The sequence below is a fragment of the Hesperophylax consimilis genome, chromosome 14 (assembly GCF_061612785.1).
Source record: "Hesperophylax consimilis isolate HC1 chromosome 14, BYU_Hcon_1.0, whole genome shotgun sequence".
NCBI lineage: Eukaryota > Metazoa > Arthropoda > Insecta > Trichoptera > Limnephilidae > Hesperophylax > Hesperophylax consimilis.
In genome coordinates, this window is record NC_142849.1 from 13,496,337 (window position 1) to 13,559,751 (window position 63,415).

At 35.9% G+C, this 63,415-nt stretch overlaps 3 protein-coding genes across 4 annotated transcripts; all 3 read left to right on the top strand.

Annotated features, from left to right (window-relative positions):
• The first annotated feature begins 26,952 nt into the window (after positions 1 to 26,952).
• On the top strand, positions 26,953 to 27,735 carry LOC149417917 (uncharacterized). Its single transcript, XM_089639865.1, has one exon. The coding sequence runs from the start codon at positions 26,953 to 26,955 to the stop codon at positions 27,733 to 27,735; it is 783 nt and encodes a 260-aa protein (XP_089495991.1).
• Positions 27,736 to 32,983: 5,248 nt separating this feature from the next.
• Positions 32,984 to 35,940, top strand: LOC149417918 (uncharacterized). Of its 2 annotated transcripts, none has more exons than XM_089639534.1 (5): positions 32,984 to 33,523; positions 33,669 to 33,870; positions 33,954 to 34,040; positions 34,217 to 34,291; positions 35,101 to 35,940. In XM_089639534.1, exons 1-5 carry the CDS (start codon positions 33,353 to 33,355, stop codon positions 35,463 to 35,465), a joined length of 900 nt encoding a protein of 299 aa, XP_089495660.1. In that variant the 5' UTR covers positions 32,984 to 33,352; the 3' UTR covers positions 35,466 to 35,940. The 2 variants fall into 2 exon arrangements, with proteins under 2 accessions (XP_089495660.1, XP_089495662.1); XM_089639536.1 differs by having other exon boundaries at positions 33,960 to 34,040.
• Positions 35,941 to 42,979: 7,039 nt separating this feature from the next.
• Positions 42,980 to 47,683, top strand: LOC149417919 (E3 SUMO-protein ligase ZBED1). Its single transcript, XM_089639866.1, has 2 exons — positions 42,980 to 43,276; positions 46,194 to 47,683. The coding sequence occupies exons 1-2, from the start codon at positions 42,980 to 42,982 to the stop codon at positions 47,484 to 47,486; spliced, it is 1,590 nt and encodes a 529-aa protein (XP_089495992.1). The 3' UTR covers positions 47,487 to 47,683.
• Positions 47,684 to 63,415: the final 15,732 nt, after the last annotated feature.

Genomic DNA, 63,415 nt, shown 5'->3' on the forward strand with positions numbered 1-63,415 from the left:
GTTAATCTTTTTCTTATAAAAATAGGGTTCCGCCTAGAAAAGTATGATCGATAAGGGTTCCGGGGCGAAAAAAAATTGGGAAACGCTGCTGTAGATCATAGTATTTTATTAAATGTGCTTGAAACCGAATTTGGCGTTCGAGGTGATGTACTCCAATGGATGTCATCATACCTGTCTGGACGAGTAGCTTCAGTAACTTTCAATAAAAATATATCACCTGAAACTCCCATCGAATTTGGAGTTCCCCAGGGTTCTGTACTGGGTCCCATTCTCTTCATTCTATATACTAATCGTCTCGAACGACTCATTCACTCAGCTGGCTTTGAATCACAAGGCTACGCGGATGATCGTTTGATTTTCAAGATTTCCTCCCCGGATGAAAAAGACGTCCTTAAAAACGAGGTGGTTAGTTTCATTGACACGGTTTCAAGTTGGATGTCTGTTAATAAACTCAAACTTAATCCGACAAAGATGGAATTTATTTGGATAGCTTCTCCTGGAAGACAAGCCCTCATCGACTCCAGTCCAATCCGTATTCAGAATACAAATATAATCCCTTCTACGGAAATAACATAGGTGCTTTTATGAGTGGAAGGGGGTGCATGGACCAGATCTTCTCATTGCGTATGCTCACTGAGAAGTTTCTGGCAAAAAACCAGAAACTTTTCTGTGCCTTTGTAGATCTACAAAAAGCATACGACCGAGTCGACAGGAAAAAGCTATGGAAGGTGTTGTCCAAGTATGGAGTGAATACATATCTGACTCAGGCAATCGCGTCTCTGTATGAGGGAAGCGTTGCATGTGTTAGGGTAAACGGTGGTTTTACGGGGTGGTTTGATATAACAAAAGGTGTTAAACAAGGCTGCGTAATGTCACCGTGGTTATTCAATCTATACATGGATAATTGTATGCAAGAATTGAAAGAGGTGGGATTGGGCGCGAATTTGAATAATTTGAAAGTATGTTGCCTGTTGTATGCTGATGATGCGGTGCTGATTGCTAATAGTATAGAAGATCTACAGTCTCTCGTGTCTAGGATGAACGAAGTATGCATGAAGAATGAGTTAATGATGAATGTAAGTAAGTCTAAAGTAATGGTGTTTGAAAGAGAGAGTACGAAAACAGTGTGCAATATAATTGTGAATGAGGAATACTTGGAGCAGGTGGATGAGTTTGTGTATTTAGGAAGTATGTTTACGAGAGATGGGAAGGCTGACAGGGATATTGAAAGAAGGGTAAATGCAGGTAATTCCGTTAATGGAGGACTGAACGCCGTTGGCGCTAACAAAAAACTGTCCAAAGAAGCGAAGTTAGCAGTCCACAACGGAGTGCTGGTACCTACCTTGATGTATGGAAGTGAGGCATGGAACTGGCAAAGAAAGGATGAAAGTAGATTGAATGCTGTTGAAATGAGATCCCTGAGGCGTATGTGTGGTAAAACCATGTTTGATCGTGTGAGGAATGTGGAGATCCGCAAAGAGTGTAAGGCTGATGTAAGCGTAATGAGTAAGATTATGAAAGGGACGCTTAGATGGTTTGGGCATGTAGAGCGAATGAGCGAAGATAGGAGTGTAAGGAGGATATATGATGCAAATGCGAATGGTAGCAGAAGTCGGGGACGCCCGAGGAAGACATGGCACGATCAAGTGAATCAGATACTAGAGTCGGGCCATGTCAAGAGTCAGAATAATAGAAGAGTATGTATGAGACGATGTATGAATGTGAATGAGGCAAGAAGTGTGTGCCAAGACCGAGTTGTTTGGCGGTCCGTCCTCTCTGCCTACCCCTGCGGGGAAACGGCGTGATGGTTAGTTAGTTAGTTAGTTAGTTAGGTTTCACTTTAGACAATTGTCTTTCTCTTGAATCGCAAATTTCAAAAACTGTAAGTGCTGGCTTTTTCCATCTAAGGCAGATAAAATCAATTAGGAGATGCCTTCCCTCTGATGGAACAAAATCACTCATATATTCGTTCGTTGTCTCACGTATGGACTATTATAATAGTGCATATGCTGGCCTACCAAAAAAACAGAATCCAGTCCGTTTTCAATGCTGCGGCGAGAATGATTTTTGGTGAATCTAAGCATTGTCGTTTAACCCCGCTTCTAAGGGATCGTCTTCATTGGCTTCGATGCCCTGAAAGAATAGAGTTCAAGATCTGCTTAATGACCTTCAAAGCATTGCAGGGAATGGCGCCAGCCTATATATCGGAATTATGTGTCCGACAAAACCTAAGCGATAGACAGCTTACTCTGAGGTCAGCAGATCTAGATGTTACCAATCGTTTAATCGAACTTTCTCGGTCAAATCAAGCTGTTTACCACTCATTTGGAATAAACTTACCCCAGCCCTTACCAATATACAAAATTTGGCTGAATTTAAACGGGTTTTAAAAACAAAATTATTAAAAAAATCATATCATTTATATTCTCATGAATCTAAGCTTCTTTTCAATATACTATAATAAGCCAGGTTTTGAAGTTTCCGGTAATTGTTTGGTTTTTTGGTTTCCTCCTTATTGTACTTTTATGTTTAATGTCCACCTATTATATAATATTTTAATGTTTTCCTGTTTTATATAATATTTCAATTTTAAAGTTCTTATTTTTCGTGCACTGTTATTGTCTTTTATTGTTGTCCTCTACTAAAATAGCACTGTTATTGTTTAATTTTATTCTCTGCTTTTGTGTAAACCGTTTATTATTTATTTCATATTATGTTATTAATTATTTTTTCAAAGGAACACAATAGGAAATTTTATTTTTAAGTTTACTATAGTTAAGCGCACTTGAAGTGAAACAACACAAAACTGCGCTATATAAATGCTATGTTATTATTATTACTGTTATTATTTCCATAGATCTAAAACCCCTTTATTATTCGACTACTCAATTAACAATGCCAACCTAAGAAGAGTTTTTGAATTCAATGACCTTGGAGTTATCTTTGACTCCAAATTACGCTTCTTGAATCACATTAATAGCATTACCAGTAAGGGATTACAAATGCTTGGATTAAATACTCGTACCTACGTAACAATAATCGTACCTACGAAGCGAAGCGTCGTGCTCTGTCAAGCTATCGTTAATAATAGTAAACAACTTTATAATAAATCCGACGGAAGATAAAACGTAATCGTCGTTAAAAACAACGAAAGTTTAACACGTGGTAGTGTTCTCCAGTGACTTTTTAACATTTTACCATTGTTTTTTTAATAATATAAACTATAAAATTCACTGCATCCCAAACCAAAGTGTTGTGTACAACGGATAAAGTGCGCGGATTGGCCGCTTTAATTATGAGCTCACCTTTCAGGGCTCCTATTGGTTGCGTTTGTGTTGTGAATTTGTGATACCCCTTGTTTACAATCGAAACTATCTAAATTCTTTGTATTAAATCCTTTTAAAGTGACAATTGTGCGTCGAAAGAGATTACTCTCATCTCGCAAAATAATTTTTAGTAGGTATACATTTGTGTATTTTTTCTTTTAAATAAAATTATCCAGAACCTACAAAAAAACATATCCGATAATTTCGTGAATAAAACAGAAACTTTTCGGTAAAACCGATAGTGGATTTCGTAGATACATTCATAGTGATAAACTGTTTAAAGTTATTTGTGCTCAATTAGTGCAAATATAAAAAAAATCGTGATATAAAAACTCGATACGGCGACTTTTGTTTTGATTTACATAGAGCTAGACCGATTGCCCACCTACGAATTTTCAGGCGCAAAGCTGAACAGAACTAATACTTTGTTTCAAACATTGTTTTTTTTATGTGTCCTTATAAAGTAGTGTTTAATAATGAATCGTCCTAAAAAACGACACATAAGCACCATGATGTCTCCTAGTCCAGAGGATATAGGAGGAAAGTGCGTCACGATTGAGGATGCGGATGAAAACAGCTCGGTTACGTCATCCAAAGGCTCGGACGTCACCGAAGCGGAATATCCTTGCGCTTCAGGAGTAGATGTGCTCAATGAAACCCAAGCACATTTGACAGCTCTTCAACTTGTGTTAGCAGAGAAGCAATCTAAGGTCTCAAAAGACCAGCAGCTGAGGATCGCTAGAAATGTATCGGAAGTTTTCAGATCCGTATCTCAGCTGTTGTTGGAGCGAGAGACGATGCGTGCGGATTTAGCTACAGTTACAGCACAACTTAGAATGGCAGAAATAAAAATACGCCACGAGAAGAGGGAAAAAAGGCACCTTGAGCAAAAAATCATACAATTAGAGTCTGATCTCGGGCCTGTAATGCGGAGAGTGGCAGTGGCAACGGAGGCTACCCTCTCTTTTGCTGACATCGCCCGAAAACAGCCATATGATGCTCACCAACCCCCACCAATCACTCAACAAGGACATCGCGTCGGACCACCAAGACCTGCCGTTTGCATCTTTCCAACGGATGCGGACGCCACAAAGGACAGTGACGGTACGAAAAAAATGATTGAAGATACAATTCGGCCATCTGAACTAGGCGTTCGGGTCACGGGAATAAAAAAAATAAGAAATAAAGGCATCCTGATCAATACGGCAACCACGGGCGAACAACAAAAGCTATTAAATGCACCTTGCTTCGACAACTCGAGCAAACTGAAGGCCCGACTACCGTCAAAGCGTCTACCGAGACTGATATTCTTTAATGTTCCCCGGGACCTGACCGACGAAGATTTTTTAAGGATGGCTCTCACTGGTATTCCCAACGTTGAAGACATTGAAGAAACTATTGCAGGCTGTAAACTAAGTCACCTGGCTGGTGCTCGCACAGGTAACGCTTGTCACCGTATCTACGCAGTACCCGCTACCGTACGTAAATTTCTAGTCGAGCAAGAGAAAGTATTTATAAGCTGGACTATTTGCCGCGTCCGAGATTTTATTGGCCTTACTGTCTGCACCAAATGCTACATGATTGGTCACTCATACAAGTATTGCAGAGATACCAAACCCACATGTGGACATTGTGCTCAACAGAATCATACTGGTGAGTCCTGCCCAAATTCCACCATCAAACCAGTTTGCGCGACATGCACCAGATTTGGTAAGCCTGCTGATCACTCAACTGGAGATAGGGACAACTGCCCGGCCTACATCGCTGCACTCAAGAACGACCTTGCAACTATAGATTATGGAGTGTAACATACATGAGCTTAAGTGCCTCACCATCGAGAATTATAATCCCGTGACGAACTGTCTACGAATAATGTATATGAACGCGAGAAGCATCCGTAATAAGTTTGATGAGATCGAAGAAAAAGTAAGAAGTTCGCGGTACATTGTACACGTGCTCGTCATTACGGAAACGTGGCTTAAGATTGGAGAGGAAAAGTTTTACTCCCTGAATGGTTACAAAAGTGTTTTTGCTTCTCGCCCCAACGAAGGAGGAGGCGGCGTAGCAATATATGTGATTGATACTATGAAGTGTGCAATTATTGAAAATTTCTCAAATGAAAATTCCTTTTTAGGTATAACGCTTAGTAGCAGTGATAGGAAACCAGTTAACATCTATGCTATCTATCGAAAACCCAACACAAATATGCAGGATTTTCTAATACATCTAGAAAAAATACTGAACGAAAGTAGACAAGATACATTAATATTCGGAGACTTTAACATTGACATATCCATATCCACACACTCTTCATTAAATTTTTGCAACATCTTACAATCTTACAATTTTTCAATACATAACAAAACATTTCCCACGAGAGTCACTGATACAAGCTGCACCTTAATAGATCACATCTTATCAAATAGGCAAAACATTCAGACTACTATATCGAATATTGATGATCCACTTAGTGACCATAATATACTTATTGTTGATTATAAGAACAACTTAAAAAAATGTTTTAATAATAGAACCAAATCCCGGATTACGAGACCTATCATCAACAGTATGTCAGTAAAATCCTATCTTCTTGATAACAATTTCACGATCAACTTAAGCAACTCAGAAGACCCTTTTAAAAGTTTCAATTATCACATTAAAAAGGCAATAGAATCAGGTACAACTACACCAAAAACAGGATTAAGAAGTCGGGTACAACTGAATACTCCGTGGTTTGATTCCAAATTAAATACATTAATCAAAGAACGAAACCAGATTCACAAGCAGTGGAAACAAGACCCTGGTAATCTTACTCTTGTAACACTTAAAAAGAGATTGAGAAATACCATTACTAATTATAGGCGAAATCTAAAACACAAATATTATGCGAACAGCTTTCAACAAAACCAAAATAACCCCACTAAAACCTGGAAAATCATAAACTCTATTCTATCAAACCGAACACATAAACCAACTAACGAAATAGAATCCCTCGTGGTAAATGACTGCGTAATTAAGGATCCGAGCCAAATAGCATCCGCATTTAATGAGTTTTTTCTCTCAATAGGAAAAAAGCTAGCAGCTACCATTCCGTCATTCCCGGATGACTGTAATACCGTATTTGTGGAACCGAAGGCTTGCCAATCCTTGTACATGGCTAGGACAAACAAAGATGAGGTACTGAGGATCATCTCTAAAACTAAGCTGAAAGCAGCACCGGGACTCGATGGAGTAACACCATCAGTTCTTAAGACTTGTAAAGAAGAATTAGCGGGTCACCTTACAGAACTTTTTAATTGGTCACTGTCCTCGGGAAAGTTTCCAAATGAATTAAAGTTAGCGAAGATAATACCTATACACAAAGGAGACTGTAAAACATGTATCTCTAACTACCGTCCTATATCACTTCTATCGGTTTTTTCAAAAGTATTTGAGACCATAATCAAAGATAGACTCCTAAAATACATATCTGCGAATAATATCCTTACACCACAACAATATGGCTTTCGGAAAAATTCTAGTACTCAATGTGCCGCCTTTGATTTTATCTCCAACCTTCAACAGTATATAGACCAGGGTGAATATGTGGCAGCCATATTTATAGATCTCAAAAAAGCCTTTGATACGGTCGATCATGAAATACTCTTAAAGAAATTGGAATATTTGGGAATTGTTGGGAAGCCCCTAAATCTCCTCCGAAGCTACTTAGATGATAGATTTTGTCTTGTTGAAGTCAAAGGTGTCTCGAGTGGCTTAGGTAAAATCACATGTGGAGTGCCACAGGGATCAATTCTTGGGCCTCTGCTTTTCTTGCTATATGTCAATGACATAACTAAATGTGGTATCTCTGGAAACCTCCAACTTTATGCGGATGACACTGTAATCTATTATCACAGTACAAGCCTGAGTGACCTGGAGTCTCAAATGAATGTAGATGTCTCAATTCTAGCTAATTGGCTGCGTATTAATAAATTGAGCCTCAATATAAAAAAAACGCACTACCTAACTTTCGGTAATAAGGATTATGTGCCCATGAATATCACACTTGGAACTGAGAAGCTCCAAAATATAGAAGTCACGAAATATTTAGGGCTATTAATAGACTCTAAACTTTCGTGGAATTCCCATGTTGAGCATGTGAAATCTAAAATATCCCCAATAACCGGCGTACTGTTCCGACTCCAAGGTCTTCTCTCTACATCTCTACTAAGGGCCACATACTATGCGATGATTCACTCCCATCTGAGTTATTTAGTTAGTAATTACTAAAAAACAAATATCAGAAATACAAGTGATTCAAAATCGAGCAATAAGGAATATCTACCGTCTACCGTGGGATATACATATCAAAGATATATATTTAAAGACAAACATACTTCCTTTTACGGTTCTACCTAAATACAATATCACTTGTACAATATTACAAATCATACATAGATCCTCACACACTAACATCAAACCAGCATTTAATTCAGACATACACCAGCACAAAACACGGTCCCAAAATCTAATACACCTAGCATCGTCTACCCACACAACAAAATTTGGTATTAACTCATTACAATATATTGCATATAGACAATACAATGCATTACCTAATGAAATAAAGCAATCAGTAACTAACAAAAAAATATTAGTTAAAACGCTTAAAGATTATTTCCTGAAAATGTTTTTAAACCAGTGAATTTTCGCTCGCTTTCATATGTTGGTTTACTATGTTTCATGTGTATAGATGTCTCTCAGTATTTCTAAAATCTCTATTCTTAACAATGTATTTTTCCTTTTTTATTTATTTTTCTTTTCCTTTTCAATATGTTGTATTTTTTTAAAAGTGTAATATCCTTGTAAAATGTATTTTATGTGTCTGTACTTCCCGTAATGAGTTTTATCTCAACTCATTGGGAATAATGTGTTACTTACCATGTTTTTTGTAATACATTATAAATAAATAAATAAAAAAATAAAATAAAATTCTCAGAATCGCTAAAGGCTTTAATAACATAAAAACTATAAAATTACTATACACGTCTCTGGTTAGAAGTCAGGTTGAATACAATGCCACTATTTGGTGTCCTCATTTCAACTCTCATTGTTTACAAATTGAAAAAAATCAAAATAATTTTTTACGTTTTATTAATTTCAAAATTGGTATTCCCAATCCTATTATTGAAATCAATTATGTCAATTTACGCAGTAAACTTAACTTATCGAAATTATCTGAAAGGCGAAAAATATTTGATCTCCTTTTATTATATAAAATTGTTCATTCAAGGTTAGACTGCCCTGACACTATAAACTTGCTATCTTTACATATACCTCCAAAATATACTAGACGGAATATTTTATTCTACAACAATAACTTCGCTACGAATTCTGTGTTAGAAAGAATACATAGGTTGGGCAATGAACTAAGTGATGTCGCTGACATATTTAATTTAAACTTCAAAACATTTAAAGCCAAATTAGTCCACCACTTTTTAAATGTAAATAATGTATGAGAAATCATTATATTTTATTTAGATTTTCTATTGTTTGTTTTATACTGTTTTTCAAAATGAAATTTGTAATTTTTATGTACTTAAAAGCCCAATAGGGCGTCAATAAATAAATAAATATACGGAGTGTGGAAAAAAATTTGGATGAATTAATTTTAAAATTAAACAATTTAAATAAAAAACCAGACCTCATAGTTTTATCCGAAACATTTACTAACACCGAATCATCCTCTATTTACTTACCAGATTACAATTATGTTTCAAACAAAACAGATATCAATAAAAACAGTGGTCTCGTAATATTTATACACAATAAATTTAGTATTGTCAAAATAACTGACAATAAATAACTGACAAAACATCCTATACATTTAGTAAACTGTATTGAAATACAATTCAAACTCGACAAAGCAAAGTACCATATGATTGCTGTTTACAGAACACACGGGTCGAACATTATTTAGTTTATTAATGATCAAAAAAAAAATGTAATCCAAACTGGACAGAAATCAAGGAACATATCAACATCAATTGAACTCCACAAGACAGATACGATATAGTGAATAGAGTATTACATTTTAAAATACAGAAACTCCTATACCTCATAAAGGAGGATTATATATTTGGTCCACCGCTATGCCATATGAACGCTGTAGAATAGTTGAAACGTGATGAGAAGACCAAGAAAAGATATTTTTTCCTTGATGCTGCACGAGGTACGGGAAACACATTTTTAATCAATTTACTCTTAGCCAAAGTCAGATCTTTCATGCATTTCTCCTTGAGAAGGGTGTTCACTATCCAGAACTTACGGACAATCAGTGGATCCAAAACATTAATTTCATCATACACGTTACGCCTCCTCTAAATCGGCTTAAGGCGTATTAACCAGCGACCGAGAATTCGAATTTGGTCAAAAGACGGTCTCGCGATCGGACGTTTTTTAGAACGAGACAGAAATACCATATTCATTCCACTGCCAGCCGTACACTCAGCGCGGCGGTCGAAACCTACAGCATGGTTCCGATGAAATAACAATTATTGTGTTTGAATTTTCGGTTGTAGCTTTCTTCCTAATAAGTAGTTACATACATATGATTTAAGATTTTCACGGCCAAAAGAATTTTTGTTATTTGTTTTTGGGGTGTTATGCCGTGTTCGAAGAAAGCTCAATTCACAATATGACATTATGAAACTGACAAAAAGTAACACTAAAAATACTGAATATGTTGAATTATACCAATGTAATAGGGAATTGGACAATAGAATAGAAATTATTAACAAAAACATGAGTTGAATCGCACATCACGAATCAAAACCGTTATTTTGACGGGAATCATATACGCATAGACTAAAATGCGGCATTGCTTGCTCTTTTGTAGCCAGTTAAATATATTTATATGAGGAAGATTTCGAAACAGAAATTGTACAGCTTAATGTGTAACTAAGAAAATTTTATTACAAATAAGTTTACATGGAAATGGAATTAATCTCCTTCGAAGTACTGTGCTTGACTAGAGATATACTTATCCCAACGTTGAATCCATGACTGGAAAAATTTTACCACGAGTTACCCGACACCGTGTGTACAAGGTACTGTTGCATACGTGTTGCTCGCGCAACGCCGGGTAGTAAATTATGGTTTATGATTATCGCGGTAATTACAGTTGAATCGGTCACCGTAATATACCATGCATTTCCCGACATCATGTATACAATGGTATGGTTTTGTGCGTGTAACTCGCGTAATGCCGGGAATTATTGATATTTTATAATTACCGCGATATTCACGGTTTCAGTCACCGTAATTTCACCACGAGTTTCCCGACACCGTGTGCACGTGGTAATGTTGCATGCGCGTAAATCGCGCAACACCGGGTAGTAAATGCTTGTTTATAATTACCGCAGTAATTAGAGTTGAATCGGTCACAGTAATATACTACGCGTTTCCCGACACCATGTATACAAGGGTATGGTTTTGTGCGTGTAACTCGCGTAACGCCGGGAATAATTGCTAGTTTATAAAAATCCCGATATCGACGGTTTCGGTCACCATAATATCCATGATTCACAATATATTGTAGGTATTACCTATTTACATAATAAAATAATATTAATATTAATGTAAATTACACATACCGGCGGAATTTTAGAGACAATATTTGCTTCAGAATCACAATCATTCGTCGGTAGGTGATTATTTTCCCTGAAAATTAAACAACACAAAATTATCGCTAAATGTTATAAAAAATATATGCGTATTATGACTGATTCGTTTGAACGACCCTGTAGCATATAGAGTACGTACAATGTACAAGGATAATTAAATATGACTAACCCTTTTTTTTTCTGCAAATATTTCTCCCATGTACGTTTTTGATGACGAAATTTTTGTTTTCTTATAAAACTTTTGTCCGATAGTATTTTTCTCCCCATTTTTAAACGAGGAATTTCGTTAAAATGTTATTAAGTAGACTGGCGTGAAATAGACGTCCGCTCGCCGCCCTGTCGCAGCGGGGAAATTCCCCGCTGCGACAGATTACCGGCGTAACACAGATCTTTGCGAATTTTATCATTCCCCGGGGGAATGATAAAACTTCGGCTTGCGCCGTGGTAATCAGAAACAACGAACAAAAAATAAACGCGAATCGAAATTAATTACTATTATATACTTTAAGAATATATTTCTTGGTCATAAATTATTTTTAATGTTTCAATAATATCATAGTAAATTATTTTTGTAAAAAAATCTCAACTATACCAATTTGTAAGGTCATAAATAAATAGTCAAATTGAGGGATTTTCGTCATAAAACGCGTCCTCGGATTTATTTATTAGTAATTTTATTTGAAATAAAAAAAATTCTTATACATACATATGATAGATAATTTATTGATTGTTTATACTGTATTATTATATGATTTGAAATATTTGTTGTATAATACAACTTCGCCTTTGAAAATGCAACAAATCTGCGCATCGTCCAACGGTAACACTTTATTATGGTATGAAAATAATATTATTTTTCAAAATTTAACATCTTAATTTAATAGATAAAATAACGATCTTTCGAAATCAATTTGTGTTTTTCTCTAGAAAAGTGTCCATACGTCTAAAACTGGCCTCAAAAATGCCAAATTTCAGGTCAAGTCTACCTATTTCGCCTTAACAGTTATACTAAAAGGGAAAGCAAACACAATTTTTTCGATGTTAGAAGAAGTCATTTCATTCGAAAACAAATTATCCCTTTTTGCTCAAGATTTTGAAAGGGAAAAATTGTTTCACTTTCCGAGCCTGCTGAAGCATCGCCAAGAAAATAATTCCTCTATTGACAAATACCATTTCAAAACAAACAATTTTAAATACGATGGAAGCATTCGTCAAAAATAAAAGCCCAATGGGCGTATAAATAAATAAATAAAAAACTGTTGACATCTGCGTAATAAAAATAAATAAATAAAATTGTTTCCATAAAAAAAAAAAAAATCCTCTTAATGCTATACGATAACTGAGTTGAAATTTTCTCATTTTGGCAATGACATTGGTAACTTTGAATTGAATTGCAGGATTTAAAAAATAAGGAAATATGGAGATATAAATTTCAACGTCTTTGTATTGATTTGGAAATATTGGAGAAGAACAAATGTGATCTAAGTTCACAACACAAGTGGTTTGCTTTGAAAGACCTGGAGAAGGAAGACATGATCATTTTCAACGTCTGGAATAGTATTCCTGACTCTTACGATCAGCTGAAAAAACTTGCGTTTGCTGTTCTTTCCCTTTTTGGTGCTACATATTCATGCGAACAATCTTTTTCAATCATGAACTTTATCAAGAGTAAATTGAGAAGTCGTCTTAGTCATAAGAACCTGTAATCATGCCTAAAATTAAAAACAACAACACCCAAACCTGACTTACTGAAACTTTCCAAGGACATTGTTCGCATTAAGTGTTTGTCAGTCATTGCCATGATTTAAATTTATATGATACCTTACTTTCATATTATTGTTTATCAATAAATAAATCTTTATTAAGTGTTAAATCAAGTTTTATTCAGTGTACCCGTAATTTAATGGTCTAAAATTATAATAAAGGTTTACCAAATTAAAAAACAGATTTGCCTCTCGGAATTTTTTGAATCGTTGTAATGTACATATTTGGCTCTTTAGCCGATAACTTTGCCGACCACTGCCTTAGGCCAATCTCATCTACAATATGGTCTTACCGGATGGGGAAGTTCATGCTATTCCATTCTAAAACCAGTCCTCGCAGCACAAAAGGAAATTTTGAAAATTATACTTGAGTCCCCATCAGAACCGCTAAAGTAATTTAATTCCCTGATTTTAATTTAATGTCTCTGAAAAAATTATACTCAAAAGATGTTTTAATTTATGCATTCAAAAACCAGGATAACTTTGCATACACAAACTTGTGTCGATTCACAAGATCCTCATTACAACATACATCACCAACCTACAACTAAAACGACTTTTGTGGAAAGAAATTTGCAATATTCCTCTATAAAACTATTTAATATCCTCCCTCTTGCAATTAAAAACATAACTGACTTTAAGAGAAGTATTACGATATGAATTATGGACACGGGAAAGAAGAATATAAATAAAATGTTGCAACCTAACAAAGATTAACATTATTAAAATAATAATTTTCAAATATTAATTTTCTTCTATTATTTCGCTTTATAATTTACCTCTTGTATATTTTGAACTTTTTTTAAAATTAACAACTAAAAAAAACTTGACCAAATTTACAATTTATACTTCACACAAATTACCATGTAGAATGTGACCCCGGTAAGGTCACATTCTTTCAACAATTATAAAAAATAAAAACCACAGAAGACGTAAGGTACTTGAAAATGTTGGAAACGGAAATTGATTTTTACTTGAAAAATCTACTTTGAATATAATAGTTGGAGTCGATATTATTATTTCCCTCTGAAAAAAATAAATATTTCTGTTGTTACTGTAAAACATAACAGTCGAAGTTTGGAACTAAAACATATCACCGAAAAAGACGTACAGAAATTCACAAAATCTTCCAAAAGGTAATCACAAAATAAATTTCATCATTGATACCATCATAAAAAATGAAATTTCATTCATAATACTAATTTAGATTATAACACAGGTATTTTAATTAAAAGTAGGCAACACCAGCAAAATACTATGAAGAATACATCTGTGCAAAGGATTCTTTTCGAAACATACTCTACGGCTACATTACAAAAAATGCAATGAGTCACATGAGAAAGGCTCATGTGTAATTAATGTAATGGGAAGAAATTTAACAGGCTTTGTGCATAATAGAGCTAACAAAAATAAGACACACATTTTTCCCCGTATTGAAGGACAATAATATTATAAAATCCATGCAGGATGATGAACTCCTCACTGTGTTTGGAAATAAACTTTGTGAACAATATAAAACACACCAACACAACATGATTAGAGACCTGACACTACCTGAGATTGCTACCAAAAATATCAATAAATGACTTTGTGTCAATATTTCAACCACAACATTTTGATACAGCAATCAGCGCCCTACGAGAATGAGCTAAATGGCACAGATCAATCATGTGGTTTAAAACTCCAGCCATTGCCAATAATCTCACAAAACTACGGCAACACTTCAACGAGCTAAGACCTTTTGAAGGCACCCACCATGGTGAAGGACGACAATTTGTCTTCAAGGACCTTCTCACAGCTAGACAAGTTTTTCTGAGGGATTACACTGTCAAGAGCCCACTACAACAACCATACAGTGGCCCTCACAAAGTCGTCCGCCGAAATGGAAGGACATACACCATCCTTGATGAGTTGACGAGCTTTTCTTTCCATCGCAGCCCTTAACCGTGCTACTGGAGGGGGAATCCTGTAGTGGCATGCCACTGATGTAGCATTCGAGCTGTCGCTGCCACTACTCGATCCGGACGGTGTCGGGTACTATTGTATCACATAGTACCAAGCTCTAAGGTACTACAGTACCTAGGACATCTACTACGTACATACCTAGAACCTACTGGACATGTCGGCCGTTGCCTAGGTACCAAGCGCAAAGGTATTTTATTACCTCGACCGGATTCGGGAACTCACTGATCTAGTCGGACGGTACTAGGAACTACCAGGCTGTTCCTGCAGGTACTGGGCGACCGCTAGAATCTTCTAGATTATGTTAACTTTAAAACATCTATATTGCTCATTAGTATGAAGTAAATTAGAATATAACTCACCTCTATGGTCACAAATTCCAAGAATTCATCACCTTATTGAAACTACCAAACACTGTGAACTTATTGATATATTTGGTGTTAATAATTTCATGAGTTTCAAAAGGCAACTAATTTCAGACCTATTTGCTAGTTATTAACTTGTATTATTTATTAGCTTAAAAAAAATCTTCGCTGTATATCTTCCAATGTTTAAATCACATACTCCTTAGTTTATTTGGGTAATTATTTACCTACGTCCCCCGTTTTTAATACGCATTTAAAAAAAAAAAACAATCATTTGATTCAACTTAATGACAATAAACAACAACTTTTTGCATTTACGATTTTGAAAAATATTGATATTTATATTATTTATGTAAATAATAATTTACGAGAAAATTTTCGATTCGACACACCATTTTGACAGAACACCGATGTGAACATCGCGCATAATTCGTGTTTATTTATGTAGTGGCAGTGTAGAAAACATTGTTATGTAAATAACATAGGATTATTTTTCTTACTTGGCAGTAAGTAAGAACCTGTCAAATGATGTCCTGTGATTTGTCTTGTCTATTGTTTACGCTCTGGCAATAACAGGAAGTGACTAAAATTGAAGATGGCGTCACTTCCCGGCCGGACACAGGAGAGTGTGCGCGTCCGGTCGGGGGTCAATTATTATTTCTGGGGGCCTGATGATCTGATCGAAATATATTTCATGGATTTGTGATTATTACCGAAATGTTCGGTTTGTGCTTCAAGTTTAGAAGTTTAATAATATTTCCCGCGAGTGGAATTTGCCACGCGTGGCGTGGATAATGAAAACGTATTTTGTCATGTGCGGCCGTGGAGGTAATCAGAGATTATCCAAGTGATCGGTGGTTATTTCTGCCGATGGACTGTTATCGCCGTGAGCATTTTGATTCGGAGCATTTTTAAGTTCTTCCTCGCCTCTTGGAAGGGCAACTTACGGGTTATCCGTGAAACCGGCACATGGCTGGTACTCACTGGGCCGATGGCCAGCCACATCTGATGCTGCCGTCTACTTCCTACTTGGCTGGTACTCACTGGGCCGATGGCCAGCCACATCTGTTGCTGTCGTCCTCTACCTACTTGGCTGATTCAACCAGTCCGCCACTCGCGGCATTCAGCGTTCGTTCCTCAGGAATACCTATTTAATACAATGCAAAAGCGTCTTCAAACAGACGTAGTGTATACTGACTTTAGTAAGGCATTCGACAAAGTCTCACATAAAATTCTCATACATAAACTTAGTGCCCTTGGAATAACAGGGAATATTTTGAGATGGTTTGAGAGTTATCTGCATAAAAGAAAAATATGTGTTAAACTCAACTCACACTATTCACACCAGTTCGAAGTCTTTACCGGCGTCCCACAGGGGTCTCATTTAGGACCAGTACTATTTTTATTGTTTATCAATGATATAACTACGGTTTTTGATGGAGTCATGATTCTCTTATTTGCAGATGATCTCAAAATTTATAAAACCATTACAAATATTCATGACTGTTACGTACTACAATTTAATCTTGTGAGGCTACAAGAGTGGTGCACCCACAATGAACTATTTCTCAATATTGATAAATGTCAAACGATAACTTTTTCCCGAATCAAAAATCCCATTACGCATCAATATAGCATCAACAACATTTTCCTAAAAAGAGTTGAGAATATTAAGGATCTTGGTATTATTTTTGACAGGCAACTAACATTTGTTCCTCATATAAACGAAATAACCAACAAGGCCATGAAATGCTTGGGTTTTATATTAAGGACAACGAAAGATTTTAAATTAATAAATTCCTTCAAACTGCTATTCACTGGTTTAGTTAGAAGTAATCTAGAGTATAACTCAACAATCTGGTCTCCATTTTATAAGATTCACCAATTAAAAACTGAAAGAGTGCAACATAAATTTCTGCGATTTATTAATTATAAATTAGGAATTCCAAACGAATATCTTAATTACACTTTCCTCATGAACTTACTAAATTTAACCGATTTATCATTGAGACGCACAGTGTGCGACTTAGTATCTCTTTTCAAAATTTCGAATGGCAGACTGGACGCCATTGATTTGACGAGTCTTATATCGCTCCGTGTACCTACGCGCGACACTCGACAGACCGCTCTATATAATGTTCCCATATCTGCTAAGAATTATTTTCAAAACTCACCTATTCAAAGACTTCACATACTCGGTAATAAGTATAGCTCAATTGATGTTTATCATCACCAATCAGTATACAAACTAAAATACAGTATACTAGAATGTTTGTAACAGATTCATAATTTTTTTCAAACGCATATTTTACTGTTTCATTAACTAAGCTTTGTTTTGTAAAATTCCCAATCAGGCAAAATAAAGATTGATGATTACAAAGATGGTTTACAACAAACTGTAGTGTTTATCTTTATAATAATAATAACAAACTTACTTGTCTTGTGTGTATTACCTACTTACATTATTGTACTCTTGTAACTACACTATATTTATATAAACTTATCGAACTCATTGTCCAAATTCCAATAACACCGTAACTACATACTTGAATTGTATCTACTTAACTACCTACCTATATCTGTTATATTTTTCTCAAGTTTATGTATTAGTTTAACCTATGTTCTGTAAAATATTCAACCGACGTACTTTGTACAATAAACTTTGCTTGCTTATGTTTATAAAATAATAACACCATAACAATAACCCTACACATTGTTATGTAAGTTCATACTCAATTTATTATGCTATGTAATTAAAATATTTTATAATGCTACTGAACAACAAAACCCATAACATGTATATGAAAAAGCCTTCTAGGCGTTAATAAAATGAAATAAATAAATAAAATAAATAACTATATACGTCGTATTATTTTAGACAGGGTAGATAGATTCTACGTTCTGGTCATTGGGGGTAAGTTTTCACCTTTTTTGTATATCTCTGTGAAATTTATCTAAATATACCTTGTTACGGTCAGTCCAAAGTTTAACCAGAATACTTTCACTTTATAACCTTGCAACTTCCTTTCAAACATTTCGTAGATGGGATATATTTCCCCGCCCTGTATGGAGGATTATGCTCTACCGTCGATTGGTCGGTTTTGCGGGCTCTTTTCCAGTCTAACCACTGGAAGGGACCCTGGCGCGTTGGTCTTTTTAATAGCAGTCAATAATGTACTTAAAAACCTAACACATAACCCTAACGGGTACCCAGTATATTATCATAACAACATGAAAGACATAATCGACATAATAGACAATTATTCATGATCGCTAACACCGATGTGAACATCGCGCATAATTAGTGTTTATTTATGTAGTGACAGCGTAGAAAACATGAAAGACATAATCGGCATAATAGACAATTATTCAAGATCGCTGGCCACGCACCCCTTAATTATTAGGCGACCAAATTTGGTCCCAAACATCATATGAATTTAGTTATTATTTGAAGGTTTACTACGATTTTTTTTTATATATAATTTTGCAACTGACTTGGTCGATGAAAATAATAAAAATGTCGTGTGAATCGTGTGTCATTGGCTTGGCTAGATTTTTCGACGATATTGGAAAGAGGACGTATTGTTAGAATGCTAAGAAATCACGAAGTTATAAGAAGAGTAAAAAACTGTGAAAAGTGCAGAACTGTGTGTACAGTGTGAGGTGATTTATCACGAAAACGGCGCTATATAAATTAGCCAAATATTATTAATCTCCCGCCTTCATTTTAAATGTGGCAAAACAATCACCGTTCAACGGAATCGGAAAAAAATAAAAAAAACTAGATGTAATTTTACTGCTACAGTTCGCAAATGCACATTTTTTTCGCAATCGAAATTATCGATTGAGGTAATATGTAGATTTGTATTGTATTGGGCAATTCTGCGACCACCAAGGACGGTCTTCTTAATTGAAGAGTTAAACATTAGTAGCCGCACTGCAGTGGATTGGGCATCGCTTTGTAGGGAAGTGTCTATTAATTGGTGGATTGGCGTGACGGTAGAAATTGATGAGGCGAAAATTGGAAAACGCAAGTATAATAGGGGTCGACGGGTAGATGGAGAGTGAGATTCGAAAGAGAATCCAAAAAAATGTTTGTCTGCTCGGTTCCAGACAGATCGAAAGAAAAGCTGTTGCAAGCGATCAAAGATAACATTTTGACTGGAACTACCATTATTTCCGATAGTTGGAAGGTGTACAACTGTCTACAAGACGAAGGTTTTGTTCACATGAGTATGAACCACAGTGTTACCTTTGTGGACCATGGAGCTCACACTCAAAATATCGAAAGATGTTGGCGCCAAGTTCGGGGAAGTGTGCCTAGATTTGGAAGAAGCGAATTGCACTACGAAGGCTACCTGTGCGAATTCCGGAAAAGGTCGCTCCCGCATCCCAAGGACCGAATGCATGCGTTTTTCAAAATGACCAGTCAGGCCTATGATCCATTTAACGACGGAGAAAATGAGTCCACAGCTCAGTCAGCAGAGAGTGTTTCCGATTAGAGGTTTGTTGGCTAATTTTATGATCACTTATTATTAATTATATTTAAATTTTTGCGTTTCTCCCTTCCGATTGTGTTTCATGTTTTTAATTGTTAGGTTGGCAGTGCCCTACTCACTAGGAGTGAAGCAAACATAAGAGTAATCACAAACATAAAGGACACAGGATCGGCGACAGAATGCCCCGGACAAACTCCGTGCTACCTTCTTCAGCCTAAAAACCAGGGATTCTATTTTATCACTCAAAAACAAGGCTAAGATTTTAAATACAAACTCTCCCATTTACATTAGTGAAGTGCGTTCACCGTACTACAAAGAATTATGATGGAAAACCAAACAATCGGCCAAAGAAAAAAAATTCCAATTCGTGTGGTTTAAAACAGGCAAACTGCTAATCCGGAAAGGTCCGGGGGAAAAAATTATACAAATTAAAAATGAAAATGATTTTAAAAAAAATGGTGTAACTATTGTAGGTCACTCAGACCTCATAATAACATTATTCTTATTTAACATACCACCATGGCTGATCTACTCACAATGAACTTAAATAGCACACACCAACATCACACAACCAATGATACAAAACTATGTGATTCTATTATTAACACCCCAGGTTTTCTTACAATATTTAACCGAAATATAAGATCCCTGAACAAAAACTATGATGAACTTAACATACTCTTAAGCAACTTTAAAACAGATTTCAAAATTATAATCCTAACAGAATGTTGGATTTCAACAACTTTTACAAAAAATACAAAAATAATAAAAATCAAAATGATGGCATTGTTGTATACATAAATGATAGTATTGACGATTCTGTTTCAGAAATTGACTTAGTAAATTCAAACTATCTACAAATAATCACCGACTGTAATACATGTATCCTCGCCCTATACAGATCACCACCCATACCCAATATTACACCATTTATAATGGCTCTGGATTATCACCTAAAAAAATTAACTTCATTCAAAAACATCATCATAGCTGGTGATCTAAACATAAACATACTTCCTAATGGTCACCCTCAAAACATTGAATACCAACTGATGCTTCTGGAACATGGCATTATAAGCACCATTAATACTCCTACCAGGGTAACCAAAGACTCAGAATCATGTATAGACCACATTATGGTTAAATCAAAAAGACCAATAAGTAGTGCAGAATACGAATAGGCAAAATTATTTGACGAGTGGGTGAATTTAAAGGCTTTTAGTCAAAACCTAACTGAACAAGATAAGCTTTTAAATTCAAATCAATTTTGGGTACAATTTTTTAAAACACCAAATGCGAATTTATATTCGGAATTGCTGAAAATTGCAGAGTATTTTTTTGCATTCCGGCTCATAATGCCAACGTGGAGAGAATATTCTCATTAATTTCACAACAATGGACAAAAGAAAGACATTTACTAAACGTAGAAACAATCTCGTCAGTAATTAAAATTAAATTCAATTTCCAATAATGCAGCTGCATTGATTTTTACAAATTCATTATAAAAAGGGAAGATATTCTAAAAGCTATCGGAAAGAGTGATAAATACAAAACTAAACTGAAAAGTAAAAAGACATGAGGCTGAGGAAAAATCTTTAATAGCTAGATAATCAAATAATGTACTTACAAGTGCTAAAATTTCTATTCATTTTTGTAGTTAAAGTTATGATTGTTTTTATTACGTAAAAGAAACGTAGAATTTTTATTTTTATTTTTTATTATATCATAGATTTCTTCAAATTACAATTGTTATGTTTTTTTACAACCATACCTAATGCCTGTGTTAAGGTAATATGGCTGTTGATTAAAATTTAAGGTGATATAAAAGAGAATAGTTTTGGATATTTTATGTTTAAAAAAAATAATAATGTTACTTACATTCCAGTAAGTCTAAACTTTAAAAAGGGTCAGTTTTGTTGCTTAAGATTTAAGAAGACTGAATTTAGTTCATATTATGTTAAGAGGTATTTTGTTGTGTAAATGGCTGCTGATACAAATTTAAAGAAGATAATTATTATTCAGTTAAAAGAGTTACCTCAAAAATTGTAAGACTGAATACTAAAATGGTCTCAGTATTTTTAAGATTTTTGTTTAAAAATTTAATTGAATTTTAATAAGTTTAATATTTTAATAAGGTTTAGTTTTCATAACAGAGTATAATAATAATTTTTGTTTTATTTTAAGAATGAAAAAATTCTAACTGATTATGAAAACAATGTATAACAAACTGTAATAAGAATCTGTTCTGTTAGGTACATTTAAAATGATGATAAAAGATGTAAAATTCAATTTTAAGGTCTGTAAATAAATAAATAGGTGATTTATGACATTTTAAACAGTTTTTAATACACTGACTGTGTTTAAAAAAACCTGTTGACATGTCCGGGTTATGGGCTCTAAAATCCGGGGTTTTCACGACTCTTGTCCTGGTTGCCAAATTTTAGAGATGGCAACCATAGGTGTATATATGTATATATGGGCATATAAATAAATTTATTTTTTCCTTTTTCTTTAAATAACAATGTACAATAACCATTTAAAAATAAATAATAATTTAAAATCCCAACTTACACTTATATAAGAAAATTTAACCAATACACATAAATACATGTACCATTTAATCATAACCACGTAAACACCTCAGCACAGGTTCTCCCAGTGAGGTGTTCACGAAACATATAACATTATCCACCACAGTGTCACCAACTCAAACCTACCTCACACCCAGCATAAAACACCATATTAACAACAGTTCTAAATTTATGTATTATATACAAATGTAAATATTTGGTAGACACTGTAATGTATGTATATAAATAAATAAATCCTACATAGAAACACAAAATATTTCAAAATTAAAGAAAAAATATGTATTAGATGTGTTACCAGATGGGTAATTTGACAGTATATTGTAACAATATTTGAACCATAACTAATAATTAATCATTATTCAAAAGAAAAAACAAAGTAGAAACAAAGTAATTAATGAAATTACAAATGCAAAATCCCCTCTTCATTGCATGAAAATAGACGAATTAAAAATACTCAAATCTCATTCACAAAGCATCCTGACAAAATACTCAATTGCATAAATGAATGTTTCACTGATGTGGGTTCACAATTAGCAAAGAAAATCAAACAACATTCAACAAATAGCATTTTACCAGGAGAAATGAAAATGTGAACCAGAAAAAAGAACTACAGTTAATTGAAGTGACTAGCACTGAAATCATAAGCGTAATTGCAACCCTTGATGCCAATAAATCATCGGGAGATGATATAATTTCAACTAAAACAATAAAACACTTACAAAATGAAGTGACCTTCCCATTTACATACTTGGTCACTCTTTCTATATCTAAAAGTGTCTTCCCTTCTTGTCTTAAAAAAGCCACAGTTATACCCATATATAAAATTGGAAATAAAAAGGATATATATATATAAAATTACCGACCTATAAGTGTCTTAAGCTCCTTTTCAAAAATATTGAAACTGTCATGAAAAATCAAATTGTTAAATTTCTAGAAAAAAAACAAAATATTATCACCATCCCAATATGGCTTTCGGGAAAAATCTAAGTACCACTGATGCCATAGAAAATTTAACAAGAATAGTTATAAGGAATATAGATGATGGGAAAAAATGTCTGGCTTTATTCATAGATCTCCAGAAAGCTTTCGACACAATAGACCATAAGATATTACTGTCTAAAAAAAATAGGAATGGGCAAAACAACAATGAACCTGTTGACGACATATATAACAGAGCGAGAATAACAAGTACAGATTGGCAAACAAAAAAGTTAAGTATTGCCTTTAAACTATGGCGTCCCCCAAGGAAGAGTACTGGGACTGATTCTATTTATTATCTATATAAATAATATCACTAACCTTAACATTGAAGGAAACATAATCAGTTAAGCTGATGATACCGTTGTATTATTTCAAGAAGAAAACTGGACTGAAACATTTAATGTGGCTGAACAGGGGCTTATTACTAGAGACCGGATTATATGCATTTGCATATTTGCATATGCAAATGCATATTTAGACCCTTTTCAGCGGTAGTTGCATATTTTAGCAAATAATTTGAGATCTTGCATATTTACGCTTGATATCGTTCAGATGCCTCACATAGCGACACTATAGACGTCAGATAGCAAGGCGCGCGGGCAGCGAAGCTGAGCGAAGAACTGATAACTGATCTTACTGATCGCTACGGCCGGCGGCCGGAGCGGGGGGGAACCTCTCTCATCTTCGCCTGCGCCTACTCGGCTTAATTCGGCTAATTGCCGAAAACAATCCATTCATTCGTATGAGGGGTGATTTGGTATATTTTTATGGTAATTCAGTGAATTGCGAATTTTGTTTTTGACTGGTCGCACGCGCTGTTCTTTAGAGTTTCGTCTAGTGTTTTGTTTGTTTGCACGAAGTTGTACATTGTGAAAGTGAACCATGCCCCCTGATAAAAAAGTGCCCATACGTGGATAGCTGAATATCCTGGAATATTTACATACGACGGATAGGTTTTATACTGCCGAGTTTGCGAGAAAAACATTTCTAGCACAAAAAAGTTCCAAATAGACCAGCATGTCAAAACCAGTGTTCATATCGCAGGAGTGCAGAAGAAGGGCCCACGACAACAAGTTTTTACAGTGGCAAGTAGCAGTAACAGTGAAGTAACCTCCAAAGGTAAACAACAAAATCACTTTAGCATGGATCTATGTGAAGCATTTCTTGCAAGCAATATCCCTCTATACAAACTGACAAATCCTGCCTTGAAGGATTTTTTCAGAAAATATTGCATAAATCAAAATATACCGGATGAATCTACTTTACGTAAAAATTACATACCATCGATTTATCTACATGTGCTGGAAGAAATACGCAATGAACTCAAGGATAACATCATATGGATTTCAGCTGACGAAACCACCGACACTTGCGGCCGTTACATTGCAAATTTGATTTTTGGTGCATTAAAACTTGAACCTTCACCTTCCTATTTGGTGGCCTGCAGAGAACTTGAAAAGGCAAATCATTCTACGATCGCCAGATTTGTGAATGAGGGTATAAAAAAAATATTTCCTGAATCTTCTGCGGATGAAAATGTGTATGTGTTGCTCTCAGATGCTGCCCCTATATGATCAAAGCAGGCAAAGCCCTCCAAGTATTTTATCCCAATTTGATTCATGTGACGTGTTTTGCTCACGGAATTCACAGACTCGCCGAAGAAGTGAGATCCACGTTTGCGAATGTAAATAACCTGATTTCATCAGCAAAGAAAGTGTTTCTTAAGGCGCCTGCTCGTATAAAGGCCTACAAAGAAAAACTGCCAAATATCCCTTTACCTCCTGAGCCAGTAATGTACACGTTGGGGTACATGGATCGAAGCTGCGATGTTTTACCATGAACATTTTGAAGCCATCAAGGGTGTTATCAATGACTTCGATAGTGCAGAGGCTTTGGCAGTTTTCCAGTGCAAAGAATCGTTTGACGACGCCAGTATTAAAAAAACCTAGCTATGATTACCACTCATTTCGCCTACATACCTGCAAGTATAAAAACGCTTGAAACTCATGGATTGGCATTGAATGCATCTATTCAGGTTATGAAGGAAATTCGCCTTATGAATTCCTCGTTGCCAAAGCTATTCCCGAGTAAACTCAAAGAAAAATTTGAAAACATACTGAATAATAACCCAGGGTTTGAACCTTTGTGCCAAATTGATAACTTCATCAACGGGGCAGGTGAAATTTTGCCCGGAACAATAAGTTCAAAAATCGCACCCAAATTTAAATTCTGTCCAGCCACATCAATAGACATAGAACGTTCCTTTTCCGCTTACAAAAATATATTAAGCGATCGTAGACACAATTTGTCTACAGAACATTTAGAACAGTACTTAGTCATATACGTTTTTAAAGGTAAATTCTAAATTTTATTGTTAAATACATTTTATAATTGATATTTTCGAAAATATAATTGTTATCCTTGAGAACTAATAGCTTAGTAAAATAAAAAAATATGTAAAAATACGTATATGTAATATTCTTATTTTTTGTCGTATCTTGACAAACTAAAAATCTAGATGTCAAGATACACATTGTTATAACTGCTATGTAATAAAACTATGTAATTGAAATTCAGGCGAGCTTGCAAAATCTTTGCAAACTCCCAAATTCAAGCGTCTGCCTTCGGCTATACCACCGGCAAAATGAATATGCAACATTTTGCGGTGGCCTATGTACGCGTTTGTGGCGCGGATAGAATCCCCACCCTTTTTCGTTCGACAGCCAAATGTCGGCTGCGAGTCAAGCTTATTGAATATAAGCAGCAAAAGCAAAAATATTAAATCAGTTCAACTTTACCACCAAAACAAGCGTTTTATTTCAACAAGTAACTCCTGCCCACCAACTGCCTCACCTCGCCTAGTCTTCTGCTCCAAACCTTCTGATGTTACCTCATCAAGACCAGCCGGCCCTGCTTAGGAAAACCGCCAACGCCAGAAGCGAGTAGAGACGACAGCACACCCAGTGCCCAACATTCACCGAGCACCGGGTGCGGGAGGCAGGTTGAAATAATTTCAAACAACTATCATCATCATCGGCCGTAAAGGAGCATTCCCATCGGTTGAAGACATGGTTTGGAACCGGCGCCCAAATCTACAGTCTTGTGCGGACTCCCGTCCAGTACATACACGTTAAAATCAGTATCGAATCAAGCTTACCTACAAGAAGTGCACGTTATTATTCGCTCCAAATAAAAGTAAAAAAAAATCATAGCTAAAAACCTGTGGAAGCAACAAAAAGTTATATCGGTGTTTTACCGTTGATCTATATAGTGAAACATCCTATTTACTAATCAAATTTATCAATTAAACAAGTGATAAAAAGAACAAATTGAAATCAAGTGACAGTTCAATGCCATTGTCTCAATGGTAACAAGTGAATTTAAATAACTTTCTTTAATTTCCCTGTTTATAAATTCCCTGGCGAGAGATAATTAAATAATCACAAAGTGTTTCACAATTGGGATCTGTGTGATAGTTTTAAATAAACATTATTAAAAGTGATCTCATAATAACTTGAAATAATAATATAATATTTATCTAAATCACTCGAAGACTTGTTTCCTAATATATTAAGCTAACTCCACGGGTACATGCAAGCCTGTCGTAGTGTTGTGGTCACCGCGCTTGACTTGTTTGCTAACTGCAGCTGTAGACGGACGACCTGAGATCGAACCCTACATAATCCAAACATTTTTATTTTTATAAAATTAATACCCAATATTCGAACCATTTAAAAATGAACAGACAGAACAAAACACAAAAGAAAGTGACATCTGGCGACTCTGCTGTGGCTAGACGAAATGTTGAAGAATCTTAAAAGTGAGCTATTTGTGTACCTCAACTCACAAATAGTAGAACAATTGGGGGACATCAAGACCAAGCTGGGGGATTTTGATGAACTCAAAACTTCACTTCAATTCTTTTCTGCGGAGTATGACAGACTAAATAAAATATGCAACATAAATGAGGCAGAAATCAAAAAACTTAATGCTGCGAATGCTCATCTTCAGCAGAGCCAACAGGAACTTCTCACTAAACTGAATGATATAGAGCAGTCAAACAGGAATTGCAATGTTGAGATTCAGATGGTTCCTGAAAAGAGGGATGAAGTAATCAAGGCTACAGTGTTAAAATTGTGTACCGCTGTCAATTACACATTAAAGGAAGATGACATTAGGTCCTGCCATCGAACACCTCATCATCCAAACGCCGTTTCAGGTTCACGACCAAAGAATATTATTCTGGCTCTTCCCAGCCCTCGTATGCGTGACGAACTTCTATCAGCAGTGAAGGCGTTCAATCGCAGGAATGCTGATAACAAATTGAATCGTCAGCATCTTGGATTCCCGGACTCCTCTCCAATTTATGTGTGTGAGCACTTATCTCCACACAACAAGGATGTACACGCGGCTGCCAGGCGCGCCGCTAAAGACATTCGCTTTAAGTACGTGTGGGTCAAGAGTGGGCGCATATTCTTGAGAAAGGATGATACGTCTGCTTCTGTGCTTGTAAAAACCAAAGATTCTCTCCTCAAACTATCATCCAAAATGCAATCGGCAAACAACTCATCCTCAACGCATTAGTTAATGATGCAATAATATAATTCTCTTCTTTGCTTTCTACACTTAATAATGTTAAACGTTTATTATCAAAATGTAACAGGACTGCGCTCCAAAACGAATACATTTTACATAAATATTACCAATAATGATTATGATAACTGAATCTTGGCTTGTGGAAAGCATCGCCAGTGAGGAACTATTTGATAATCGTTACATAGTATTTAGACGCGATCGTAGTGAGAATAAAAGAGGAGGGGGAGTGATTCTTGCGTTAAAGAAACACCTTACAGTTGTAGAGCGGAAGGATTGGGAATCGAATGCTGAAGACTTATGGGTGACAGTTATTACTAAAAATCTCAAAAGGATCAATTTGTGTTGCGTTTATATTCCACCTGAAGCCAATCACTCCTGTAACACTTATGACTTTATGGATAAATTATGTGAACTGCGAGCGCTTCATCGTGATGATAATTTTCTTATAGCGGGTGACTTCAATTTACCTTTAATAAACTGGTCAATAAGTAATGATAATAATATGAAAATTACAAATAGTCATCAATCTGAAATTATTTCTAAAATCTCAGACAGTCTTAGTTTTAATGAGCTTTCACAATATTATACTTTTCCGAACAACAATCACAAATTCTTAGACCTAGTTTTTAGCTCTTTCCTTGTAATCGTGTCACATACCTCCAAACATCTTATACCTGAATGTAAATATCATAAATCAATCATTATTGATATCAGTACAGAGATAGAAATCCCCATGGTAAGTAAGAAAAGAACAATAAATCTCTTTAAAAAGGCGAATTATGAAAATATAAACAATGTCTTCAACAATTTTGATTGGGATGTTGAATTTTCTAATCTAACAACCGATATAGCTATTAACCGTTTTTACGATATATTGGATGAAATCATTCACTGTAACGTTCCATCAAAAAAAGTTCAGGATAACAGCACATATCCATATTGGTATAACCCGGCTTTAATAAAATTAACGAAAGAAAAATACAGAATATTTAAAAAGTGGAAAAATGGTCAAATCCTTTAGATTATCATGAATTCTGTGTTCTGCAAACGAGACAAGAAAAGTTTCGAACGAATGTCATAGACAATTCATAATAAATGCAGAAGTCAAAATATCGCATGACCCAAAGAATTTCTGGTCCTATGTTAGAAGTAAAAGAAATAGTACGGGGTTACCCAACACTATGAAACTAATGAATGTAACTGCTAACGATCCTTTAGCTATATGTAATATGTTTTCAAATCATTTTGCATCCACTTATAATCATAATGTTACTCCAAAGACTTTCGCTAATAATCCCCAAACTGATAATCCTATAAATATTTCTACTATTTCAATTTCCAAGGAACAGATAGAAAAAATAATTAATGATATCTCATGTTCGTTGGGAGAAGGATATGACAAAATACCATCTTACTTTATAAAAATGTGCAGCAAGCAATTATCTAAGCCTCTCCTACTGCTTTTTCAATCATCACTGAAAGAAGGCATCTTCCCAGACCGATGGAAATGTGCTCTCATTACACCAGTATTCAAATCCGGCTCTAAAAACGACGTCCAGAACTATCGGCCAATTTCAAAACTACCTATCTTCAGTAAGATTCTTGAAAAGATTATTCATGAGCAACTCTATGACTGTGTTAAGTCTGTTACAACTGATAATCAACACGGCTTTGTGAAAAAAAGATCAACTGTATCCAATCTTGCAGTATTCACCGAACATATTTCAAAATCAATGGACAAACGAATCCAAGTGGATGCTATATATACAGATTTCTCCAAAGCATTCGATAAAATCGACCACAGCCTATTATTATCTAAACTTTTAGCTTTAGGAATACACGGTAATTTGTACCGATGGCTAGTTTCATACCTAAACGGACGCTCCCAGATAATAGCAGTAAAAGGTTTCAATTGAGATTGTCAATGTACCTTCAGGTGTCCCTCAAGAATCTCACCGGGGACCGTTGCTTTTTACTATATTTATCAATGACATTGTAAAATGCTTTAAGCATGCTAAAGTTTTACTTTTTGCTGATGACATGAAATTTCTATTAACTCTATTACTGAATGTTATAAACTGCAACAAGATCTTAATAGGCTTAATGATTATTTTACTGTCAACTATCTCCACATGAATACTGCCAAATGTTATGTAATAACCTTTACAAAAAATAAAATTGAATATAATTACCATATTACAAACAGTCAACCACTCAATAAAGTCAATCAAATTCGAGACCTCGGTGTACTGATTGACGACAAACTTTCATTCAAGGCACATGTGGATAAGATTGTCAAGAAATCATTGAGCATGTTAGGATTTTTATTCCGTATCGGAAAGGAATTCAACAATATCCATACACTCAAAATTTTGTATTACTCCTACGTCCGTAGTCATCTTGAGTACGCTTCTGCCATATGGAATCCTTTTTATAACATTCACACAAAACGCATTGAAGCTGTTCAAAGAAAGTTTGTACATCACTTGAACTTCAGGAGACAATTACGTTATTACAATATGGAAAGCTCTATCAAGCACTACGGACTTAAACATTAAAAAGCAGGAGAGACACTGCGGACATGATTTACTTACACAAAGTCTTGAGTGGTCATATTGACTGTCCAGCCCTTTTTTCATCAATCAATATTAGAGTCCCAAGTAAGAAAACTAAAGACATTGTTTCATATCGAAATTGCTTCAACGAGTCTCAGGCAAAATTCTTTCTTACTAAGAACTTGCAATCATTATAATAAAACTTATTTTGATGCTGATATCCTGTCGTGTACCTTAGGAGCTTTTAAAAAAATTGTTAACAGAGTATTGTAATAATTAACCCTTTTCTAAATTTAATACATTTTTTTTTTTTTTTAAAGAAAGACAAACATTCCCGGGTTACGAATAACCCAACAATGTTTGAAAATCTCCTACTACCACCACAGAAAGCCGAAAATGTTGCTTGTGTTGTGATGGAGGACTTAGCCAGCCGAGGAATCGAACACGCGACGCTCGGGTGAGAACCAAGCGCTATGCCCACTCAACCACTGACCGGTCACATTCATCCATTACATTCATCATTTATTCATTATCACTCTTATATATTATTTGTATTTAATATCAAATGTACGTGTGTGTATGTATGTATGCATGTATGTATGCGTATGTATGTATGCAACTATGTATATGTGTGTGTACGTATGTATTTATATGTGTATATGTATGTGTATGTATATATATGTATGTATGTGTTTATACGTATATATATATATGTATATATATATATATATATATATATATATACATTTTCTCTTATTATTTCCTTGTTTTTAACATTTCTTTGTTTTTAACCTTTCTTTGTTTTCTTTGTTTGTTTATTGCTTTTTAACCCTCTTTATCTTTATTGCATGATGTGAACATTGGTTATTGGGTTGTAACCTAATTCTTTTACTTATTTTTTCTCTCTCTCTATGCATGTTATGTTATAAACCTGTTAATGTTCCTAGTAAAATTAAAAAAATAAAAATGCCTAAATGTGTAATTAATAGTTGCAAAAATTCATCAAACCATTATAGGAAAGGAAATGGCTTATCTTTCCATCGGTAAGTTATCACAAATCTTATTATTTTTGACAAAATTATTCATGTTAATTATAATCACGTGGTGACCATACGAATATCACGCAATCAACACGTGATAATTATTGATGTATTGGTTGAATAGCGTTGACACCTGGTCAATAGTTGACACGCATTGTCACGCGCGACAGTGTGCGTGATTTATTTGAACGGTGCATTTTGCTAATCAAGGTTGTATTCATTTGCTAATCAGGGTTGCCTCGCGGGTAATATCTGCTTCGCCTTTTCGATTTTTAATATAATTGATAGAAATAAAATTGAGTCATTTAATTCATTTATTTACTCTATGTGTATTTTCGCTTAGGTTTCCCCACGAACCGGAAAAAATGGAGAAATGGTTAGAAGCAATCCGTATGCAATTATGTGACTATAACTGGGTACCATCAGCAGGAAACCGCGTGTGCTCTAACCATTTTCACCCAAAACAAATATATCTAACTGCAAGCGGCCTCCAATGTTTAGACTGCAAAGCCTTTGCCTGTTTTTCGGTAATTATTTTGTTTGATTTTTTGAGTGAAAACTTAAACAAGTTTTTTATGGATTGATCAGGTTTTAATTGATCAAAAGGCAAGTATTCAATAAGACTATACTTTTTCAAGGAGGGTAATTAGTATTCAAGTTTAAGCATATTTTGTGATTGACGAGATGTGGTGATATTATTCAACCCAAACTAGTTGATTTTTTGTAATGACTTATCTGTAAATACTAAATATTCTAATGTTGTTTCTTACTACCTTAACGGCGATGTACTTTGACCTGTAGGCCTGTAGTCCTGTATTAACAGGAAAACAAGTATTTTGACCAGATTTTTTTATAAATGAACAATATTTCATATCAGTAAGTTTTCTCCGTGTGTAGAACAGACTCAGCATGCCCTCATTGCGTCCGTGTAATAGAGATGGCAATCGGTGTGTTAACACTGGATTGTCAATTACACGGACCATCCTCCTTTGCACAGAATCAAGTAGGTTTATCAAGTATTGTGGGTTCCAGCCCAGAGGTGTCTCCCAAATGCAATTGTTGGGCGTACTTCAGATTTGTATGGGGTTAGCAGCAGGTTACTATTGAAGAATCTGCCAGCCCAATACAAGACGCCCAGTTTGTTGTGCGCCAGATTCACTTGGGCTTCTATAGAGCTTCGATACTTGAGCTGGTCTGATATGGAGTCTATTCAATGGCTGATTTTTTTTTTTCATTTTCTTTCTTTGTTGTTTATTTTTATGAATATATTGTATAAACTACATAAATGTAATACGAACAAGCCTATTTGTACGGCCCTACAAGCGTAAATAAATACACAAGTATGTATTGTAATCATGTAACCTCCACCCTCCCTTACCCCTGACCCATACGCTCTCTGAAGCTCTGTCCTCATCATTGCTGCTTATTCATTTGCGAATCGGAACTCGAGCTGAACTACGAATTATGGGAAAGGAACGAAGCAATATTAGGTTGCTTCGTTCCTTTCCCATAAGTCGTGGTTCAGCTCGCGTGTGAATACGCAACATTATATGATTTATCTCTCTCTTTATGTATCTTACATTATATTTAATGTAAAGTCGTTTAGTACTTAGGTAAATTTTCAATAATGCTATCTTGAAGAAGGTTGACACCCGTATTCAGAGTCGATCCTTAAAGTTGTCTAAGTCAAGTGTCAGCCTTACCTAAGCAAAGGTAAGAACCGTCCTTACCTTTAACGCTTCTATACAGAGTCCACACTTTGAGCTTCCTTTCCTCAGGTAGAGACCTTTTGTCTACGCCGAAAGAAAGGTGTGACGTCATCCGAAACTTGTCGATGTCCTGCTTCTACGGAAACAACATGCCCCGTTTTGGGACAATCTGTGTGTTTATCTATGCTGTTGTCTATGGATTTAGTTCAAGCGTCTGTCGTAAATAAGTAAATAACATCGGCCTGTCAAAAGTCTCTGTTACATCTTCAGTTGAGTGTCTCGAAAGTTTCCTTTTTAAACAATGAATTCTCGTATTATAATCACGCCGAGTGAAAGGCAATGTTTATTAGATTTAATAAACACATATCCTGCCGTTGCCAGCATTTCGACTAATCATCTGCAACTTGGCGAGAAGAAAAATGCGTGGGCCAAGTTGACAGATGATTTCAACTCAATCGCCGGCAATCAAAAGGTTTGTATCTTTTGTAATTGAAATACTAACTAGCCATCACGCCGTTTCCCCACAGGGATACTCTTTTTTCATTCATATACATACTCTTCTATTGTTCCGATTCCGTAATACTATTATAATACTGTATTATTGAATTCCTTCTTAGCGGACCCAAGCGCAGCTTAAGAAATGCTGGGACAACATTAAGTCAAAAAGGAAGATGGAGCTCTGCGAGGAAAAGAGGAGCAGGATGAAGACGGGAGGGGGCAGGCTGTCGCCAACTGTCTCTGATGAGCATCATCCCGTTGACAGCGTGCTGGACTTGGCCACCAACGTTGAACTGAGCTTTAGCAACGACAGCGATCGCGGTTAGTTTAAGAAAGTTATGTGAAATATTTTGGCTACTTGTTTATTTAACTTTGACCTTATTTCTTATAAAGTATTGTTTAAGTTTCAGATACCGCTGTGCCCAGCACCAGCACGTCTGCTTTATTCAGCATGCCATGGACTGACCAGTCGACGGAAGTGCCGGTGTTTGGTAAGTCAATTTTTGATAATATAATTGATTCTTATCAATTCAAAATGTGATTTGTTGTTAGATGGTAGTGTTCGCATTTCTCTGTAGGAACTTATTACATAATTTTATCAGTTGTCATGCTAAATCTTAAATAATTTTCGAGATAGAAATATTGCAAAAGTGTTTTTAATTTTCAGATATAACAAAAACACCGGAGGAAAGTTCAACGCCCCAGCTCAAGACGAAGACACGTCGCATTATAGCCAAGAAAGGTGACTATATTTACCTCTCTATTTGCTGTGATTACTTGCATTTTCGTACAAAGGTTCAAATAATGCTCGGAGTTCGGAGAGCTTTACTTTAACCTCTCGTTTTCCACCATAAAGAAAGAGGGGCCCTGTTGAAGATGCTGTGTGGGGAATGTTTTTGAGGAAGGAGTGAAAATGGGTCTTGAAGAGACCAATGTTGTAGGAGGGAGGAAAAACAGAGGCCAGCAAATCGTTCCACAGCCGAGCTGTTGATGACAAATGTCATCCGTGTACATGCAATGAATATGCTAATATCGATCACTTCGTCGGTAATCTGGCCTCATACAAAAGATGCATTAAACTTAATTTGTTTGCTAGTAGGTACCACGATAATACATCATGTAAACATAATATGCCTACCAGTACTGCACTCTAAAACTATTTAATGTACTAGAAATCATAGGTACTTGAAAAATTTATCAAATCGGATGACATAATCCAGGATTTCTTACTTTTTATATTTAAATCTTTGTGGGTACCTTTTAGAGATAATTTATATTTCTACATTTTTACTGTTTTTTTTCTTACTTTAAATTTTAATTTTTACTTGTAATTTATAGTTTGCACTTTATATTTACTTTACACTTACTTACTTTACTGTGTAAATAAATAAATATGTTGGGCGCGTGTTTGGCGTGTTTCCCGACTGTGCACTATGTCATGGGGCACAGAGTGTTATTTACACAAATAAACCTGTTATTTACATTGATGACTAATCAGCTTGCAATTTTGTGTTGTTTCACTAATCAGCTTGTAATTTTGTGTTGTTTCAGACTTGATACCATCTAGTGGGCAGGTGGTTCGGGACGAGGGCCAAGTGCGTTGCCTCAGAAGCACCAATCTAACAAAGTACGATGAAGAAATGCACGTAGTAAGGATGGAGACTGCCCGGGAGCAGAGAGAGACTGCCCGGGAGCAGAAGGAGACTGCCCGGAAGCAGAGGGAGACTGCCCAGGAGATTGCCCGGGAGCAGATCGAGACTGCCCGGGAGCAGAGGGAGACTGCCCAGCAGATTGCCCGGGAGCAGATCGAGACTGCTCGGGAGCAGTCGAAAGGAGCTCGTCTGCAGAACGAACTTATAGAACTACAAATAAGAAGAGCGAAGGCAGAATTGGAAAAAGAGCTCGCCAATAAATAAATATGAATAAAAAATATATTAATCTCCAATAAATGTTTTATTTATTTTCCATTCTGTTTCAATTTTTTTGATAATGGACATTATTAATACATACATAGGTATATATTTAAGATAAACCCTTGTGCTCTTTCATAATTCAATACACAGCATAATTATAACATATTATAAAAAATATGACTTCACTACTCATTACATTAGATAAGGTGTCCTTTCACAGCATGACATTACACAGCACAATTACTATGCATTAAAAAATATGACTTCATTAGTCATAACATTAGATATGGTGTCCTTTCACAGTTCAATACACAGCACAATTACTATACATTATATATGGTGTCCTTTCACAGTTAATTACACAGCACAATTATTATACATTAGATATGGTGTCCTTTCACAGTTCATTACACGGCACAATTACTGACGTCACTATTCATTACATATATGGTGTCCTTTCACAGTTCATTACACATCACGTAAAATTTCTTTGGATAAATGCATCTCTTATCGTTCTGCCTGAAGCAGACTGCACCACCGAATTGACAGGTATATTTATACCCTCAAACCGCCCAAAATGCTGGTCGTTTGACGATATACATAAATTATGCAAAATGGCACACGCAACGATAATGTTTGTAGTATTACTTAGTTTATTTTCTAATTTCCTCCTCAGACAAGGAAATCTCCTCTTCCATACACCAAATAATCTTTCGACTACATTCCGTGTGGAAATTTGCGCCTTATTATATTTTTCTTGCCCTTCATTTGCAGGATTTAATACTGGTGTGAACATATAATTTGTCTGGCCATATCCGCTGTCCCCGAGAAGAATGCCTGTAATCCTTTTCTCCTCAAACTTTAGGCGGCACGCGCTGTTTTGAAATATCCTGGAATCGTGGGTAGAACCAGGCCACCTGGCAACTATGTCCAAAAATTCCAAACGTGGACCTGACACAGCTTGCACATTCAAGGAGAACCATCCTTTCCTGTTGCGAAAAGATTCCCCTATTGTTCGGCTTGGGCTCTTGATGGCAATGTGTGTACAGTCAATACATCCGACGACTCCTGGAAATTGGGCTCTTGAATAGAAGAGTTTCCGATTTTCAGCGTAGTCCTGGGGCCGTTGAGGAAAATGAATAAATTCAGTTATCCGTTGCGCCAATCTGGAGGAAATCTTTTGCACTACTCTGCTGGAGGTTGGTTGGCTCAGTTTGTGTAGATCTCCCGCAACAATCTGGAATCATATAAAAATATGTAGGTAGTTAATGAACATTGAAAATAATACAAGATGAACACTCCATCTAGATATTTTGTACATCTAAGGGCATCTGGTTAATTTTAGGTTGACATCATGTTTTCATTAAATAATATATGCATTCTTTCATTCTTTGTCGATTTCAAATCAGTACAGACATAATGTAAATAACAAGTTTCAGCATCACAAAATGTAATATTTTCGTTTCACAAAAGTAGAACATAATTTGACAATAGATATCTAGTAAAAAAGACGCATTTACCTGATAATTACCAGTAGCGTAGAATCGCAGCGCGATAGCTACCTGAATAACAGGAGGTATGGGCAAGCCTCTATTATTAACTAAAGCGTAATTCGGAAATAATAGAGGAATTAATATATGCATTACAGTTGTTTTCTCCAACCGATAACGATCCTTAAATTGCCGGTCACTGTAAAACTCCACGGGATTTTCAAAATCGCGTAAATAACGCCGCACGCTGCCCATATTGTCCGTGCCAACGTCGTCACGTGTATTGTATGGATCAACGATGTAATCCAAAAACTCGTTATCCATTTCCATGATCTCCATTTCCATAATCTGCATCTCCATTGTTTTATGTTTTCAACAGCAACAACCGCAACAACTGGGAACAAATCACCGACTTAGCAAGGCAAAGGTACCCTACCCACCAACCTCGAGTTTTGACAGCTAAAAGTCAAAGTAAGCAAGTATGCGCGTGCGCAGTGTCGTAGAGACTTCCATAGTGACGTCTCTGAATACAAAATTTTTTGAAATCTTGAGAAAGGTAGCTTCCTTACTAAGTGACGTCACACCGACTTTAGGCGTGTCTCTGAATATAAAACGGTGTTTTTTAAAGGAAAGGAAGGTTTCTTGAACTAAAGGATCGACTCTGAATACGGGTGTGAGTATCAAAACTAGTTGACACAATGTCTTAATTCTAACAAAGTGGTTGAAAACAAAATAACTTTTTATTTAATGATAGTAGTATAATTATTTAATGATACGTAGTGTTGTTCTAGTCTCTATAATTTTTATGTTACTGTTACGAGTTTTGCTAATATTAATTTATATTCATCAGCTTTAATTTTTTTTGTATAATTTTCGATAGCTTACTAAATATATTCTGTTTTAAGATGCATGCAAAAGCCCGGCTGGGCATAAAACCAAATAAAATAAAATGATGTCAAGTCACAAAGTGATTGCTTTATTCAATGATTATATACTATTCTATATAAATACTATGGTAAATTAAAAAAAAAACCTAAGCATAATAATAAAAATGTATACGTTTTTGGTTCTATAGGACCTGTACAGAATTCAAAAACACAAATAAAATAAATTAAAACCATTATTCATTAATTCTTTTCCTGATTCAACCACTATTCAGCACATAAAATTTGCTGAAGTATTAGTTACTTTATTGCTTTATGTCCATATTACAACACCTCTGAGAACAAATTCTCCGTGGTTTTGCTTACGAGTTTGAACGCTTGTACAAGGAGTTTAAACCGAGTTGGGTTGCTAAGTTCATCTCCATATTTGTGACGTACCTGTCTCTATTGGCTGACAAATGAACAAACTACATGATGAGATTTGAGGAATAACGTTGTGCTGTGTTTTATATTGTATGGAACGTGTTTATACTATCTAGGTTTTCGAATTCGATGGAGAGTGGAATTGTGAAATTACTCCTACGTGGGGTTATTTTTTCAAATGAATTTAACTAGACAGTGCTAATTCTAGTATAATACATCAATATAATACCCAGATTAACTATTATGGGCTATGTTTCCGGGAGGCGAGGTAATAAATCTACCACCATGGGACGAAGTATAGCCCTACCGCCTGAAGTTGAGAAACAATTAGCTGAAAATCTACATGTTATGGTGAAATATGGATTCAGTCTTTCAAAAAAGGAAGTGATTGAGTTAGTTTCTAAATATATTGCGTGCAACAATTTGAAAACCCCTTTCAAAAATGGCATTCCAGGTCACGGTTGGTTTGTGGGGTTTTAATAATTTAATAATTTGTCAATTAAAAAACCCCAGCCTGTTGAATATGCCAGGAAAAGGGTGTTAGATCCATTCATAATAAATGAATATTTTGATATTTGGACAGATACAATCGAAAAAATAGTCGTTCAAAACCGTCCTCATCAAATTTAGAACTTGGATGAAACTAGTTTCTCTAAAGATCCTAGCAAAACAAAACTAGTTGGTCTTATTGGATATTAGTGTGGGCCGATTTTTTTTCTTCGGAATTTCATTTGATGCTACTTATAAAAAGTTGTCTTTGTATCTAAAACATCAAAATAATATACTTTAAAAAAAATCAAATAAATTGCCTGTTGGAGAAAATATGCAAAAATTTTTTTTTTCAGTCTCCTTATAAAGTATTCTGGATCAGTTTAATCATGTGCATTTATGAAATCTTCTTTAATAAAGTATGTAGCTTTACTGTATATAACTAGAATCTATTATTTTTGTAGTAATACGAAACAAAAAAGTTCCCGCCCGCAGTTCCTAGCCTCGCCGTCGCACGGGCTGCGCGCTTTACTCGCCGTTCTGTATTTGCCCTAGGCCTTAGTCCAGGGGGATATAACTCCGAGAAAAAACTGGGTCAGAAAAAAAGACACGGAAATCTCTATGGCTATGTGACGTATATTTTGCACAAACCAGTGCGCAGTTCATGCATGTGTATACGCCGCTGTCAAAACATGAAAATGTCGAAAACTGTTAAGTGAGATGTGAAAGGATGTACGGACACTACATCAATTCGACATAGGTTTCCGAGTTTTAAGAAGTGCCAAATTCTGTTTCGCGAATGGTCAATAAGGATTAATAGATTAGAATTTATTCAGAACCCGATGTTGACGACGTACGCAAGAGTGTGTGCATCGCATTTTGCAATTGATTGCAAAAGATTGAACGGTGCGATAAGAAAGCGCGCATTGCAAACACTTAATCTTCCAGGTACGAATCTATCTTTGTTTGTTCCTAATGTATTGTATAACTTATCTTAATTTAACCTCAGAATTGAATCTATTTTTGTTTTTAGACCGTACCTGTGACGAGAGTATTGTGCCAGGATTCTACAGCGCATATAGTGATGCATTCCAAGATCATGATTACATTTTACAAGGTACAAATGTCTTCTATATTACATCGACTTACCTTATTAATTTTATTCATATTATTATTTAATCAAGGTTTTTATTTCAGAGCGTAATTTCTTCTTCAAACCCAGCGGTGTGCCCGTTGCTGCCAAAAGGGTGTCAGAAGATTGTGAAGGTACATATTATCTGTTTCATATTAAGTGGAAGGAAATAGTGTTCTATGTTTTGTTTTGCTAATTTGATAAATATTGTTATTTCAGGGCGTAATTTCTTTCCCAAACCTAGCGGTGTGCCCGTTGCTGCCAAAAGGGTGTCAGAAGATTGTGAAGGTACATACCTATCTGTTTTATATTAAGTGGAAGGAAATAATATTCTATGTTCTGCTATGTAATATGTAGATCATTTCTTCAATAAGAATTTTTTTTTTCAGATATGTTCGGAATTGTTCCTGGACCCAGCAGCATTGTACCTACACGTAAAAACGATGGTTTTCTGCGTAAGCATACTTATAACGTTTTTTTATCATAATTTTTTGGTAGCCTTTGTTTTGAATAATATAATCACATGTTGTGTTTTTATAGGTAAACGAAGGTGCAATTTAAAATACATTGGGTCAGCTGCAACCCTTTCTCCAAAGAAAAAGATGTTGCATTTGGAGATTTTGAGGACCAGGCGTCAACTAAGAAAATCGCAACAAAAAACTTCTTTCAAAATTAAATTCACTTGCCCTTCATAATTAATTCATGGTGTGCAGACATCAAATCAAATCAAAAATTATTTATTGTAAAATAAAAATTACAAAAGGTGTAGCTTATGGGTAGACCCCATTTCATCAATAAGAAATTAACTGGCAAAGATACAAGACAATATGATGGACCAGATTCCTTGGAAAGAAAAGAAAGATGCTTGGGATGAAAAACTTGTGAAGTGGCAACGGCTGCATGTAGGTTCCAAACTACCAAAAGAGATATATGAAATAATCTTTATCCTCAGGTAATAAGAAATGGTTTCAAAAAAGTAGGATTCATCCACTAGATAGGATGGCTTTTAATATGGAAAAATGCGATCCTTTATCTTTAGCACGCTGGCAAAATTATGATTCTAAAAAAAAATCAACGAATGTATCATACATAGAAATAATAACTACTACTGATTTTGTAATGTGTATTTATGAGGAAAACATAAAAATAGATAAACATCAATAGAAAATATTGAAGAATTTTATGCCATACCTTCCACATCTAAAGAAGTCAAACCTTTTAAAGAACAATTTGTATCAGATGTTGGAAATGACCCAATTCAGTATTCCGAGTTTTCTACTTATACTACCAAAAATCAATCCCTTAACCCGTTGAAGAAGATTACAATTTTAGAAGACCGAATAATTAAAATAGTTAATTCAGATTTTCTGTGTTCTGTAAAGGTCAAACGTAGGGAGTGTGGCGAACCCATCGCTCAGGGAGTGGAAACACGACCTGCAATAGCCATCCCAAGCTAAGGTGTGGGATACCGTGCTCAGGGCTGAATGAAACTGGGGAACAGTGTCACGAACGGTTCCTCCGAGACACAAGGTCGCATCTCGGAGTATACAGACCTTACCCCGGCATTCGGGGCTCTGCTGGGGTGGACCTTTTATTTCCCTAGATACTCGTGGGACCAAATATGGACTATAAAAACAAAAACAACACTGACGAGGGACCTTTAAGGAACCTAGGGGGAGTGGAAGGAGGAGTTTAGGCTGCCTCGGTGGACTCATCCCTCTTGGGGCCTTTGAGGAACCAAGAGGAAGTGGAGAGGAGAGATTGGACCACCCTGGTGGACTCTTCCCTTGAGGGTCCCTCTGGGAACCGTAAAGAAGGACCTCCGACGGACGCAACGCGGCGGGATCCCCCAGGGGATACAGACGTGGAAATGCAGAGACCATCAGGGGACCTGGAAAATAACTTCTTTAAGAACCCCCGACTCCAACTGGGGCCCTCGGGGAAGCAGCGGAGAGGGGGGGACTTAAAGAAGAGCCTTACTCCAGCAACCACCGCTGCGGAAGACAAGGCAAAGTCCCTGTCAGATGATGTGAAAAGAATTCACATCAGTAAGAAACCCAGTGGGGCTGCGAGGAGAAAACTAAAAAGAGAGAAGCAGGGGCGGCAGGAAGGAAACCAGAAACAACCAGGGACTGTAAAAGTCCGCTGGGGACAACCAGGGACCTCGAAGGCCGGAACCAGCAAACCAGGGACAGACCGGAAGCTAACGGGGAACGCACAAGGTAACCAGGAGCAACCTGGAACAAAAGGAGGAGGAAAAGAAGGCCGGGAAGAGGAGAAGAACCTCACCAGAACCTAAACCCTTGGGGCTTTCACCGGGAAATGCCAGGAAAAAGCCCCGAGGAATTCTCACCTCTGCTACCTATGCGGAAGCCGCAGGAAATAAAATTAGGGTGGCTGTTGTTCATAGAAACATAGAGGAAGAATTCACAAAAGAGCAGGAGGCACTCGTGAGGGAGGCGGCCGCGGATCTGATTTTGAGCATCCCAAAGGGGCAGTTCAAACCCAGATTCGACGAATGCTTCACTCAGAGGGGCGCCCTGAAAATGACCTGCTCCGACAAGGAGTCAGAGACATGGCTGAGGGAGATGGTGCCGACCATACGGAAATGGCAGGGCTGCGACCTGGAGGTGGTGGGGTTGCAGGAACTGCCAAAGTACGTAAAGGTTAAGGCAGTAATCCCCGAAAATGGAGCAGTAAGCACCGAGAGGTTGCTACAACTGCTGGAGAACCAGACTCCCCGGCTACACACAAACAAATGGATCGTCCACGACTCGATCAGGGATAAGGACATGTATCGTCTGATCATGAGTGTGGACGAGGAAAGTGTGAAGGTGCTGAGGGAGATGGGGATGACGGCCCATGTCGGGATAAGGAAGGCCACTTTCACGGTGCGCCCTCCTAACACCGAGGAGCGTAAATAGGAGGAATGACCTAAGGATTAGGCAGTAATGGCTAAAAACTTACAGTTCATTCAAATAAACTTGCACCGCAGTCCGGCAGCGACTGCAGTGCTTAGCAGTAGTCACCCGGGACAGTGTGGACGTCGCGCTGATTCAAGAACCCTGGACTTATAGGGGGAAGGTCAGAGGACTAAACATGAACAAAGGTCTACTCTATTATAACGAGTCGGGGGACAGACCCAGGGTCTGTATTCTCATCAGAGGGATACCTGGCACACTGGTACCCGAACACTGCAGTAGGGACTTAGTGGCGGTGAAGCTACAGGTCACGCTGGACCAAAGAAGCAGGGAAGTAGTTGTGGCATCAGCATACATGCCCTATGACTCTGTGGAACCACCACCCTCAAGGGAAATAACGAGACTCGTCCAGGACTGCAGGGAGAAGGGTAGGGAACTGATACTCGGAGCAGAGAACAAGGCTCTACATCTTGAAGTAGCTTCTGTCTTCCGAATCTTTTATTTCAGCGCTACGTCGATTTGTAGGTCGACGAGGTTGTGTAAACGTCATACACTCAGATTGCGGCACGAATTTCGTTGGAGCTAAGACTCAGCTCAATTCCTTTATGCAGACTGCTTCACAGTCAGAACAAATTGAGTTCCGTTTCAATCCACCATCGAGTCCCCATTTCGGTGGCGTATGGGAGATTCAGGTTAAATCGGTTAAAACTCATCTCTATCGCTTAATCGGTAACCAAACGTTAACTTTCGAGGAGCTGACGACACTATTCGTGGAGATTGAGGCCATGCTAAACTCTCGGCCTCTCTACCCGTTGAGTTCTGACCCAAACGATTTGCGCATGTTGACTCCAGGTCATTTTTTGACTTTGGAACCCTTGACTTCCGTGCCGGACGAGGATTATACTGATCTAAAAATCAACCGTCTGAGTCGATGGCAACTCATTCAACGTTTCCAACGGGATTTTTGGAAACGTTGGATGTTTGAATATCTCCAATCGCTAACTCAGCGCGCCAAGTGGACCAAAAATTGCAACTCACTCTCTGTGAATGATGTAGTGATAATCCGAATCGAAAATACTGTCCCTTTGCACTGGCCTCTCGCGCGAGTCGACAAATTGCACCCAGGTCCCGACGGCGTTGTGCGTATCGCTACGGTTCGTACATCGAATGGTTCTCTTCTCACGAGACCATTAACCAAATTATGTCCATTGCCTAGTCAATGTGACTAATCATCTTCGCTTTCGCGGCGCATTCTCTATCGATTTTCGTTATTCTTATTATTTTCATTATTATTATTAATATATATTTTTTTTTTCTTTTTCTTCTCTCTTTTCACTGTTTCTTTGTTCACGCAACGTTCCACAGCATTGCCCGTTTTAGTTTCTAAATTTTCTTTAAAATACACGTTGTTGTATTTTGGTGGGCGGAATGTTCCGTCACGCCGATTGCTTTTGACAGGCTGTGTGCTAACCAACAGTTTCGCACACGTCAGCTATAACCACGGAGTGCCGTGAGCCGCTCAGTCGCACAAAAACCGTTTGTCCTGTCAAAACACCATCGCCGGTTTTTTATCGGAATAATCACTCAGTACGCATTTTATCGCAATTTAATCACGATCACCGTCCCACAAAATAACGTACCTTTAGATAGGCTTGGGCAAAAAATATCGATGTATCAAAATATCGATATTTTTTCAGGAAAATATCGATATAAATCAGCGATATTTTTTTCCGCGATATATCAACTTTCGATATTTATTTTTAGGTATCAAAATCGATATATTTTTTAAAGCTCTGCTGTCTTCTCATGCGTCACATCATGTCTTTGACCAATCTGATTTCTTAAATTTAATTCAAACGCAAACAAAAATTACACTCTATGACCTGCTTGTCTATTTTGTTCATCTATGACAATGACACTGCTTGTTGGTTTGGTTGGTATCACTGACTGCGTGTGTTGGAGTGTTGGTACTTGGTAGATACGTACGTTGTTTGTTGTTTTTGTGCTGTGGCGGGCGACTGGCGAGTAAGCTAAGCGTAGCTCATTGTTATTTTTTGTTATTTATGATAAAACGTTATGTCTGCTGTGTGGAAGTTCTTTACCAAAAAACGGAACAACGAACCTGTTACTTGCAACTTGTGCGGTAAAACGTATAAAACTTGTGGAAACACTACAAATTTGGCAACACATTTAAAAACGAAGCAACATTATGCTTATTTGCAAGTGGTAAAAATACAAAATTCATCGAAAACCGAAAAGTCTAGCAATGAGACTATAGATTTTGCGTCGGCAAACTTTGATGATGATGACACCAGTGTTGATATAAGTCTCAAAAGATCCAAACTAAAATTGCAATAATTAGTCAAATTTTTAAATAGGTTAAGAAATTATTTTTGTTCTGTTGACTATTGTCAGGTTACTTTACTAAGATCAAGTACTCCAAATACGAATACTTCTAATGACGATTCCCAAATACAAGAGATTAGAGAAAATTCTGCACATTCTCCAAAAATCCAATTCTTCAATGAAGCCATAAAAAAAAGAAAGCAAGAAATGCAACTTAAGCAACCTACATTAGCAAGCTGTTTAGAGAAAAGTTCAAGCTTTGAAGGTAAGTTAGTGCCACGGTTTTAAAAAAATAATATTTTTATCTTAATTTTGATAATAATAACATTCATACATTCCGATAAACAAATTAGAGTGATTCACAATATTTTAGTGATGTTCCTCAATCAATTTGCAAATATATCGCTAGTTTAGACGTGACTTTATTTATATTTGTGTTTTCAAACTATTTTTTTTTTCTAAGTACATATCAATTATATTACTTAAGATAATTTATATATTTCAGAAGGTGGACAAAAGCATTGTGAAATTACACAGGCATTAATTTACATGATATGCAAGGACAATTTGCCAATGTCGTGTGTAGAAAAAAAGGGACTACAAAAATTTATTCGCACAGTTTGCCCTCTCTATAAACTGCCTTCAAGAAAAAAGGTTGTCTTTAAATTACTTTTGGTCTAATTTATATTTTTAATATTTAATCGCAGTGAAATAACTGATACTTTTTACTTTCAGGTAACTCACTTAGTACAAAACAGATACAATACTACAAAGGAGGTCATAATAAAAACATTGAAAGAGATATCTTTTTTATGTTTCACAAGTGACATACTTACAATTACTAATTCTACCAGAAGTTTCTTAGTATTGACGGTTCACTTTATTGACATCGTAAACGGATCGCCTGTCCTTCAGAGTTTGAACCTATGCGCCCAGAAACTTTCTCAGGTATATTTGATGTACTTTATAATTTTTAACCCCACCTCTAAATTATTTTGATTTGCAATTATTACATTTTATACAGTGTACAAATATACTTATTTTAGGGTCATACAGGACAGTACATCCAAGAATGTTGGAAAGAAATATGTGAAGAGTTTGAAATTGACAAAAATAAAATTGTATCTATTACCACTGATGGCGGCGCAAATATAGTGTCAGCGGTACGATTGTTTTTAGGTGATAATCATCGGATTCCCTGTATGGCTCACGTCTTAAACCTTGTAGTTGATGGAGTACTGAAAGAAATTAAAGAATTTTCAGCACTTACCGATCACGTCAAAACCATTGTGACGTTCTTTAAGCAGTCAGTCAACGCTATGGATCAATTACGAGCTGAACAAGAATCATGTGGAAAAAAAGAAGGTGAGGTGTTGACATTGATACAAGCTGTCAGCACTAGATGGAATTCTTGCTTCGACATGCTAGAGAGATTCGTTAAACTGTCTGCACTAGTAGCTAAAATTTTAGCCACAAAAAGCCAAACTAACAAGAATACACCAGATATGGTTCCATCGTCGCAACTTAATGTAATACGGGATTTTATTGCTCTTCTTGGCCCTTTCAAAGAAGCTACTGAGGAAATAAGTGGTGCGAATTATGTAACGTCAAGCTTAGCCATTCCTCTTACAACTTTAGTTACCCAAGTAACAGATCAAGCGACTCCATCGACCTCTTTAGGATTGATTGTAAAAAAGGCTTTACTCAAAAAAGTTGAAGACAAACTGGCTCCTTTAGAACGAAGTTCTTTTCTCTCAGTAGCTACTATTTTGGATCCTCGGTTCAAGCGTATCCACTTTACCTCGCCAGTTGTCGTGTCAAATGCTATATCCAAAATTAGTACTGAGATTCAAGCAGAACATCGGCGTAGAGGACAACGTTCTCCGGATAAAAATCCTGATCAAGCAACATCAGAACAAGCTAGTGGGTCCTCTATCTGGTTCAGACATGAGAAATTATTAAATCTGAACATAGCTACGTCAGAGGTTCCAAGCAGTGGCTGTGTCCCCAATGAACTGAAGCAGTATTTGGACCAACCACTTTTAGAAAGAAAATCTGATCCAATCAAGTTCTGGGTAAATTGCCGACACTTCACGCCGGTTCTCTCAGATATCGCTCTAAAATATTTGATTTGCCAAGCTTCTTCAGTGTCATCTGAAAGAGTAGCTTCAATGGTGAATTTGGCTGTGCCAAATGATAGGAGCAGATTAACAGGGGAGCACATCAAACAAAGAGTGCTCTTGATGTCAATATCAGACAAATACTGGTTTGAATTATGTAATTTTTGTTGTGTTTATGATGTTGATTTTTTTCTTGGCTTTATGTACTTATTTTTTTAATAATAAAACTGATGTCAAAACAGCCAGATGTGTATTTGCTTTAAAATTTCGAATATTTTGACAATTTTTATGGATAATTGCTTATTGCGCAGAAAATATCAATATATCAACATATCGATATTTTTTAGTCAATATTTATCGATATATTTTAAAAATATCGATACGATATATATCGATATTTTTTCCCCATTTGCCCATCCCTACCTTTAGATCAGCCCTGGCCAACCCGCGGCGCCCATACGTGTGGCCCTGCGGTCATGTATGAGAAATATTTTTTTATAAGTATTGGGTACTTCAGAATGTCTTTAAAATTACATCCAAGTTATTAAAACCAATATTGTTTTAATTATTACACCAAATGCTCAAATTCTGCTGATTTATATTTTCCGCGCATACTTCTCGCTCGAGAAATCGCTTTCTGGATGAACAACAGATGGAGCGCATAAATTCTCATTGTTAACACGTCCAGTGCTGAGCCCGTAGCAGGTACGGGCGATACAAAGTTCGCGGGATGCGCTGCCCGTACAAGGTACGGGCATCTTATAACTTACAGAAATGATAATAAAAAAACATTAGCACAAACGGATTGTGTATATAATACCGTCAGCATGTAGGATAACTTTAGTATACATCTATATGTTGCGCGGGTCGGTCGCTATTGTTTTTTTTCTACCGTAGTACCGTTGTGGCGAGTTTACACGCGACTTTTTCTATACGTTTCACACAACTACAACGAATTATATGTGTGTGCGGTAATTGTGATTGTTATTGACTTTATACAAAGTGTCTCCTTATTTATAAGTATTTTTTATTAGACTTTTCGTTATTATTTTTTGTGTGTTCGGACTTTTGAATCAAAATATTGTGTTTTAGACTACAAGTAATTTATATTGAATTCATTTACTATAAAGTGTTTTATTATTATTTTTGTGTCGGACTTTTGATATTTTTTTGTGTTATACATACCTTGAAATATGGATCAGCCATCAACAACCAAAAGAGCTAGGCTAGATGACGACTTTAGCGACACCGATAGTGATTTTGACGATTCGGGAAGCGACTTAGAGATCTTCCCCGAATCGGATGAAGATGACTTGGAAGACATGGATAACGATGAATCGGATGAAGATGACATTATCCAGCCAGTACCGGCAGCATCACCACTGCCTCCAAACCAACCATCAATGTCCGAACCAAGACAGTGGTCAAATTCACCCAAACCATCACATCACATCCCATTTACCGGTGTATCTGGCATAAATTTTATGGAAGCAGGAAGAGAACCGATCAACTTTTTCAATGCCATCGCCAACGATGACTTGTGTGAGATGGTCATCAAACAAACAAACGATTATGCGGTAGAGGTGTTATCAAAGTCGAAAGGTGATAAAAGCCGAATCACAAGGTGGAGGGACCTAACAATCGAGGAATTCAGGAAGTTTTTAGGGCTTATTTTCCACATGGGAACTATTAGGATGAATCGCCTAAACGACTATTGGAAGAAAACTCATTTATTCAACCTGCCAACATTTTCTCAATACATGGCTCGAGATAGGTTTCTACTTATCCTTAGAGTGCTTCACTTCAATAATAATGAGGAAGAATCAACAAGTTTAGGAAAAATTCAGCCACTCATCGATTTTTTCAATGATAGGATGGAGATTATATATACTCCTAGTAAAAATCTTTCCATCGATGAATCACTGGTGCTCTGGAGAGGAAGACTATTGATCCGTCAATACATGAAAGGGAAAAAAGCGAAATATGGCATAAAACTGTATATGTTGGGTCAGTCAAATGGATTGGCCCTAAAAATAATTGTTTATGGTGGTGCAGCAGACATCGAACTCGGTGGTAAAGACCACACCAACAAAGTGGTGAAGAAATTGATGGAAGGAAAGACTGGAGTCGGGCACAGTTTATACATGGACAATTTCTATAATAGCGTTCCATTGACGGAGCATTTATTAGAAAACAAAACATTTGTTACTGGGACCCTCAGATCAAACCGCAAGGACACACCGAAGGAAGTTACTGAAAAAAAATTAAAAACCGGAGAGTCTACCAGCATGTATACAAATAAAGGGATATGCGTCACAAAATGGAAGGATCGACGTGAAATTGTGACGATATCTTCCGAATTCGATGGGCAATTGACGAAAACTACCAATCGTCGAGGAAAGGAGGTTTGTAAGCCAAAAATGATTATTGAATACAACAAACACATGAGCGGCGTAGATTTTCACGACCAAATGTTGCCTACTATCCATGTCGTCGAAAAACTTTGAGGTGGTATAAGAAACTGGGAATTCACATTTTCCAATCAATGCTAATAAATGCTTACTATCTGTACAATGCACAAAGTGAGCGTAAGAAAAGTCTATATGATTTTAGACTGGAAGTAATCGATAATTTACTTGGTCCTCTTTCTGCCATTCCTCGTCCACTAGTGTCAAATATAAGACATTTGCCAGCCCTATGCGAAAGAAACGACAAAGGAAAAGTAAAAAAAAGGCAATGCAAATATTTCTGGGAAAAAAATCAAAAACGGAACGATTCTAATTATTGCTGCAAGGAATGTCCACAGATGCCTGGATTTTGTATCGAACCCTGCTTTAGGAATTACCATGATGAAAATAATCTATAAAAACCCCATTGTTTCATTTCAAACCGATAATTACCTGTCCACTACTTTAGTAATTACCACGATTAAAATAATCTATAAAAACCCCATTGTTTTATTTCAAACCGATAATTACCTGTCCACTGCTTCAGGAATTACCATGATGAAAATAATCTAGAAAAACCCCATTGTTTCATTTCAAACCGATAATTACCTGTTCACGATGGTTTTGCCTGCACTTTCTCTTTTTATAACAATACTATATAATTACCCTTTTTAGGCGGTCAAAATCAATTACCTGTTCACAGCTTTAGGAATTACCATGGTGAAAATAATCTAGAAAAACCCCATTGTTTCATTTCAAACCGATAATTACCTGTTCACGATGGTTTTGCCTGCACTTTCTCTTTTTATAACAATACTATATAATTACCCTTTTTAGGCGGTCAAAATCAATTTGTTGTAACTATACTATATATGACAAACTGCATGAACGTGGTGAAAGCAAAGATTGTGTGTAAGGACAGGATAGTCTGGCGTTCTGTTTTCTCTGTTTACCCCCGTAGTAGTAGTAAAAAAATGAATCTTGAGTTTACTAATAATTTATAAAAATATGAACGATGTATGAATGTGAATGAGGCAAGGAGTGTGTGCCAAGACCGAGTTGTTTGGCGGTCCGTCCTCTCTGCCTACCCCTGCGGGGAAACGGCGTGATGGTTAGTTAGTTAGTTAGTTATAAAAATATAATTTCTTGATGAGTAAATAGTACAGTAAATGTCTCGTGTAAACTCACCATTACGCAATGACGCCTACTATTTTGTCCTGCCAATTACATAACAACTGGAGAGTATGTAGCGCTGTCAGGCAGTGGAATTGGTAGGTGTGATCCCCAATAATAAACCAAACATGCAAAAGTCCCAATTTTTTTCGGATTAGGGAAGTAGTCCCGTTATGAAAATTTCGTATTTTATCAGCACAGTTGGTTTACGCCATATTAAAATAACGCAGTGAAAGTGTTAAGCGTAAGAAATACCTCAATCTGCTTGGAGCGTCGCCACGGGCAGGCGTGTGTCATTTTTGTAACTACTCGGTTTTGACAGGGTTCGACAGGTTGAGATTCGTCATTATTCTCCGATTTTTGTCAACGTGTGTGATCTGTTCAGTGTATTGCAGCTCTATAATACTACTCTATAGTCTCGACGTCTAGTTATCTATAATAGTAGTATTCAAACGAGACAAGTGTTTTAAGGTGAGGCAAGATGACCAAGAGTAATCCTTTTGGGAATTAGTAGAGCTCTGGACACACAACTTGTCCGATCTCGTAACAGTTTCCTCACCACCTAGGATTCTTGCTGCAGATTCTCCATACTCTACCTTCGTCGAATGTCACAGCGGTGCTGCCAAGGTCTGGAATCCATGAGAGGACATTGTGTCAGCGCTCTACTAGCAGCAGACACATACCTGGACGGATGACGAACCTCGTGCTGGCACTGTTGGTGGACGCCGTGCACTCTCTCGCTGTAGCAGCTGGACCAGTTTCCTCAAGACCTAGGATTCTTGCAGCAGATTCTCCATCTTCGTGTCATCCGTTTCTGTACTTCATTTTATTTAACTTAATTTCAATTTGTAATATTTATATTTTTTTTGTAATATCTGCATTAACTGTAAAGCGCCCCTGAGGTGATATCTCACAAAAGCGGCGCTATACAAATCATCCAATAGATAAATAAATAAATAAATAAGGACCAACCAGTGCAGATTAGTATTTAGATTTACTCAAACTAATGCGATCGTACAAGTTGCGTGTCCACAGCTAAACAGGTGCACTTATTTTAGTGATATATTATTAATTAGTACATTTATTTTTTAGCCGTTAAACATGATTTCGAAGAAAAGGAAACTCGTTGATGAAAACAGAAAATTCATTAACCGTTGGGAAGACAATTATTTCTTTATAACATATAACTCCAAATTAACGTGTTTAATTTGTAAAGAAACAGTAGCTGCTTTTAAAGAGTTCAATGTTAAAAGACATCATGAAACAAAACATAGTGACTATTTGAAATTTGACGATGAAATGAGAAAATATAAGCTTACCAGTCTCAAATCTCAATTAAAATCCCAACAAAGTATGCTCGCTTCATCGTTACAATAATCATCCAATATCGTCAAAGCAAGTTATTCTGTGGCATTGTTAATAGCAAAAAAAATGAAGCCATTTTCGGACGGGGAATTAGTTAAAGACTGTGTTCAAGCCATCGTAAAGGATATTTTGCCCGATAAAAGTAAATTATTTTCAAACTTAAGTTTATCACGCCAAACTATAACTCGTCGCATTAATGATATTTCAGAAGAAATAGTTATGAATTTGCGTAACGACATTAAGAATTTTAAATTCTATTCTTTAGCTTTCGACGAAAGCACCGATATTTCGGACACTTCACAGCTTGCAGTATATATTCGTGGTGTTAATGAATCATTCCAGATTACACAAGAATTATCAAATCTCTTAAGTTTGAAAGATACCACAAAGGGTGAAGATATTTTTAAAGCAATAAAAAAATATCTGTTAGATAACGGCTTAAATTTAGAGATGCTTTCCGGATTAACAACAGATGGAGCGCCGGCTATGATTGGAAAAAAATAAAGGTGCTGTAAAGTTAATTATAAATGAGTTGGAGGCAAAAGTTAATAAAACCAGTGATATATATGTGATACACTGTTTGATACATCAGTGTTATCTATGAGCCAAGTCATGCAAGTTGTTATAAAAACAGTGAACTATATCCGTTCGCACACTCTTTAGCATCGCCAATTTAAGACATATCTCACTGAATTAGATTCAGAGTTGTTTATTTTACCAATGTTAGATGGTTGAGTCGCGGAAAATGTTTAAGGCGATTTTTTGAGTTACGGGAAGAAATCAATTATTTTATGACCGAGGAGAATATGCTTATTCCCGAATTAACAAATGAAGAATGGTTGCAGGACTTATGTTTCTTGGTAGGCATTACGGAAAAATTGAATCAGTTAAATATAAAGTTGCAGAATCAGAATAATTTAATTACCGATGCTTGCAATTTGATTAAAGCGTTCCAGATGAAACTATCATTGTTTGAGAGCCAACTTAAAAATAATAATGCACAACATTTTCCATTGATGAAAGAATGGCAAAATAATAATTTTTCAAAATATTCTGACGAAATAAGAAAACTTATAGTAGCCTTTAATTGACGTTTTAAAGAACTAGTCAATTATGAGAAAGCATTTGAGATGTTCTCCATTTGGTGTCGATGTTTCCACTGTTTCAGAAACCTTACAAATGGAACTAATCGACCTACAATGCAATGTTGAACTAAAAAATATATATCCCACGATTCCAAAAATTGAATTTTATAGTAAGTACATTACAGCAACAAAATTTCCTAATATAAGATGTTTTGCCCAAAAAAATATTTGTGCCTTTGGATCTACATACGTTTGCGAAGCTTTTTTTTCCAAAATGAAATATAATAAAAATAAAAATAGGGCGTCAATAACAGACGTAAATTTGGAAAACCAGTTAAGGTGTGCAACTTCAAATATTGAAATAGATTTAGAAAAATTAAGCAAGCGAAAAGAAACTCAAATCTCGCATTGAAAGAAGTGGTCATGATAATGGTTTTATTAAAAAATTGTTTGATTTGTGTCTTGACTAATCTCGATTGTTAAAATTGTTAAACATGTTGATTACTATAAAAATACATTTTGTTGTTTGTTCAATGTGTGTTTTCTTTTAACATCTGGCTGTAGTATTGTTTTCTTCACATTTACCTGATTTTACTTTCAGATTACCTCTGCAATCAAATTATTTATAATACTTTGTATAATGTCTGTATGTGCGGCCCTTAGTAAATTTTAGGTCGTCAATGCGGCCCGGGGTGCATTTTGGGTTGGCCAGGGCTGCTTTAGATGATGTTCTGTCTACTGACATTAATGGCATTTTGCAAGAACTGGATGTACAACCAAATTTAAATGTTGAGACAAAAATTGGTGATTGGATACTTACTAAATTTACAGCGAAGAATAGCCTCAAACATTACATAGGAAATATTATAAAAATTGATGAATATAAGAAGACAGTCAAATATGTACGAAGGGTTTCACATTTGACCAGAGAAAATCATAACGTATTTTCATTCCCGAAAGTTGATTACGTATCCGATATTTATAACGCAGATATTATATCTGTTTTGCCAAACCCTTTAACTGGGAGAAGAGGAGAATTCGTTTTCAAAATGTCCTTTAATGGTTTTAATATTCAATAAGGGAGTTTGTATGAGATAAACTCTTACCTGTAAAATAAATGTTATTTTTATTTTAATCATTTTAATGTCGGAAACAAAAGGTTCCGCAAAGACGTTATTATTTCCACATATTGTGTCATATTTTTTAATCTAGTAACCAAAAAAATAGTTCCTATATAAACATATTAACTTCAGTTATTAGTAGTAAATATATATTATTATATAACATTGTTAGTAAATATTGTGAAAAATAATACTAATACATAAACAAAAGTTTGTTTTTTTTTGCCCCATCACTAGTCATAAAATGTTGCACTTACCCCAATCTGCCAAATAATGTTTGATTTATGATGTATATTCCACTATATTCAATATTTTTAAATGGCGAAAATTGTGTGTTTAGTGCGTTTGATTGGATTGGCAATTAAACATTTTTATTGTAAAAATACATCGAACCGTTTTACATATAGCGCACGCAAAAAAATTGCTCCTCAAAGATCATCTAAATTTTTAGCGTACAATAATACCAAAAAAGAAAACAAAGTACCAGTAAACGTTTACATGAAGATAAATTACAGTGAAATATCTACAGACTGTGAACTTTGAGTGATTTCATTAAGTGATTTCAAGTGAACAATCTCTACAAAGCGACAGCGGTTATTGTAGACTAATTCATCAGCTTATTTTATAAACGTACTTTGTAAAGATATTTCATATAGCACCTATCTCACGGTACGTCATAAGCGGCCAACAGCTCAGTGGCGTGAGCAGTCACGGAAGCGGCATCTAGATAGGATAGGTATCCGAATGCAAGTCAGTTCGAATCCTACTGTTTCAAAATGTTTTTTTTTTCTTTTTGACTTTCTCTACACAAATAATAAATTAGCTTAATAACTTAAACTACTTGAAAATAGATTAGTGACTACGTAATTGGAACTGAAGGCAATAGAACTAAATTTAAATTAACTAAAGTGGCATCTCTCGACCAAATCATAAGCACAAATTTGAAATGTCGAAATCATGTTAAAACACCAGTGCATCTCCTACTCCACATTCAGCCGAATTACTCGAAGATCTAACACATCGACTAACGTCGCACATAGACACAAAAATACATCAATTATAAAAGGAACTCTTCAAAAAATGAACCTAGAAGCAGCAGAAGGACAAAAAACCATAGACTTTCTCTGTGTTAAATATTATGAATTAATAGGAAAAATAGACCAATCCATACTCTCGGAAAATGCAATGATAACAGATATTGAAAGATAAAAAAAACATTGAATGAAAAAAGTATTGTACTAAAAAAAATGGAAATACGGGCTGCTGAAAGCGACCATAGAATGCTGGCAGACTAGCTAGAAATATCCGGAGTTCCTCCTAAAGCGTATGAATCTACATTTGAAATTTTAAGGTCAATAGCAGAAACAGCTGATATTCAGGTCCTTCCGGAAGACATTCAACAGGCCGTCAGACTACATCCAACTACTGCCAAGGCTCAGCCAGGGGGACCGTCTGCAGCGTCAACGTCAACAAAACAAAGGGACCATCCAAAAAATCTAAATTAAATTCAATAATCTTAAATTATGTGAGCTTTCGCTCTCTAAGAAAAGAGAAGTCAAGTACGAAACATTCCCAGGGATCTGAATGAATAATCCATCCGATAATTTTAATCTTACCATGGCTAAAAAATTAAAAATACTACACCAAAACATACACAGCATCTCAAAATTTTTTGACGATTTCACTGTCGTACTTCAACAATTGGATACAGAATTTGACGTGATAATCCTCGCAGAATGTTGGCTAGATAGAATTTTCACACCAATACAAATACCTAATTATAAGGTCACCAGAGATGTGCAAAATGGGTACTCAAAACCATTTGAAATGCAAAATGGAAATGGGTCAAAACTTTTCCATTTGAAAATGCAAAATGGTTTTTAGAAAAGCATTTCCAATGCCTAATGCAAAATACCTATTTTCAAAATGCATTGAAAATGCAAAATGGTTTCTTAGGTCAAACAATTAAAATAATTATAGAATTTTAAAACAATTTTGTCAATCAACAATGGACATCAATGTATCAACATATTACATGATGGTAAATCCAAAAACACCACAACTACATATTATGAAACCACAAAAAATTTGCGCGGGACTAATGTTGCCAACGTAAAAACATAGAAACTGCTATCTAAGATTTAATATTACAGCGTCATGGCCCCATGTTCAGTATTTTTTGTAATGGTATCACTCAAGTGCCAGGGCTCCTACCAGGGAGCAACTTGACAAATGTAAATTATCTCTCATAGCGAGGTTGAGGACCGACTGATATTTAGGGCTTATGAAAAAAAGATGAGTGGAGAAAGTAGGAAGAATGTTGCAAAAAGCATTTAAAATGGAAAATGCATTGAGAAAAGCATTTAAAATGCAAAATGCAAAATGGTTTTTAGAAAAGCATTTAAAATGCAAAATGGAAAATACCCATTTTGCATTTCCATTTGAAATGGATTTATTTGAAATAAAGCACATCTCTGAAGGTCACTAACACAAAAAAACATTAAAAATCAAAATGACGGTATTGTAATTTACTGCAAAAAACATCTACATTCAACTATAACGGAGCTAGATATCACAGACGCAAACGACATTGAAATAGTCGTAAATAATGACATATGTATTTTAGCTATGTACCGATCACTTTCTGTAAAAAACACATTTCCCTTTATGAGGTCCCTAGACCAGGGGTGTTCAAACGGTCGATCGCGATCGACCGGTCGATCACGAGTGCTTTGAGTCGATCTTGGGAAAAATTTCCCAGTTTTCATGCCTTCTTTTTTATTATTTATTTGTAGCTTGTAGCGGACTGAGTTACTGACCGGAGTGTTCTCGAACAGCTGGCAAATTTCGTATTCGCTTTGAGCTGAGAAAATTCCACGTGCTACGGAGCGCGGGTATGCACTGTCTCTGGACCCTTCCACTGAGTGCCGATATATATACTGCGCCGTGGGAGCAGAATAGTGGGAGTCAGTAGACAGTCAGTACAAGTCAGTCCGAGTTGTAACTTGAAGGCGATACGACGTTGGTTGATAAATAATACAAAATGTGTGCGGTGAAGAGAAGTAAAATGTATCATTTTAATAACGATTGGGAGGAAGAATTCTAATTTTGTATGGTGAAAGATAAGTGCATTTGTCTTATTTGCCGTGCGTCAGTTGCAATACTTAAGCGTGGGAACTTAGAGAGGCATTATAAAACCATTCATAAAAATTATGAAAAGGATTTCCCGCCACAGAGTGAATTAAGGAAACGAAAAGTACGTTATTTGATAGCTAGTTTAAAAAACGAACAAACCTTGATCGCAAGACCAGCCAAACAATCAAAAGCTGCAACGATCGCGTCATTTAAATATCTCATATACTGGCGAAACACAAGAAACCATTTGAAGATGGAATGTTTGTGAAGGGAGCATTTATTGAAGCGAGTGAAACTTTATTTGGCAATTTTAAAAATAAAACAGATTTTGTCTGCTATTAGAGAACTTCGATTATCTCGTCCGACTGTCAGAAGGCGTGTTGAAGTCATGAGCCAGGACATGGCAGATAAACTAAAAAATTATATCATGGAATGTACATACTTTTCTTTACAGTTCGACGAATCCACCGATTTGACAGACACTGCACAGCTGTGTATTTTCATTCGAATGGTATTCAATGACATGTCGGTTAAGGAAGAGTTTTTGACAATGATTCCACTGAAAGGAAAGACCCGTGGCGAAGATATATATGACGTTTTCTTGAATTTTGTAACAAACTATAAGCTACCAATATATAAACTAGTGTGTATTACAACCGATAGAGCAGTCGAACTCGCGTTCCAACGCTCTTACCGTAAAGTTAACTTAACTCTTAACTTCAAAAATCTATGGTTGCTAACAACTTGTTTTGACAGCTCCCGCTTTAAATACTAAAAAGTATTGTTTTTACATAAAATACGCGTTAACCTTTCCATGTATGTTCATGCAAATGGTATCACGGAACGAATAAAGTGTTTTTTGCTAGTGGGCAATCAATAATTACTGCAAAATTGATCATTAGAACTGTTCGTAATTCGTAACAAAAGTGTTGTTTGTAATCTAGAAAATTTACACGAATAATAAAATAAGTTTATCACACGTTGAAAGTGTCTACAAAGAGTAGATAAATAAACATTCTTAACATAAACAAAATCACATCAATAGTACAAATTAAGAATAAACAGCTCAGCCTGAGTTGTTTACTTATCATACAGTTAAAAGACATTTTTGCGCACCACAGACAATAATATTACTATCTCGATTACTGAAATTTTGTGTGGGGCATTTTTGAATACAAAATAATAATGCCACTGGAAAACACTCGCTCCAAATCTAAAAATAATGTCGTTGCGTCACCGAGTACCTTGTCAGTGGAGAATAACTAGACACTTATTGATTATATCGACAATAAATTCTCAAATTTGAAAAAAGAAATGTTCTAAAAAATTGAATACAAAGCACTCTTTTCAGGGTGAAATGCCTAAAACCAAAAAAAAAAAAAAAATTGAATTTGAGATGTCAGAATCTAAAAAGCCACTGATTTCATTGCTCAGAAATACGATGAAATACTGGTAAAATTAAACGACTTGGCGGGAATGAAAACAGATGTGGAAAAAATGAAAAAAGACCTCTTAAGAATGACGCATTTCGATATTCGGCTTGCTGAACTTGAACAAAATACTTTGTCTAACCAAGTAGAAATTTCCGGAGTAGATGAAAATACTAATGAACATCTGGTTGACACAGCGAAGCATATTGCTAGTAAGCTGGGCGTTGAAGTCACAAATGAAGACTTTTTAGATGTTTATCGAGTTCCTGACCGTCGTCAAGGTTTTCCCAGAAAAATTATCATTAAATTCCACCATTCCAGCATTCCAATTCGACACAACCTTCTTGCAGCAAAGAACAAAACCAAGAATCTAAGCTCAACCTTATACATTGGTGAAGTGTTGTCTGCATACAATAAGGACTTACTATGGAAGACCAAAAATCGAGCCCAGGAATTAAACTACCAATATACCTGGTTCAAAAACGGGAAAGTTTTCACAAGGAAGTCAACTGAATCAAAAATCATCAACATAAAACATGAAAGAGACTTACAAACACTTTAAAATCTAATTGCATTGTTGACATTATGCATTTAAAATGGATACCGATATGGAAGAACTCACACACCAGCTACACGAAGATGAAATTGTCACTACTAAAACAAGCAACATAAAACTATATCTAAAAAATAGCCTGAAAATAATACACCAAAATATAAGAAGCATCAATAAAAACTTCGAAGGATTTCTTATAACCATACAACAAATAAATATTGAATTTGATATTATGATCCTAACAGAATGTTGGATTAAAAATTCTTATACACCAAAAAATTTAGAAGGCTACTATTGCATCAATACTTCATACAAAACTAAACAAAATTATGGAATTGTAGTTTACATTAAAAACAACCCGAAAATTACTACCAAAGAAATCAAAATAAATGACTCCAACTGCCTACACATACAAGCTAATTCAGTGATTAATATACTGGCTATTTATAGATCCCCATCTGCACCTAACATTACAAACTTCCTTACTTCACTTGAAACTGAGTTACTTAAACTAAAACACTGTAGTAATCTGTTTCTGATTGGAGACATGAACATTAATATTTTAGCAAATGGTCACCCTCAAGGAGATGATTACCTCAATGCTATAAGCTACTACAGTCTCATTAGTTACATTAACAAGCCTACTAGAGTCACTGAAGAATCTCTTTCTTGCATCGACCATATAATTCAAGGCTGCCCAACCTTTTTAACAGTTGGGCGAAATTGACGATTTTGAATCACTGGCGGGCCACTGAATACCTGACAGTTCCTATTTCCATGGGGGGGGGGGTTAGAGAATGTCTATAAAACATAATTTCTATAAAAAAATTCAAAATGAGTGCTCCCCACAAAATATTAGAAATCCATGGGGGGGGGGTTGTTACGGAACTTCGCTGAGAAAAATTCCGCGCACCCAAAAACATCATATGTGATTACCCACAACAATTTTTCGAATTCCAGGGGGGGGGTGGCTACAAGATTCCATTTCGGACGCAAAAAATATTGTATCAAAAACCGGTGTATTTTTGTTTAAAAAATAAGTTCAACAGGTTAGATTTTTTCGTCGCTGATTCTCGTTGAGTAGCCTAAATAGCGATAAATCGCATTCGTTGGCAACACTGGTGACCGCGCGCAAGCTGCATTGTTTGTTTTACCGCGGGCCCGCGACACTTTTTCAAATTGGCTGGTTTTTTGAAAATGGTTCACGCGGGCCACTTATAATTCGTTCGCGGGCCACAATGTGGCCCGCGGGCCTGGGGTTGGGCAGCCTTGATATAATTGGTAGAACGAAACTATCTATCAATACTATAATATATGAATCCACAGTAACAGACCACTACTCTACAATATTGGAAGTAGGAAATGAAAATAAAAGACAAAGTGACAATGTTAATGTACCTATTATGAAAAATAAAATCGACTGGAATAAAATTGTATACAACTTAAAAAACGTAAAATGGCAAAATTTGTACTCAATTACTGATAATGATACGGCATGGAATTATTTCACTAATTTTATTGAAAACCAAATAAATCTACACTCCAACCATAAAGATATTAAATAAAAAAAATACAATCACGAAACCATGGATTACACCTGGACTCTTAAAATGTATTAGGAAGAGAGATAATATACACAAAAAAAATTAGGAATGATCCAAATAATTACCTACTTTCTATATTTTATAAGAAATACAGAAATATATCGCACACCTAGATGAAGAGTAGTACAACTCAAAATACCTCATTTTTCAGGAACAGCAAAAAACATTTTACTCGATTTTTATATGACCGATTAAAAATATTTTTATATAATGTTGTATGTTATTTTACTAGGATATTTATTTGCTCAATTACTTAACATCAAATACACGTATCACTTGTTTATTAATTAATTTCGTGTTATTTTAGTATTCGTGACTAAATCATTGTTTAATAATTTTATCAACTCAAATTAATCAACTATTATGAATTAGTAAAATTAAAATGACTTACTTTTGTAAACAAAACCGGAGTATGTGGAGTTGATATGTAGAACGCCCGAGAAACAAGACAGGTTCAATCACGAATACCAAATCAACTAAAACAATTCACGCTTTATGACTGCAGTTAATCACGAATACAAAACTAAGTCGAAATAATCCAGTCTTTGTGCGTATTGACAGCACCTTCCCCTACTGCTGGTATGTCGTAATTGGTGATGTGTTACTGTTGTTGGTGGTGGGTGTACGTGGAGCAACTCAGAAAGACTAACTTACATCGCCATCACATTATTATTGATGGAGATTTTAAAACAGGTGTCTTTGTAGTTTGTGTAGTTTTCGACGCAGATTCCGAAAATCGCAATAACTCAATTTTGAATTATTTCGAGTTGTGCTACCCTTTATCTAGGTGTGCGATATGTACAAAGTTAATTAAACATGCAAAGAATAAATACTACTCTAGAAAAATTATTGAATGTAATAATGACTCTAGAAAGATTTGGCAAATTCTTAAAGAGATAACACATTCAAAGCAATTTAGAGGTCAAATCGAGGAACTTACAATTGATAACCAGAGTGTGAATTTTAACTCTGACCCGAAGACTATTGCCGACCATGCAAATACCTTTTTTACGAATATTGGATCAAAACTGGCCAGTAAAATAAAAGAAAACATCAACTGCAACACTAAAATTTCTCCATTAGACAAGGATCTCCGAGAAGAAACTCAAATAAAATTCTCTCTAAAAGAGGTATCAATTGAGGATATCATCAAAGAAATAGACTCACTGAAGGAGAGGACATCACCTGGACATGACAATATACCAAGTAAACTACTAAAATCACTAAAATCTCATATAGCCTTTCCCTTTAAATTTCTAGTTAACAAGAGCTTCGCTCAAGGTTGTTTTCCAAATGTATTAAAACAAGGTACTATCTCTCCAATTTTTAAAGGTGGAAAAAAAACTGAAATTACCAATTACAGACCAATTTGTGTTCTAAGTTCACTTTCTAAAATTGTAGAAGGTTTACTAAGAGATCAACTGACTACTTACCTTGACTCTAGTAAAATATTATCAACCAATCAGTTTGGTTTTCGCAAGAACTTGTCAACCTCAGACGCCATCGCTAATGTTACAGACTTCATAATAAGTAATGTTGACAAAGGAAATAAATGATTAGCAATTTTCCTTGATCTTGCAAAGGCGTTTGACACTGTGAACCATAAAATACTTTTAGATAAACTTAAGAGGATAGGAATATCAGACTCAGTCCTGCAATTATTTCATAGTTATCTAACTGATCGAACGCAATGTGTTAAAATAAACAGTACCTGTAGTAGTCCACAAAAAACGGTTTGTGGTGTTCCACAAGGTAGCATCTTAGGACCCTTATTATTCTTAATATATATAGTTTGAGTGGTTCCTCAAACTAAAACCTCTTTCGCTCAACGGCAATTCTGGTTCATCGCGCCAGAATGAACGATCGTGGTGTATGTGTGTAAGGGGAACAGCATGAGAGCGAGACAGCGAGTACGAGACGTATATAAGAGATCGTATGAGCGGGAATGAGCCTCTCAGTCCAGAACCGTGATAGTCTTCTTTCAAATAAATATTATAATACAAGCATTGTTATTATTGAGTATGTAGAGTTAACATACGTTACAGTGGCGCAGCACGGTAGTTCGTAAATTATTAAAAGTTTACGGAGAATCAGATGATTCAAGAAGATTATTCGAATTTTTGGTGATCACAGTATAGTCTGGCGCTTTTGGGCGTTGGATCGCTAAATTTTGAAGGAAGAAGAAGAATAATAAAAGGCTATCAAATTGGAGAATTCACACGCAGCCGAGGCGAG

Coding starts and splice junctions, on each gene's coding strand:
- LOC149417917 (XM_089639865.1), top strand. CDS start 26,953: ATGTTGAAGAATCTTAAAAGTGAGCTATTTGTGTACCTCAACTCACAA.
- LOC149417918 (XM_089639534.1), top strand. CDS start 33,353: ATGAATTCTCGTATTATAATCACGCCGAGTGAAAGGCAATGTTTATTA. Junction 33,871..33,953: donor TAGCAACGACAGCGATCGCG/GTTAGTTTAAGA, acceptor GTATTGTTTAAG/TTTCAGATACCGCTGTGCCC. Junction 34,041..34,216: donor GACGGAAGTGCCGGTGTTTG/GTAAGTCAATTT, acceptor TTTAATTTTCAG/ATATAACAAAAACACCGGAG.
- LOC149417919 (XM_089639866.1), top strand. CDS start 42,980: ATGAACAAAGGTCTACTCTATTATAACGAGTCGGGGGACAGACCCAGG. Junction 43,277..46,193: donor ACAAGGCTCTACATCTTGAA/GTAGCTTCTGTC, acceptor TACTTATTTTAG/GGTCATACAGGACAGTACAT.